Below are 69,375 nucleotides of genomic sequence, written 5' to 3'. Positions count from 1 at the left end.
GAAGCAGAGGCTGCAGTGAGCCGAGATCGCGCCACTGCACTCCAGCCGGGTGACAGAGTGAGACTGTCTCAAAAAAAAAAGAAGAGTGAGTAGTTTCCATTTTCCACATCCTCAATGGGGAGACATTTTTATTTTTGACAATCTAACAGGTAGGAAATTGTATCTGCCATGTGGTTTGATGGACATCTCCCCTTTTACAGGGCTATCCATACACTTTCTATTCATTCACGGCCCCTTCAGTCTCCTCCTCTGTTCAATGTTTTGACTACTCTACTGAGGTGTTTGTCTTTTGAATGGAAAACATATTCACATGAACTACACTCAAATGTCAGCAGTACCTTAACACTTTGTATTTTCTCTTTTATAGTAACAGGACACTGGGTTTGCAGTGGTGGCCCTGTCAGCATCCCCTGTCTGGAAAACACCTCCTCAGCTTCCTTCCTGCTCTGGCCACGTGATCCAAGTGGGAAACCGACTCTCACCTGACCCCACCCCACAGGCCACAGCGATTGGTGCCGGGTTAGGCATGTGACCCAGCCAGACCAATCAGAGCCCCTCCCTGGGCTTTTTTAACTGGACCTGGAAGAGAGCAGTTCTTTCCTGTTTGATCATGAAGGTGTGGGGACATGCGGCCAGTATTCCTGCTCCATAGAGACAAGCAGCCTGCGACCAAGAAACAAATACCAAATATAGGAAGAGAGGAAGGGAGTGAAAATGGAGAGGGCCTGTAGGCAACCAGACCTACCACTGTGTCCAAGCATGCTGTGGCTGTGAGCTCCACTGACTTGCACAGACTCAGGGGATGAGGCCTGGCCAGGGACCTGCCCCTACCATCAAGGGTTGCCAGCCTTCTGCAGGGTGCCCACCAGGCTCTGATGTGCCCAGGGCTGGGGGAGATGCTGGCTCTGACCCTTTAAATTCAGGGCTGCAGAGAAGCCTGTTCCTGACGCTGAAGCAGCAACACTGACCGACTCCCAGCAGGGCTTCTGCACGGGGCCCGGGCCGGCTGACCTGTGGGGAGGCGCTGGCCAAGATCATCCCTGGCCGCCCGCTCCTGCCCCCGAGGGCCTCGAACGGCCCCTTCCCACTGAGTCAGAGGCCTAAAATAAGAAGCGTATTCCAAAAGATGTGGCTTATGGGAAAACTTCAGCCAAATCCATTAATGCTAAAACCCTTGAGCAAACACAGCTACTTCTATCACGTTAGAACGTTGTGATTGGAGCAGCAAACGAAATTAAATTAAAAACGCAGACTTCAGGTCAGAACCCTGGCCGCTCTTGTTGGTTTTTAATCTCCTATTAAATGATATACCTTCTGATGGTTTTTGTCAGCTTATTTAATGTAATAACCCAGGACATGTGGCCTGCTGACCTCCTCATTCCCCCGACATGGCTAAGGGGAAGGGTAGCACTGGCAGCCAGGTGCGCCCACAAGCTTCAAATAGGGATGGGCAGGTGGGCAACGGTCATGGGGAACGACAAGGGCCACAGAGGACCCTGGAGACGGAACTTCTCTGTAGGCAAGCACAGGGCAGTGAGGTGTCCCAAGGCCATCTGCTTATCCCCTCCATTACAGATGAGTCACCTGGAGCCCAGAAAGCAATAGCTTTCCCAATTTCACAGTCAGAGTCAGGATTGGAACCCAGACCCCAGAACGGCCAGCCCACAGCTCAGTGTCCAGGAAAAGGGCTGAGCACAGGGTTCTCAGGGAGCTTATGCAGCTCAGTCTGGAAAACAAAAGCAGAGTCCCAGTCCCCAGGAGAGCCTGTCCTGATAGAGAGGCCGTTCCCAGGTTCGGGGATTTCTCCGTGTGAAGATGGAAACACAACCCCACCCTCAGGAAACTCCCAGTGAGATGAAGACACAGGCAGATACAGATGGCCAAGCCTACAAGTAAATTGTTTTGGTGAGAACAAGAAAGGGTGGCTTGGAATTTATGTTGGCTTCACCAAGGAAGGCTTCCTGGAGGAGGTGGAGAAGGAGGTAATCTCAAGACAGCTTAGGCAGAGGATTTGTGGCAAGAGAGAGAAGCTGCATCGGGTGAGAAGAGACACAGGGAGCATTTCCCCATGAGTTGCCTGGACCCACAGGCACACACACAGAAACATAAAGGCCTGTGTGCACATACTTAGCCTATGTGAACATACTAAACCTTGCACTCAAAAACACAAGCTGACATACCAGGCGTAAGCACACATGGGCCTTCCCTTACCTTCATGTATGCAAACACATGAACATACACACATGTATTCATGTACATACACCTAGTCATAGGCAGACCTACATGCTGGCCAGGCCCAGGCTTTGTATGAAGTTCAAATATGCTGTGTCTGCTCTGCACATTGCTATGGGGGCCTGCACTGCCCCCAGCCATGCCTGGGGCTCCCAGCAGCTGTACTGCCTGTTAAAAATGCCTGAGACCCCTGCCTGGGCTCTATCGGCATCCTGCCCCTGCCATGATCCTGCCCCCTGGGCAGGATCTCCTGCCTTGCCCCGGCTCTGTGGGTGCGAAGGAAGCTTGGGCTGGCCAGGAGGACACTCCCAGGGGAGCTTCCTAGAGCTACCCACAGGCCAGGAAGAGGTCTCCAGGGCCTGTCTGGGCCACCATCCAGCCTCAGAACAGGATGCTCCTCCTTCCCTTGGCAGCCACGTGCTGCCTCCCTCCTTTCCCCTCAAGGCCACTGACAGGTCAGGTTATTTCAAAGCCAATTCAGAGGAAGATTCTGTGCAGGAAGTTTGCTGAGAAGAACACCTGTGGAGAGTGGCACAGTCAGGACTGGGCAGACAGAGGGGCTGGGCAGACAGAGGGGCTGCGCAGACAGAGGGGCTGGGCAGACAGAGGGGCTGGGCAGACAGAAGGGCTGGGCAGACAGAGGGGCTGGGCAGACAGAAGGGCTGGGCAGACAGAGGGGCTGCGCAGACAGAGGGGCTGGGCAGACAGAGGGGCTGGGCAGACAGAAAGGCTGGGCAGACAGAGGGGCTGGGCAGACAGAAAGGCTGGGCAGACAGAGGGGCTGGCTGCCCTGCAGCCACAGCAAAGGCCTGAGCCACCCCAGGGAGAACAGAGGAGGGGAGGAGGCCTGCAGCCTGTCCCACAAGGGGCAATGGGTTCTGTCCTTCACACTGGTGCATTTATCAGCTGTGGATGCTGGCTGTCCCCAGAAAACACTGTAACCTTGAAGGAAGAGGCCAAGGGCAACTACGAGGAGGAGGAGCTCAGCTTGGTGGGGTCAGCTGCCACGTCTCCCATGGCTGGAGAATGGGCACTGGGGTCCTGAAGGGAAGTAAGTGGGCAGTACCTGGGTGGCCACTATCGTCTTCAAAGGATGAGGCGCCCGACTGCCCTCCTGCTGTGGGCCTCCCTCGCACCCCTCTCTTGAGTACAGTGGAGGCCCCTCTCTTGAGTTCTGCTGCGCACCCTGATTCCCCGTACGTCCCTCCCAACTTCATCCATGGTCTTATGCTGGTGTGGACGGCTCCACTCTGCCAGCTTCAGATTCCCTCCAGGGAAGCCCAAGGGTAAGCCTCCCTCCAGCACCCTCTCTCCCACCTCTCCTGGGGCCCGAAGTCACCTCTGAACACAAGGGTGCTGAGTCACGGGCGAAGCAGTGAGGACACCCCTTCTGACTGCAGTCCTCCGTGACTCAGAGCAGTGGGACAGGGGCTGAGTCAGATGTGCTCTGGGCTTACAAGACCTTGGCAGGGGCTTGTGACTGTCACTCAGCAGGCTCTGTGGGTGGCAGCTGACAGGGTCCCCTCTTACCTCAGTCCTCTGTGGATGTCCCCATCATCCCTGTTTACTCTCTGACACACAGCCCTGGCAGGAGTGGGAGCCAAAAGCCTTTGGATCCGAAGCAGGGAAAGTGTGAGCTAGAGAGTGCTGGCTTTGAGACGAGGGGGCTGCTCCACCTAGGCTGCATTTCATCTGTCCTAAAAACACATTTGTTTTCACACTTTAATATCCCTGAAATTGGAACCTGTCTAACAATTGGTGGCATATCCTAGTTTAATCAGCAGCATTTTCCCCCTTCATGGTAAAATAATGATTCCTTTAAAAATCACTGGTATCCTAGATTTGATGAGACTCGTACTTTGCATCAACCTGGGAGGCAAGGCCAACCTCTCCACCCAGGGAGGTGAGGGCGGGGAGGGGACCAGAGGCTGGGCTGCACTCAGCACCCAGGGAGGGGAGGGAGGGGAGGGGAGGGGAGAGGACCGGAGGCTGGGCTGCTCTCAGCACCCAGGGAGGGGAGGGAGGGGAGGGGAGGGGAGAGGACCGGAGGCTGGGCTGCTCTCAGCACCCAGGGAGGTGAGGGCGGGGAGGGGAGGGGACCGGAGGCTGGGCTGCTCTCAGCACCCAGGGAGGTGAGGGAGGGGAGGTGAGCGAGGGGAGGGGAGGAGATCGGAGGCTGGGCTGCTCTCCACCCAGGGAGGTGAGGGCGGGGAGGGGAGGGGATCGGAGGCTGGGCTGCTTTCAGCACCCAGGGAGGTGAGGGAGGGGAGGGGAGGGGACTGGAGGCTGGGCTGCTCTCAGCATCCCCTGCATCATGTTTTCACTGCGCAGCTTCGGGATCTGGTCCCTCCCAAGGCCTCCTGCAGGCAGATGAAGAGCAGAACCATGTTTTGGAGCCAAATAGAAAATTATTTTTGGTGACTCAGGGCAGAAGTTTACCTCTAGTGCCCTGCAGACCTCATCTGCTGGCGGCCAAGGTCCTCCTTCTGAAGTCTAAATAAAAGTAGCTGAAGCGGGTCCAGCCTCTGCAGCTGGGGCGCTGACAGCGAGGGAATGTGGGTGGAGATGTTTGGGAAGAGGGCTAGGGGCTGTGGCTCCAGGCGAGGCCTGTTGAAGTGTTAATGGGCCCATCTCCAAGTGAGAGAATTAGCCCCACGGGGCAGCCACATGTAAAAAGCTTGGGAATTGAGGAAGTGCTGCCCTGGCAGAGGCAGGATAAGAGAGTTCCGGATGCTGAGCTGAGTGGGGAGAAGCACATTCTGGACTTTGTCTGGCGCGGGCAGCAGGGAGCCCTGCCACTGCACTCAGATGCTGGCTCTCACCGCTCCCCTCGAGGCCTTGGTGAGCTCCCAGATGGCCATCTCCGCAGACCCTGCAGGGCAGGTGGCAGGAGGGTGATACTGAGATCCGTGCCTCTTTTAGCAAGCAGCGGAGACAGGAGAAAGCTACTTTGGCCACAGGGGCAGGGGCAGGGGCAGGTGTGAGCTGGCAGCTCCATAAGGAGACTCCAGGCAGAGAGGAGGCTGAAGGACCTGCTGGGCAGTGTAGGCCGAGAGCCCACTGTGTGAGACACTGTGCTCCCTCCTCGCCTGCTCCAGCCCGAACTTTGGGAAGCCTGGTTTGCAGGAGAAAGCTGGGAGAGCCAGCCTGTGGAGCCCCAGCCCTGCAGGGCACCTGGCCAGCCCAAGCCAGCTTCATTCATTCCTCCACCCCACAAGTACCTGCTGAGTAGTAAAGCAAATGGGCAGAAATTCCTCCTCTGAAGGAGTCCACATTCTAGTGAGGGGAGAAATGCATTAGACAAAATAAACATAGAAAGACATTGGTGCCAAGCGCCACCAAGAAAAATGACAGAATCGGGGGTGGGGGTTGGAATGAGCAGGAATACCGCTTTCTATGGCGTGGGCAGAAAAATCCGTCTGGACATGTGTGACCAGAGATGGAAGTGAAGAGGGGGTGGGAGCCTTGGGGGCGTCTACGGGAAACTGCCTTCCGCTCAGCAGTGGTGCAAAGGCCTGGCCAGGATGGTCCCAGACTAACAGGCAGATCAGTGCTGGAGTGGAAGGGGGCAGTGAGCGAGAGGGAGGTGGGCGCTGGGAGGGAAGTGGTGTCTAACCCCACGGGCTTTCTGGGCCATGGAAGGGACTTTGGCTCCCACTCTGAGTGGAAGAGGAATCTATAGAGGGTTGGAGCAGGAAGGTGTGACCTGACTGCGGTTATAACAGGGGAACAGACAGCAGGGGCAAAGGGCAGGTGCCAGGGACACTGTGAGAAAGCCATTGTCATCTCCAAGCAAAAGATGACAGTGGCCGGATTGTGGATATATTTAGATGGCAGAGCTGATGAGACTTGCTGACAGATTGGATTCGGGATGTATTCCGGTTACCTATCGCTATACAACAGACCACCCCCGGTCCTTGGTGGCTTAAAACGACCACAGACATTTATTTTGCTCATGAATCTGCAACATTCGGACAGGGCTCAGCGGGGAAGGCTCCTTTCTGCCCAACATGATGTCACAGGGGTGGCCTGGGAAGCCACTTGCAGGGTGGGTCCCGTGCAGCTGGTAGGCGCGAGCTGATGGCTGCACCTCGGCTGGGCCTGGCCCATCCACCCGAGGCCTCAGCCCTTCCTCATGTGGGTCTCTCCTGGGCTCCTGGGCTCCAAGAGCAAGCATCTCAGGAAGCCAAAGCAGAGGCTCCAGGCCTTCTTACCATCTAGCCTCGGAAATCCCAGAACGTCACTTCCGCTGCCTTCTATTGGTCAAGTGAGTTGCCAAGGCTGGCCCTGATCAAGGGGAGAGGAATTAGACTCCATCACCTCTCAGTGGGGGGAGATCAAAGAACCTGTGGCCATCTTTATGCTGCCACGCAGTGTGAAAGAAGTGAGGTGAGGGTGACTCCAGGATTCTTGGCCTGAGCCACTTACTTCCTGGCGTATGCCACTAGTGAGGCACCTGCTTCTTGCTCACCTTGCCCTCCTTGCCCTTGGGTGGGTGGCCAGGCCAAGCCCCGGAGCTGTAGGCCTCCTCCAAGGAGGAGGAGGTCCTTTCCCTCACAGGTCTTGTTTCTTCCTTTCAAATAAGGGGTTTGAATGGGAAGACAGTTGTCCCTTCCAGCCCCAGGACACCAGCCACAGGGCTAGGAGCAGCCTTCCCTAAGGGGCCCAGGAAACCAATGCCCCTCTCCTCCCAGGAGCTGCTCTTAGACCCTCAGGTGGGAGTCCTGAGACAGGGCTGGGGTGGTTGGCTGGGAGGCACCACAGACAGGGGCCTGGCCTGCAGCCCTTCCCCTCAGTATCCTGCCTCTACCTCTAGGCCAGAGTCACCAATGTGTCCTACTACACTCAGGAAAGGGGTGGACAGGCCCTGCCCATGAATGCCAGGTTCTGGTTTCCAAGACTTTATCTCTCAGGGCATGGCCAGGAAGCAGGAGACCCACCGGCAATCAGCAGAGCACCTGCCCACTGTGGCCCCACTCTGAGCCAGGTAGCCTGGGTGGGGGAGTCTGACATGCTTTTCTGGATGCAGAAGAGGGCAAAAGAGGGGGGTTGCTGCCCATGGCTGCAAGCACACGGCTCCACCCAGCTTGGCTCCATCAGAGAGATGGCGGAGGGGTATATGTCTCCCTCCTGCAGGCAAGACTAGCAGAATACGGACTCCTCACCCTGAAGAAAAGACGCTAGCATGAACTCTCATATGCCCATGAATTTCCCGGTGGGGGCAGGGAAGTGTCCTTAAAATACTGAAGCTGACTCAAAGGTTCTGCATTTCTACCCGGTCCCCAGGTGATGCTGACGCAGCTGGGCCACAGGGCAAGGGGCTGGTCTGGCCAGACCTGCTGCTGCCCAGGGGACACACCAGGGGACCACAACACACACAGCTTGGCTAGAGGGACCACCGTCCAGCCCCTCATCTCACAGAGCAGACGGACAGCAGCTGTGGCACGCCAAGCCCCTACAATGCCACCGGCACCAGCTGGTCTCTGGAGCTAGAACGCCCAGGTAGATGGGCTCTGTGGCCTTGGGCAAGTTCCTTTGTCTCTCTGGGTCTCTTTGCTCATCTGCAAAATGGAAAGAGGCTAGAAATTGGGAGAGAAGCAGGGGTGGGGAGACAGGGGAGAGGAGGGTTGGGAAGGAGTATTGTGCAGGAGAGCTGGGGATCATTGAAAAGGAGAGGTGAAGGGAGGAGGGGACAGACAGAGAAGGGAGGGGAGGAGGCAGCAGGGCAAAGAGAGACAGTCAGGGAACCTTGAAGACAAGGGGACTCAGCCAGAGTCACAGCCGTGGGATGGTGGGAGAAAGAGAGAGTGAGGAACAGTCTGAGACTGAGGACCAGGGAGGGGCCTGGGTGTCATGGAGATGGGTGGAGAGGGTGGGCCAGAGGGGCTGCAGTGCTCTCTCTTCATCCCAGGCTCTCAGGTATCAGACAGAAATGAGATTCTAGCTGCAACCCTTCTGGGAAACATCCTGCCTTTTCATTTATGGGGAATAAGTAGAGAAATGACTGGAGGAGGTGCCACCACGTTATTATTATTATTTGGCAATCGCAGCAAAAACGTCTCCACTGGGAGCTTAAAGCCCATCAGGATGGTTATGTAATGGCCGGCCGCCTTCATCAGGCGCAGTGCCCGAAAGCCTTCCTCCCCAGGGCCATATTTCACCCTGGGGCCCTGCGGCCCAGACACGCCCGCAGTCCTGCAGTGAGCTGCAGGGTGGAGGCAAAACACCCACCACTGGGCAGCTCTCTGGCAAGCCAGGCCCTGGTTCCACCCAGCTCCACAACATAGCCCCAAGAAGAGACACTGAGGCACAGGAGACTTCTCAACCCCTTTCTGGACCACCAGATCACTCATTTGTACTGGCTTTCCCCACCCATGCAGGGGCTTCCTGGGACCAGAGTTGACCTTGGGCTTGCGGAATGACAGTTTCAGGCCCTCCTTGAAGAAGAGCGAAATGGATATCCATGCCTTCCTGTAGTCTACCCCCCCAATGAAAACATTCTCTCTTGATTTTTGTCTGAAACAGTTCTTTGTTGTCTAAGACTAGGAGGGGACAGAGGTGAGAGGGCGGTGGCAGTGGGAGGGGCCAGGGCCCTTGCAGGGAACAGAGGAATGAAACATGCTGCCAAGGGTAGAGACTGTCATCACCGGCCTTTACAAGGCGCACGGAAGTGCGGTGCAGGGTTACACAGGGTGCTGTTCATAAGGGCCCAACCCCGGCAGTGCCTCCTGAACTCAGCCCAGGGGCTGGGGTCGCCCATGCCCTCCTCCAAGGGGGAGCAGCTGCTGCCACCCTTGGCGCACGTTGTCCCATGACCTGGAGTGGCCTCCCATCCCGTGCAGTGGTGACCACTCGTCCCTCAAGGCCCAGCCCAGATGCCACCTCCTCTCGGAAGCCTGCTCTGAGCCTTCCAGCCCAGGTCTCCTGCCTTTCCTGCACCGCCCAAAGCCTGCTCGGAAACGACCTCCTGTGGTGGAAGAAACCCTCCACGCCTTCTGACTCTGGCTTCCTTCTCCAAACACACTGGAAGCTCCTTAAGGGCAGAGCGGCCTTGTCCTGGCTCCTTTGAAGAGCCCTTGGCAGGTCCCTCTGTCTCTTTCACAGCAGGAGCCTCACACTCAGCGCTTTGCACCCGGCCTCCTGGCCCTGAGCACCCAGAGTCGCTGCCTCATTCCCCTTCATGGCCCTTGGTCCCCCCGGCACTACATATTTTAGCTCTGTTTTGGTTTATTGTCTGTTTCTCCTGACTGTAATGTAAAGTCCGTCAGGGAGACTATTTTTGTCTGTTTTCTTCTCTGCGGTATCCCCACAGCATCTGGAACAGCGTCCAGTGCAGAGTAGGTGCTTAGCAAATGTTCATTACACCCAGCTCTTAGCAGAGTGATTTATGCAGTAGTCTTTTCTTGCCTTGATCCACACACACGCAGCAACTGAGGGGGGTGATTTGTTCTGCACTGGGAAGGGCAAGGGAGGAAGGAGGTCTTTCCTACCACTTTGGGGCCTCGCCCTTTTCCTGGAAAATCTGGGAACTAGCAGAGTCTCTCCATAGAATTCTCTTTATCCAGAGCATAAGCCCTCAGAGAGCTCCAAGAACAAATCTTTTTTGCTCACATCTTTTTTTGGAGAGCATTCAGAGAACACCCACCTTTCTGAGAGGAGAGAAGTAAGTGACTCCACCAATGTCACCATTCAGCAAGTCAGTGGTCCAGCCAGAGCCACCTGGGATGCCAGGCCAGGGTGCTGATGCCCACGCTGGCTCTCTCTGCCACCCACTGAGGCTGAGAGAGGCAAAAGACCAGGAAATTGGCTGACCTAGGAGTTTTGATCCAAAACTGAGGCTGGGGCTCTGAGGAAGGCCTCAGGCCCGGGAGCTTGTGCACAAATAGAACTGGTTCTCAGGCTGGAAACCAGACCACCTGGGCCAGCGCTCTCACCTGGAGGCTTGTGAGCGCCTCACCTCCTGGGCCCTGGGCATGGGGTTCAGTAGGAATCTGCATTCCTGACACATGCTGATGCTGCCGGGAGGAGGACCAGCTTTGAGAACCACTGGCCTAGAGAAAACACTGCCAGCTCTTCCTCGGCTCACACTGGGAATTAGACTGTGTGAGGGACTTTGCTGTGTATTTATCCTCTCAGGTGTCGTTATGAACATTTAAAAACCTGTAGGGATTATTTTTGTAATAGTTTTTGGAGTTTTAAAAGACTATGTGTGCATGGTGTGAATGGCAATTATCTATCAACCTAACGAGCATTTATTATGTGCCTACTGTGTGCAGGCCAAAATTTTAAATGAATAAGAGGCAGTCCCCATTGTCTAGACACAGAACTGTGATGGGGAGTGAGGCAGATAACAGCATTAATAGAAAGGAGAAGGAGCCACGCTAGAGGTATTTACAGATACAATGGGGACACAGGTGGCAATTCATTCCACCTGAAGAGTCAGGAAAAGCAGCCAGAGGAAAGGGAGCATTTTTGCTCAGCCTTGAAGGACCCCAGCCAAGGAGAACAGCATAAACACCACCTGGAGAAAGGCAGGATCTGCGTTTTTAAAGAACTGGACCAAAAACCTGGGGTGCTAGGTAGCCTCAGTGATGGGGGTTGGAAGACACTGGAGGTGGGCCAGAAAAGGCAGGTGGTAGGCAGGTGCTGAAAGTCCCTGTCTAAGTGGCTGTGACTTCACAGAAAGCCCTCAAAGTCCTGAAGCAGAAAGAGGAGCTGTCAGGCATTCAGAAGCAAGGCTGAGGGTGGACAGGCTGGCAGGACGAGGATCAGGGAGGCTGGAGGCCAGGGAGAACACAGGTGTGGACATTGCAGAGAGGGGTGAGGGGGTCCTGGGTTGGGGACAGTGGAGCAGCAGCACCAGGAACAGACATTATTGATTCCTGGCCTGAGGGAGGAGGAGGAGATAGAGCCGTCGATGCACCCTGAGCTTTCCCGGCTCAGCCACAGGGACCTGCCAGCGCCAGGACCTGCATCATGTGGTTTCACCCTATTTCCCCAGCCACAGCATGCTGGTCCATGTCCAGGCACCTAATCCAATTAGATGGCAAATGGGGGGAACGGCACCGAGATTCTGCCAGAGACCTACTCTAGAGGATTCTTTGTGAAATATGTGTCACTAAGGCCTCAGCCTTGATACCTGCACCCTCTTGGTCCCAGCACAGGACTGGGGACTCAGCCTGGTAGTCAGAGAAAAAGAGGGCAGAAAGGGCTAGTGCAATCCAGGAGGACTGCCTAGAGGAGACAGCTGGATTTAGACAGGCAGAAGGAAGAGCAGAAACCATGCAGGAGCACAGGACCAGGTAGGCCCTCAAAGTCCATCTTTTCCTCTGTAGCTCTCTTGCGGGAGGAGACCCGGCGCAGCCCAGCACCTCTGGGAAGGGGCTCCCACTCCTTCCTCCTCACCCCTCTAACCTGAGGTCTTGAGAGTAGCTCTGGTAGGGAGTGTGTGGCCTCTCAGCAGATGAGGAAATAAGCTCAGGGAGAGCAGTATCTTAGTTCCTTGTGTGTTGCTGTAACAGAATACCACAGACCGGGTAATTGATGAACAAGAGAAGTTTATATGGTTCACGGTTCTAGAGGCTGAGAAGTCCAATATCAAGGTGCTGGCATCTGGTGAGGGTCTCCATGCTACATCATCCCATAGCTGAAGATGAAAGGACAAGAGGGCACAAGAGAGCAGAGTAAGAGGGGGCTGCCTTTACAACAAGCCCACTCCCAAAATAACTATACCCCTCCTTCGATGATGACATTAATCCATTCACCAGGGCAGAGCCTTCATGGCCTAAGCACCTCTTAAAGATCCCACCCTTCAACACTGTTACATTGGTGATTAAGTTTCCAACACATGAACTTTGGAGGACACATTCAAACGCTAGCAAGCAGCAACCCGCCTCAGATCACACAGCCAGTTAGTGGTCCTGCAGGACCCCACATTCAGGCCTCTTTGTCCTGGAGAGGTGGCCAGGCTGGGCAGACCTCCATGTGGCAAAATCCCCCAGCCTATATGGGACACAGAGGACTGGCCCAGAAATGCTGACTCAGAGCCTCGTGTGGACTTCTGTGGGCACCAATCCTGAGACGGGTACCAGCACAGCTGGTACGCTCCTCCTAGAAACTCCTTCCGCTCCAGCCTGGGGTGGGGGTCAGGAGGTTAGCAGCACAGCAGTCTCACAGTCTCAGGCAACCTTCCTGCTCCCGCTTCCAGCTACCCACTCATCTGGCCTGGGGGTGAGTGGAGGTGTTCTCTAAATCCTCCTTCCAGAGTGCCAGGCACAAGCTTCCCAGAAACATGGGGAAAGAGGGAAAGTGGAGAGAAAAGAGGCTCTGCTGGTACCAGGCCAGGTGCCTGTAGACCTTCTCCTTGGTGGCAGGGAGCCACGGCTGTGTCACGGTGGAAGTGACAGTGGTGATGGTGACAGGGACCCAGTCTGATGCAGTGGTGTGCAGATGGATAGGAGCATGCTGCAGCAAAGGAGGACACAGATGCCCCTACAGCTGGAGTCTCCCTAGCTCAGGACCAACCCCACTCAGGGCCTGGGTCACAGCGGGAAACTCCAGCTCCTCTGTTTCCTGCCGCCCTTTGTACCAAACTCTATTCTCCTTCCCACCACATACTCCATCCTTCTTTCTTTTCTCATCCTCCCATCTCCCACCTCCCTCAGTTCCCCTGCTTCCCTGCCCCTCCCCACTCCCCCATGGATGTTTTTCCTTTGGGTTAAGCATTGCCCTCCCGCTGTGTCCTCTTTGTAAGTCTCCCTGGGGAACTTCTCAGGTTGTTTCAGTAACTTCCCTGGAAGGACACAAATGAGAACACAAATGGGGAAATGAGGAACATCTCCCTCCATTCTCCCATGTGGCCTCTTGAGCCCTGCCTTGGGACTGCAGAGACAGGAGAAGAAGCTAGAAAAAAGAAAGGGGAGGCTGGGAAGTGGAGAAAGCATCAGCACCTGCCCACAGGGAGGGGTGGGGACAGGCAGGGGGAAAACTGGGCTGACCCCAAATTTCAACCCCAGAAGTGCCCAGGGCCCCACTCTGGCAGGGGCAGGGATCCAGGAGAGCCACCTTCCTCCACACGCCTGGCTCTCCCTTGAGCCTGAAGAATATGTATCACCTGCCTAATGGGACACAGCAGGTGGAATGGGGTTACAAGGTGTCCATGAAGTCATTCCCCACCATGCACAACAACCAGATGTGGCAAGTCTGCGGCGGGAACTGGTCCATGATCCCTGTCACCAAACCGTCCCCATCCTGGGGAGCCCGAGGCCACTGCTGTTCATTCCCCAAGGGCTGCTCTCAGATGGCATGCCCAGCCCCAGCTGGCTCAGCTCAGAAACTGTCAAAGATCCCCTATGGCGCACACCAGCTGAATGTGGCCTGCAGGCTGAACGTACTGTCCCACACACTCGCACTGCCACTTTTCAGATGTCTAAAAATGCTCTTGTGATTAATAAACGCAAATGCATCCAAAACGTTGCTGAACCCATAGTGGATTTTTGTCATTGTGAATTTCCTACACAGTGACTGGTACTGAAAGCGCAGTTCAAAGTTTTTCTTTTCCAACAAAGTGATGCTGGGTTTTATTCTTCCTTGGTTTGCTTTTTAACGTTTTTATTCTGGAGAATTTAAACACACACGTGCACAAACAAGAACAGAGAAGGAGCCCCAGATACCCCTTACCCAGCATCAGCAGCCCTCAGCTCCCGACTGGTCTCTACACCCCAGCCACATCCCCTCCCTGGTTATTTTGAAGCAAACCCTGGACACCATATCATTTCCTATTTCAATCTTCTACTGTACATCTCTAAAAGATAAAGACTTTATTTATTTTTTTTTTTAGATGGAGTTTCGCTCTTGTTGCCCAGGCTGGAGTGCAGTGGCATGATCTCGGCTCACTGCAACCTCCACCTTCTGGGTTTTAAGTGATTCTCCTGCCTTAGCCTCCCGAATAGCTGGGATTAGGACATGGGCCACCACGTCTGGCTAATTTTTGTATTTTTGCTAGAGACAAGGTTTCTCCATGTTGGTCAGGCTGGTCTTGAACGCCTGACCTCATGTGATCCACCCGCTTAGGCTTCCCAAAGTGCTGGGATTACTTTGGGAATCCCAAGGTGAGCCATTGTGCCTGGCCAGGACTTTATTTTTAAACAGAGTCAAAATACCATTATCCCACTTCAAAAAAAAAAAAAAAATGCTTAATGGTAATTCTTTCACATCCAGTCAGTGTTCAAAGCAGTTGAGACTTTTTTGTCAACCATGGATCTTCATGCTTGAAAAGGTGGGAGCCACTGGCCTGTGTGTCCCTCGCATTTGGTTGTAGCTGTGCCTGCCTCTGATTCCTGATCCAGCCTTCTCCCATCGTGGGGTGTAGGAACGATCTTGGGCCAGAATCCGGGTCAGAATCCTCTTCCCTTGCAAACCCCAAGGAGAGATGCGAGGCAGGGCTGCTGCTGTGGTTTCACAGGGCTGTTCCATAAACGTGTTCTGTCTAATTGAGCTGCACTTTGATGCTGCAACACAGGTGTTGATTGAAGGCCTCAGCCCAGAGCATAGTGAACAGCAGTGAGCATCCCACCCCCAGCAGGAGCAGACACACAGGGAGAGAGGGTCCAGGTCCAGCCCGGGGGTGGGGGCAGTCAGCTTCTACCTCTAACTGTCCAGAACAAAGCCCACAGCCCCAGCTATTCTGCAGAAGGTCTTTGCCTGCCTGACCTCTGTGCTACTCCATCAGGTTCTGTGAAAAGCTGTGCCTAAACACGCTCCTCTCCACTCTGTATATAAATGCCACCTCCTCCAGGGAGCCCCCCTGGAGCCCATCTACCATGAAAGGCCCACCCACTGACCTTTATCTTCTGTGGCCTCTGGACTTTGTCTGGCCCACCCTTTACTGAGGTTGTGAATCATTTGCTTCCCCTCTGATGTAACTATGAGTCCTTGAAGGGCAAGGACCATGCCTTGTCCATCTCCGTATTCCCCACGGAAAGCTCTCAGCAACTGCTTACAGCTGAACAAACAGCAGACCGTCTTTCTACCTGGTGATGTGTCTTCCTTGCTGAGGTATTTGCACCCTTATTGATTTTTCTACCCCTTTGATCATTTTCTTCCTTTTCAAGCCAGAGCTTCTCACCCACAAATCCAATTATTTTGTAAGCTCTTATTAAGCATCATTGTGTCCCAGGCTCAGGGCTATGCAGTCACTCCACTATCGGTGAGGCCGGCAGGGGTGCGGTGATACGAACAGCATCACACATGTGTAGGTATGGGTGCAGGCGGCTTCTCCAGACCCTCCACACACGGATTGGGTCCTGCAAACTCAGGGTTCACACAACCCCAGGCCTGGCTCTGCTTCCCATCCAGGTGTTGGCAACTCAAACCTGAATCAGACGTGTGGTCCCATCCTTGGTGGAGATGACATTTAGGCTAAAGAAAGATTTTCACATCCGTATCTCACTCAATTCTCAGGTCAACCCAGGAAGTGAGGGATTGGGCGAGACTAACATGCCCAGTCATCAGAAGATGAAAGTGAAACACAGAGAGGTTGTGCCTTGTCCAAGGGGCACACAGCAACACAGGGAGGGAGAGCTCCTGGACCTGAATCCAGCTTCAACATATTTGAGAGTCCATGAAGCTGGTCTCCAGGAGACCCCACGTTCACAATGCTTGGTCTTGTCCCCTCCCAAGCCCTTTGTCATCACTCAGAAAACTCCCTCCTCCCTGTGTCTGGTGCTAAGAGAGTTGGGAGGAGCCTCCAAAGCTCCCAGTGTGGCCTACCCCTTCCTTATATTAATATTAAAGTTGAGGTAACTGAGTCAAGATGGGGAATTGGGAGTTCAAGACCAGCCTGACCAACATGGAGAAACCCTGTCTCTATGTAAAATACAAAATTAGCTGGGCTTGGTGGCACATGCCTATAATCCCAGCTACTCGGGAGGCTGAAGCAGGAGAATCGCTGGAACCCGGGAGGCAGAGGTTGCAGTGAGCCGAGATCATACCATTGCACTCCAGCCTGGGCAACAAGAGTGAAACTCCGTCTCCAAAAAAAAAAAAAAGATGGGGAAATGCCCCAGCATGAATTGAGCACCTACTAGACACACCAGGCTCTTGGCATTTATTGTTTATTTAATGCTCACCTTGCCCCAGCTAGGCAGACTTTGGCCCTATGCTCTACGTGAAAAGGGGCTCCTGCCAAGCCAAATCCTAATATTTTTGCAAATTCATTGGCCAGAAATGGGAACAAACTTCTGTGTCAAATCTGTCAGCACTTCTCTGATTCGTTTTGTAGAAAGTCAGCTCTTCTGTTCTGAGAAAAATAATTTAGCAGATTTTTTTGTGTAAATGTGCAGCTAAACTCCTCTTTTGGACTGGAGAGGGTGAATATGATGAGAAGCACATAATTTTGGAGGCAATGCGGCCTCTCTCTCTCTCAGCTCAGCAGAGGTTGGGGATCTGGACCCTGGCTCACAGGGCTAGGGCCAAAGGCACTGTCACTATAGGTGTAAGTGACCCCTTGGTATCAGTCCAACCCAAGGTGAGAGCCACCCAGCAGAAGAAGGGTTGGAGAGGTGCCTGTGGAGGCAGGATCAGCACCTGCCAGCCAACTTTTTTTTACACTGGCTAAGCCCTAAGTAAAGCTTGTTTAAATCCCAGAGCCTGGTCTTGCCAGGCTTTCCAAATTAAGGGGGTTAGGCTGTGTCCCAGCATGGAAGGAAGGGGTTCAGGAGGAAGGAATTGACCTGAAAATGCCCACAGTGAAGAGGTGGCAGACAGAGACCAGGAGCAGCTGTCAGTGGGAGCAAGATGCTGGCAGAACTGGCACCAAGGATTTTGGGAAACGTGCAAGAATTCCTTGGAGATCCCCAGAACTGCTTTGGAAAGGTACCTGGAAAAGACTGGACTTGCCTCACAGCAGTAATGGGAGGGGCTCAGAGTATCATCGTACTGAAAATCGAAGCCCCCATAGACTGGAGAAGCCGGACACATCTGGGTCACTACTGATGAGAAAACTGAGGCCCCTGAGGCCAGATGCATTGCCCAAGACTTTCCCAAAGCCCTTGCTCTTTTGGCTGGAATAAGAAGGAAGCTCTCCTGCCTCAGCCCTGCCAGTCCTTCAGGAGAACCAGTTCCCTCAGGCTGAGTGGCTGGTTGGCCCAGTTTCCTTGGTCACCATCTCCTTGCCTCTCAATCAGAGGCTCCTCCACCAAAGGAAGGCATGGAGTTCTTAGCGGGGCAGCCCGCCCTGACACGTGTGTTTGCCCTCCACCTTGGCTCTGATTGACTTTTTACTTCCCTGCCTGTCTAAGCAATAATTAGGAGTCCTTTTTCCATATTAAGCAGCTGCTGTCATCACCACTTCACAGCCCTCCTAATCACATTTCTCCTTCTCTTCGTCCTGGAGGCAGGTTTCTGACAAGTCCTGTTTCCATTCCCTGAAAAAAAAAAAATAGAAGGATGTTGGAGATGGAGCCTGAAAAGGTGGGGATGGAGGTCGCAGGTCTGGGGGTGGCTTTCTTAGAATATGAACAAGTCCAGCTCTTACTTCCAAGGCAGACTCAGCCTGAATGGAACAAAAGTCACATCCTGCAGAGGAACTAGGAGGGACCCTCATGACCCCATGGCCCTCAAACTTGCCTGTTCCTGACACCTGAATCTCCTCATTATATATTTATCCTTTTGAATAGGGATTGTTAGAAATACAAATATTTTGGGGCCAGGCAGATTTACCTGAGGTCAGGAGTTCAAAACCAGCCTGGCCAACATGGTGAAACCCCATCTCCACTAAAAATACAAAAATTAGCCGGGTATGATAGCACACACCTGTAGTCCCAGCTACTCGGGAGGCTGAGGCAGGAGAATCACTTGAACGCAGGAGGCGGAGGTGGCAGTAAGCCGAGATTGTGCCACTGCACTTCAGCTTGTTTAACGGAGCTGGACTCTGTCTCAAAAATAAAAATAAAAAATACAGATACTCCTGGAGGGAGACTTGTCAAACTTAGAATGATTTCTGGTGGCCCCTGTGCGGATCCTGTGTCCTTGCCCGCTTCACTGCTCTGCAATGGATCACAGGTGTGCTGCTCCTGCAAACTACATTTCCCAGACTCCCTAACTGCTGGCTTCCTGTCAAATTAGACCAATAGAAGCCACAGGCTGGAGGCTGGTGGGAGGGAGAAGAGGAGAAGCCAGGATATTTCTTCCCCCCTCCTCTGATCTGTGGTGTCTCTGCCAGTGGCTGTTTATTGGCTTTCAGAGTTTGTCCCTCCACAGTTTCAGTTCCAGTTTCACTCTGGGAGGCCCCTGGGCAGCCCCTTCTCTGCATCCCAGCTCCCACTGGGCAGCCCAGCTCCCAGGCCGTCCCTGTTTCTCCAACCTTGGGTGGAACAGGTTGCTGCCATTAGCAATCTTCAGGTCCTTCCCATCTCCTGCTCAGCTCCTCCAGCACCTCTGTAATTCTTTTTGCATATTATATTCCCTGGTTGAACTGCCTGGTGAAAGCTCTGTTTTCCTGCTTGGACTGTCACTGATAGAGCTTCTCACCATTAAAATATTCATCATGGAACTGTCGATGCTACCTTCCCTAACACGTGTCTCTTCCTCCGTTTTCTCCAGCTCAGTAAACACCACCACCATCCACACCACACTCAAGTAGAAACCTAAACATCACCCTTGATTCTTTCATTACCAAATCTGCTTCCAAGTATATATTCTGAATCTTGGGTTTCCATCATCACCATCCTCCCTCCCCTGGCCTGCAGCCTCCTGACAGGGATCCCCACTTCTCTTGTTTCCTCCCACAATCTGCTTTCCACATGGTACCCTGACATCTAATGTCCCTGAGTGACATCCCCTTCAAACTATCCAGGGTTAATCAGGATGTGTGCCCCCTGTGGAACACCCCCTGCTCCTGGCTATCTTAAGAAAAGAAATGGGGGGGCTCAGAAGTGATGACAGGAGACTCTAGATTTGGAAAACAGTTAAGAGGCATTTATTGGTGGGAACAGCCTGAGCAGAACACCCCCAAAGTCTCCCCTATTACCACTGAGAAGGAACCTGACTTTTTTCCCATCTTTGGCCATTTGAGACTCAAAGTCCATGGCAGCAGTGAGCAGTTGGCCAAGCCAGGTTATATGGCAAATCCTAGCTGAGAGAGAGAGAGAGAGGGAGAGAGAGAGAGAGAGAGAGAGAGAGGATGAGTCCAGCCTCTCTGGCTCTCTCCTTCTCCCCCCAGCTTGGAGGAAGGGAGGCTGCAGACGGTCAGGGCATGATAAGTGTCCTCATGTGGCCCTTGGGGCCTTGTGGGATTGCTCCTCTCTCTCCTCCCCACAGCTCATCCACCCACCCCACCCCGACCCTAGGTCCACTCCACACCACACAGAATGTCAGTTTCTAGAACACGGCCAAACTCTTTCCTGCCTGTAGCTTCACAGCAGGGCTGCTCCTGGTGGAGGAGTGGCACCCGTGGCCCTGGCTGCCCACAGTCCTCTTGCTCACTCCACTGTCCCTGCTGTAGTAGGGAGAGTGGGAGGGGCAGTTGGCTGCGTGGGGTGACCCTGATCCAGCCTTCGGGCCAGCACACATGAGAACTCTCAGTGTTGTCAGGGCAGCTTAGGGCTCTGGCTGCCCCCATCAGGGAGTGTCATCTGGTGCCAGCCATCGTTCCCCCAGGCCTGGGGCTTCTCCCAGAGTAGGGCTCACCTCACTGGGTGTGAAAACCCTGTCCCTGTGTGTCCCATCTCCCAAACACATCCTCTCCCGCCTCCCCCAACCTCCTTTACCACCAACAACTGCAGAATTTCAGCAGAGAGCAAATGAAACAGGTGCTCGTCTTTGCCTTTGTTCTTTTAAGAAGAAAAACAATGAAGAGACAAACCCTAGGAAATCAAGTGGGGGAAAAATCCAATCCTGCCTTCTGAGGAAATGTTAAATCAGCGAATTGAAATGCTGACATGAAAGCAGGAAGGCCAGGGGAGCCTGTCATACCCGAGCCAGTGGGTGGGTGGTGGTGGGGTGGGGTGCAGCTGGGGAAGAGACCTCCAGCAGAACAGGCTAAGGCCCCAGAGTTCATACCCTGTGGCATCCCTTTGGCTCTCTCTGGCCCCTGGGCTCTCATAGTCTCTCCCCTTCCAGCAGGACTGTGTGGTTTAAGGAGAATACTCTTTCTTCAGCCTCTCCCATTGCCGAAGTATACTCAAGTCCCCTGCCTGGCCCATCATGGAGGAGAGCGCTCCCTCCTGGTGGCCTCAATGAGTTTGGCCTCCTTGGTCCCCCAGGATTGGCCTCTCAGGCTGCACCTCCTGAGGGGAAGTGGCCCTGTTGCTTTCCGTCCCCCCTCCCCCCACCAGAGTTAGCCCTTGAGGAGGGGACTGCATTCCTGTTTCCCGGGCACCCACCGATGTTCAGCACCCTGGTCAGCACCTTCGGACCTTGGACCTGCTGGACACAGGAGGGTTCTGAGTGAAGCACACAGCGGGCAGTGAGGAAGGAAAAGGCGGCTGGGGTCTGTGAAGAGGGCCCATCGGGGTAGCCACTCAGTACTTGGCTGTGGGATGGGGTGTGAAGGACAGCAAAGGACACTTGGAGAGGAGAACAGCAACCAGGGAGGAAGCACTGAGACAGAGCAGGAGCTGTGAGAGGAAGAGGAGGCCAGGGCCCCCTCTCTGGTACCTGAGCTGGGCCCAGGCCTGAAGAGAGCATACAGAACCTCAGGGAGGGCAGCTTGGGGGCGGGAGGGTGAAGGGAAGCCCTGCTGCCCACTCCGTTTGGTTACTGCCATGCCCAGGCTGTTCAGTCCTCCAATGAGCCATCTCCTCCCCATGCAGCATTGGTCCCTGTGGTTCTGTGTAGAGCTGGCCTCTGTGGGAGCCTCCACACACTAAGCCAGCTGGGGGTCTTTTAGGAGTTCTTGGCCCTGTCATCATGAGCTTTTTGGAAAAATACTGGGGGAACAAACCAGACCCCTGTACCAACCTGACAAGGCCAGTGGCTAAGGGGAGGGCTGGGCTTGCCTTTTCAGGGCCCCTCTCCCTAGGGAGCTAATAGCAAGCCCGCACTCACTGCCAGAGGCTGAGCCCGCCCACACTCCTCTCTCTAGCTTCCTGAATCTCTTGTTTTCCTGAGTACCCTTGAATGAGGGGTAATCATTCCAGAGCCTCAGCAGGCGATGTTTGTCTGCCCTCAGGGAAAAGAGAAATATGTCCAAGTCTATTTGTTTAAATTATTCAGCCCTCCTCGTTTCAAAGCTGCGTGAAGAGTGGCCAGGGCCATCAGCACCACGGACAGCGCACTCAAGTCCAAGTGGCCCCCAGGTGCCTGTAGGCTGGAAGCTGGGGAGGGGCTGGCTTCTAGACCTAAGAAAACCTCACTCTCAAGGCCCTGAGAACATGTCCCTTTGACTGCAGCTTGAAGGGACATCGGATAAGGTATGTCACTGCCAGGCCCAGTTTCCTGGTAATCAACCATTCTCAGTGACCTGCATGGAAAGGCAATTAAGGCAAGAATTAAAAAGCCATTGCATCATTTAAAATCCAATAACACGGCTGGCCTGAAATGTGTCCCCAGTCTCTGGGGAGGATGGAGGTGGGGTGTGAGAGATGCTGAGGGCAGAAGGATGCGACAGCGAGGGAAGAGAGAGGCGGAAGGGGAGAAGAGGATGGCATGGGCATGGAAGTTCCTGAGGCTGCACACCTTCCCGCCACACGGCTGAAGTCTGCTCATCCACCCCTTCTTAAGAGCCCTTTTCAATGACTCTGGCCTTAAGGATATTCTCTTCTCTGGGGTCCTTCAGAGTTGGCTGCCCATGCTAAGTGTCATCTCCTGGTATTCAGCATTGATTCCTAGCTGTTCATCTTTCCTTCTTGAGAAGAACAAGTGCTCCTGCAGGGCTGAGCTGTGCTTACATCATCTGTGTGCACATCCCCACCCAGTGCCAAGCACAGAGCTCAACACTAGGTAGTAATTACTCACCACTCACCAGTGGGTCCATTGCTGCACCTTTTATGTACGGCTCTGAACTGAACATAGTCCTACTCCACTCTGCATTACCTCTCTGCAACCCAGCAAGGCCATCCCTCAAATTAAAATAATAAAACTTGTGGTCCTCACAAGTCTGTGTGTTAAACACGAAGTGAGTGTGGCCATTTTCCCCTTTCATTTCCAGTGTCTAGAAAGGGTTCATGCACATTCCTTCACATAATAGCTCTGAATTTGCTTCTCGCTCCTGAGAGAGCCAGAGAATTCTTAATCTACTAAGTTGATATTAACCCTTTTCACATCAAATAAAGCCCTCCTGCAGGTAATCTTCCTGTCACAAGCTGACTGCCTTGATGTGACTTAGAAGTGAGTAGGGATACTCCATTCCCTTTCATTTTCCATCCTCCCTAGTAAAACCTGAAAGCAAGAGGATTCAGGCTTGATTGGAGCTTTTCTTGCACTTTATGCCTTCTGTCCCTCGAGGGCTTACATGTGTCTATTTTAAATAAACTCCCCCCTTTTTTCTCTCCTTTTTACAAAGAACAACTCAAATCTTCTCTGAGGAGAGCTTTACTTTTGGGTGGATTTCAGTTCTGACAGTCAAACATTCATGAGATAGGCCCTGGGTGAATAATGATTAAATGAATGATCTCTGTGATGGAGTCTTGCTTGAGAGCTGGGATATTCTCTCAAAGTCCTGCAGTGTTTTTGGCTGTAATTTCCTAATAACTTGGTTGCTCCTTCAACAAAAATCTTATTCTAAGAAGTGGAGAAGGAAGAAAAGGGATGGCTGCTGTGAGGGGAGGGAAAGGAAAGCTCTCATGCCCCCTGTCTTCAGAACTGCTTTGGGCAGCTCTTTCTTTTTCTTTTTTTTTTTTTTGAAATGGAGTTTCACTCTTGTTACCCAGGTTGGAGTGCAATGGCGCGATCTCGGCTCACTTCAACCTCCGCCTCATGGGTTCAGGCAATTCTCCTGCCTCAGCCTCCTGAGTAGCTGGGATTACAGGCACACGCCACCATGCCCAGCTAATTTTTTATATTTTTAGTAGAGACAGGGTTTCACCATGTTGACCAGGATGGTCTCGATCTCTTGACCTCGTGATCCACCCACCTCGGCCTCCCAAAGTGCTGGGATTACAGGCTTGAGCCACCGCGCCCAGCTTGGGGCAGCTCTTTCTTGTTCTAGATCTAGGTAAGAGGAGCTGAGGCTTGCCACTATCTAAACTGCCCTCTCCAAGTTCATCCTGCCTGTGTCCTGGACACTGATGTGTGAACACAGGATCATGCCTCTGGCTCACCCTACTATCCTGCCTGAGATTTCGGGACCTGCCCGTTTGGTGTGTATCTTAGTTAGTTGTGACACACCAGAGGCCACAGGGATTAGGAATGGAGGATTGTGGTCATTTATGGTGGTGGACTTGGTCTCTACTTAGCCAGATATCTGTGAAGGGCCTGGGGCCTGAGCTCCCCAGGGAATGGAAGGTGTGACTGGTCCCTTACACCAGATCTGACCAGCAAACAATTTCCCACTCAAATCCTGGGTGAACTCTTCACACGTCCCCAGATCTCACCCAGCCACACAACTCTATCCCTGGAACCCAGAGGAAACAGAATCCTCCCCTTTCTCCTGCTACTCCAGAGTGGGCTGGTGGTAGGAGACCCGTGTGACTGCCACCCACAGCTGTCGATGGCAGAGGCTGCATGTGGCCTGCTGTTTCCATTTGCAGCTGCTGGCAGCCCCCCAAATCCAAAAGTCATCAGCCCTGCAGATGTGGGGAAGTCAACAACTGAGGTTTGCTGATGCAATGGAAGAAAAAAAAATTGGACAGTTTGCGTCTTTTACCTGAATCCACCTTGAATAAGGCTGACATTTGAAGCAACTTTGGCTCCCGTCCCTGTGGCATAAAACCTCTACCAAGACTTCTTTCCTTCTTAAACATGAAAGTGCAAACTTTTCTCAGCCACATACTTCAGGCTTCCTTAATCATTTATGAAAATGTGTCAGCTGTCCCTGCCTCCTGTTCTAGTGCCTGGTGACCTCAGGTCAGGGAGCCAGGAGCTGCCTGCCCTGCAGGGGTTGAAGAGAAAGAACAGGCTTTGGCTTACGAGAGGCCAACCCTTCTTTAGAATTAATTCATCACTTCCAAAGTGATCTGCTTTCTCTCCACACACATCTATCATTGCCATAAAAATATAAGTATATATATTTAAAACTCGATTAAAAGGAGATCTGGTACCACAAGCTTGATTCACAGAAGAAACAGGAAAAAAAAACCAAATCCCACAGAAGTCCAGATCATAGACCCTGCCCTTAGCATCCAAACCCCGTCCTTGGAAAAAAAGTTATGTGAGCTCTTCTTGAAGTTTTATAGCAGCAGCTTTGGCGATAAAGCCCCATAAATAGACAGGAAACCCAGAAACAAGTTGGTGAAGGGGACATATCTGGGAGTATTTTAACCCCCCGGAGAAATATTGACCAGCAAATCAGCAGGGATGCTATTATAAAACCCGGCCAAATCCCCAAGTTGTGTGCACACTGTCAATAGTCCATGAGGCTGAACCGAAAAGAAAAGCATTTTATTGGATTGTTTCGGGTCCAGGTTGTCAGTGTGCATTGAATGGACTCAACAGGAAATTGGAGATGCAGGAATGTTAATTCAAGTAGCAGATGTAACACACAAACAAGAAGCTCAGCACATTGGAAATTAATTCTGGCTGGACCCTCTCTGTGTCAGTGTTTTCCTCTCCACTTGCACTATGTCTGTATCATGAGGTTCTTGGCGTATGGTTTCTGTTGTGTATCATTTCTCAGTAAATCATTTGTGAGTTCTGAAAAAAAGACCCTGAGTTATAGAAGGAAAAGAAGAAAACTATCCCACAGGTCACTAAGGCCTGTGTCCCCTGGGCCAGGGCACAGTTGTTGCCCAAAATACATCTCTCAGTGTTTTGCTTGGCCCAGTTTTAAACATCGTCACCGTCCACTCATATTTTTGCTTGTGAGTCCAGTCGCACACCTCTGGCTCTGTAAGGGGAATCCAGGACTTTAGATGCGCAGGCTCGGCAGCAACTCTCTCTCCTCCTGCCCTCCCTCCTGCACCTGGGTTCTTTGCCTCGCCTTGGCCTTTGCTTAACATGAACGATGCACATTTAATTCTTACCAGCGTTCTGGGCAAGCCAACCTTTTGAAACCTTTCATTTTTCATTAATATTCCTTCAGCTTTGGCACTCCTGCAATCCTTAGGCTGCGTCGGCTCCTCTGAACTCTGCCTTGGTCTGGCCACTGTCCTCTGGCTCTCTGAGGAACCCATCTGGAGAACAAGGCAGTGTTCAAGCTGCCGCGCCCCCAGGAGCCCCCAGGAACCTCCAGGAGCACCTTTTCTTCTTGGCTGGTCCCTCTCTCTCACCCATATCCTCCATCCTGTGTCCTCAGGGCCTTGGTGACATTTGTCCAGCAGCCCACTGGGCCATTTCCAGCATGCAGTTCTAGCTCCCAACATATTCTGGTATTAGATCCCTGTCCTCCCTGATGTTTGCTTCATCTCCCAATTTAGTATCATCTGCAAATTTAATTAACATGCCGTTGCCTCCCTGTTACAGACCATTAATGAAGATGTTACGGCAGTACCCGGCAAACAATATTTTCAAGGTCACGAGGAGAGGAGAGCTAAACTGCTAATACCTCTGTCCACTGTGGGAGAAAAAGTCAATCAAGTGCTCACAAGTGGTTTGAGCCATTTCCTCTGAGTTTTGTCAACTTCCTTTCCCAGACTTGGGTTAGGTTTCTATGCCTCCCCTCTGCCTGGGTTGCCGCATATCCGTGGCAATTCCCACTTGGAAAATGAAGAACATCAGATCACGCCTTCCTTTTATTTTTGTCCAGTTTCTAGCAAGAGAGAAACAGCCACTAATTGAGCATTTGTAGAGAGAGCCAAGGTACATGGTAAAGACAAAGTCGTGCTTATTAGGCTTGTTATCCACCCAGCTCCATTTCCAAAGCACTAACCGTGGCAGTGGAAAATGCTCGGCAAGGACCAATGCACAAAGGGGAGAGAAGGCGTATTCTGGGCGAGACAGTTCCCAAAGGGCTGGCCCACATGGTCTGCAGTCCAGAGGAGTGTGTGGGGAGGCCACTGCCTCCTAGCAGCTTGAGACTCCAAACGAGACCCGGAGCCCCTGTGAGTCTACATTCCCCTTGTGCATCAGCAGGCGTAGCTCATTATGAACCCTGGTTTGCCTTCCACACCAAACCGCAGATGTCACACTGTAATACTGCAAATTACTTGGGTCAGAAACACTGAATCATGGGAGAGATCCAGGTTAGTGCTATTCACACCCAGAAAATTGATCCCGGGTTATTTACGTCCCTGGCACTTCCCTTCTCCCGATCTCTCACTACAGGCCTGTCTCGGGCTTGGAGGCTCCTAATCATTTCTCAGACAGAATGTCTTGGAGGCGTCTCTGGACCAGAGCCCAGACTGATCCAGCAGAGGCAGGGCACGGATCTCAGAGCCCTACTGTGGAGGGGCCCTGGGGAAGCGGCCTCAGATGTCTCCTTGTGCTCAGTGGATAAGCCTGCTCTGCCATCTGCAGTCCTCCTCCCAGCCCAGGCCTGGCCTCTGCAAACCCAGGAACACACAAGCACAATGGTCAGGTTGGACTGCACTGTGCTCAGAGACCTCGTGGGGACGGCTGGAGGAGAGACTGGCACGTCTGCAGAACTACACCAGGCCACTGTTTTGTGTCTTCCCTGGCGATAAACATACTTATGTGTACTTACCAAACAATGAGGGGCAGAAGAGCATAGCAACTTAAAAAAATCAATAAATAAACAAAAATAAAAACAAAACAAAGCTTGATTCTGAAGCCAGACTCCCTGCATTTGAATCCTGGCCTGGCCATTTGAATAGCCGTGTGACCTTGGGTCAGTTGTTCCACCTCAGTTTCCCCACATGTAGTTTGGGATAATAACCACACCAACCTCAGGGCTGTGTGAGGTTTAAAACAGCAGATACGTGTAACATCTGGATGTTATTGATCACATGCTCCAGACACTGTCGAGGTCAGGCACGAGCAAACACTTTCTATAAAGGTCCATATAATAAATATGTTCAGCTTTGTGAGCCATAGGTCTCAGCCACAGCTACTTCAACTCTGCTGTTAGAGTCCAAAAGCAGCCATAGGTAACATATAAACGAATACTGGCTCTGTTCCAACAAAACTGTATTTATGAGCATGGAAATTAAATTCACGTGTCACTAAATATTCTTTTGATATTTAAATTGTTAAAAAATGCGCCGGGCGTGGTGGCTCACGCCTGTAATCCCAGCACTTTGGGAGGCGGAGGTGGGCAGATCATCTGAGGTTGGGAGTTCAAGACCAGCCTGACCAACATGGAGAAACCCCGTCCCTACTAAAAATACAAAATCACCTGGGCCTGGTGGCGCATGCCTATAATCCCAGCTACTTGAGAGGCTGAGGCAGGAGAACTGCTTGAACCCGGGAGGTGAAGGTTGCAGTAAGCTCAGATAACACCATGACACTCCAGCCTGGGCAACAAGAGCGAAACCCTGTCTCAAAAAAAAAATTAATAAAAATAAATTTAAAGTGTGAAAACTTTTAGCTCACAGTCTTAAAAAAAAAAATGAGTGGCAGGCTGGTTTGGCCCATGAGCTTTATTCTGCCTATCCAGGTCTAGATGCTAGAAAGGCAGGTGTGATGTCACCTGCATGACATCATGGTGACAGCAGCCCATGCTTATGGATGGAGCCCCCCAGGGCATCCCTGAGCCTGAGAAGCTGACAGATTACTTCCACATCCTCAAGGGACTACTCTGCCCCCACCAAGGTCTGTGACTTTATCTTTTGGTTTTGTTTTGTTTTGTTAAGGGACGGGATCTCACTGTGTTGCCGACGCTGGAGAGCAGTGGGATAATTGTGGCTCACTCTATCTTCCACCTCCCAGGCTCAAATGATCCTCCCACCTCAGCCTGCCAAGTAGCTGAGACCACAGTGCATGCCACCGTATCTAGCTAATTGTTTTTATTTCTTGTAAGAGATGAGGCCTTGCTATGTTTCCCAAATTGGTCTTGAACTCCTGGGCTTCAAGCAATCCTCCTGCCTCAGCCTCCCAAATGCTGGGATTACAGGTGTCAGCTGCCTCGCCTGGCCCAGTGACCTCTTCCTAAAAGCCCCTCTTGAAACAGGGACAGTAAGACTCCAACAAGGCCGGAGGTTAAGGGCTGGCAACTCCCCTGCAAACTCCGGCATTTGGAGCTCTCATTCCTAAGCCTCAGACTTCAGAGCCACACTGCGCATCTCACAACAGCCGCTGGTCCAGTGTGCTGAGTTCTAACCGTGGGTGCAGAGTGGACTACTGCACGGAAAGGCCCTGCTGGAGGAAAGCAAGGAGGTCAGGACACCAGCTGCCATCTGTTTTCATTAACCCTTGCTGAGCAGGGAAGGTAGAAGTTATCTACGTCAGGTTTAAAGCACTGTAAACATTTGTTTCTGAGTGGAAGAGCCAGAGCAGACCCAAGGACCAGCTGCACAGGGGCTCTTGGACAAGAAGCAGTGCCCCTCTGGATGTGCAGAGCAGCCTCTCTGCAAGGTGCTACTGGCCAGTATAGGTCTCCTGGGAAAATGGCCACTGCCCACCCAGACCCTCGAGATTCCACGCCAAGACTGTACCCCACCTCAGCCTCTGCCTGGTCCAGTGCAGGTACCCGGAAAAGTAGAGGTCTTCCAGAGTGATGTTTTCAGGGTATCATGAGGACCCCTAATACTCCATTCACAGTAGCATGAGGACCCCCAGTACTCCATTCCCTCCATCAAATCTAAATCCTTCTGCTTGGTTGCTAAGGGCCCTCACACTCAGACTTGACTGAGCGGATCCCAGCCCACGCAGGGGACCTCCTGTGACAATACCGCATGATTCTAAGCCTGTGCACGCCCCAGTCCCCAGAGGCCCTCACTCCTGCCCTCTTCTGCACCTGGCCACATCTGGCCTTGCCCCTCGTATGAAGAAACCTTGCAGGGGAGTCACAGATGAGCTATCTAACAGTGCCTTGGTTTCCTCATCTACTGAATGGGGGAAATAAACACGCCCACCTCATGGGGTTGCTGTGTTTAATCAGAACGTTCATGTCAAGCATTTTCTGAGTAATGCTGCACTCCAGAAATGGCCCCGGCCAGCCCCAGAGCAGCAACCAGGTCTGACCCCAGATCATAGTCGCCTCTTCCCTCTTCCCACATTGAATCTTTATATGCACTGTTGGAACTGCATGATTCCCATGAAACATTGCCCAGTAGGTGTCCATCTCCCCATTTAGGCTGCAGCGTCCAGACCTTCCACGCCATCACCCCTGTACATTTCCTCAGCTCCTTAGCGGCATCTGGCCCCACACAGCCCCGTGTCTGGACTCAGTCATTTTCTTTTCATTAATCCACTGAAATGCTGCCACAAACTCCTGAACACTTTTTTTCACAAGGGGCTTCGGGGGAAGACTGAAGAGAAGTTATATTTCCAATATAGAGTTCTGACAGGCCAGCAGAAAGTCTGATCGCTAGAGCGTTGGCCTGCAGATGCTCACCAATGTCACATATTTAAGGCACAAAAAAAGCAAAGGCTTTTGTTAAAATGACCTCTGAGAGACAGCTGAGTTGTCAGTGGTTGGGAGAATGCCACCTGGGTGGGGGCCGGCTTCACTGAATTCCGGCTGTCACTGTTCCTTCCAGGAAAGCCCTGGAAGCCCTTAGCATGGCCGCCCCTGCCCGGGTTTCCACGAGCTTTGAGAATCCAGGCGCCCCCACCGAGGGCCCCCAAAGCTGTGGTCAAAGGTTAATGGGCTCCAAGGCTAGCTCCCAGGGTTGCGAGGTATATAACAGCCCATCAGACCAGCCCCAACACCAGAAGACAAGCAGAGAGAGACTCCTCCAGACCCACTTTGACCCGTGCACGCCGTAAGTAGCCCTCAGAGAAAGTGGGAGGGGAGTGGTCAGCATCAGCTCTAAAGCAGAATGGTGGGGCTAGCCAGAGCCAGCCTGCTCCAGGGCCCTTCTGCCACCTTCCAGTGCCCAGCTGGGCTTCGCACTGAGTGCCTGAGTGGATTCCCAGAACCTCAGTGAGCAGAGACAGGGCCGAGGCACAGAGGCTCAAGGGAAGCAGGTGGGTGCAACTCCTGGCAACGCAGAGACTGTTGTGAATGGGTCTGGCACATCCATGGCAGGCCGAGAACCCAAGCCAGAGCTCATCACCGGTGCAGGGCCCCTCTTGGCATGGCGGCTTTGTTCTGGAAAGGTAAGAAAAAGCTGGTCCCAAGGGAGAGCACATGGGGAAGCCAGGCTAGTCCAGCCAGGACTACTGCAGGGGAGAGTGGCCAGGCACAGCCTCCTGCAGAGCTGAGCACTTGAAGGCTGAAGGCCCCATCTCTAATGATGGGAAAGGAAAGCCAGCTTCTCACTGTGCAATGATAAGCTCCCCTTTCTGCTCCTAGCTCACCAGAACACATGAGAACGTAGGTGACATGCCGACTGCCAGGTGGATCAAGAAAATGAGCAGCAATTGGATTTTGCCTTTTTTTATTTAAAGTTGTTATTGATTCCTGTGGAGTGAATTAAATACAAACAACAGAATGAAACAGGATCTATAGCATCTCTGTGAAGGAAATGGGACGCCATAAATGTGACACATCCATCTCCGCTGGGGAGAAAAGTGGGCCCCGGAGACTCTTCAGGGAAAGGACAGGAACGAGAAGGGAGGAAAAGTGATGGGGCCCACCCCACCCACCCCCACCCATTCTCTGTTCAGCTCGAGCTCCTCTGGGGCTCCACACAGGGCCTCTGCTTCCTGGGAGGTGGTCTTGAGTGGGTGGGTGGTCCTTTCAGCCTGCTGAGAATTTGCATGCAGCTGAGGTGGGAGGCTTTGGCTGTCTGAGCTCTCTTGTTCATGGAGTTTGAATAAAATGGAGAGAAAATAGAAAGTGGGAGGAAGAGAGGGCAGGAACAGCAAGAAGGCAAAGGGAGCGTCCGGCTTGGTAGAGGTGGTTTCAGATGACTGAGAAGACAGGTCCTGGCTGAGAGGCAGGAGGCAAGCCTACAGCCTGGGAAGGTTCTATTCAAAGGGAGAGCCAGGCTGAGACCTGCCGAGGAGCCCAGAGGCCTTTCTGGAGCAGACTCTGTCCTGCTGACAGAAGCCAGGCTGCCCAAGGACTGGGGGAGCGCTTTATCTGAAGCCTTGTAGCCACTTCCACCCCTGCCCCTACTGCTGCAGGGGCTGTCCTGCTCTCCCTTCCCTGCTCAGAGGCTTGGTCCCTGCACTCAGCAGTTCACCCAGTGCAGGAAAGTGGTGCCCACAACGCATTCCACAGGCCTGCCCCTGTGCCTTCCTCTGCCTTCTTATGGGCAGAGGCAACGTGGAGTGGGGTATTGGGAAAAGCAATGGGCTTCAAAAGGCCAAGGTTTCAGCCCCTGCTGCCTTTGAATGAGTCAACTGAGGCTGGCACTCAGCCAGGCTGCACCACCCCCACCCCAGGACCACTGTCCCTGCCTGAAGTCTGCCTAGTGGACCTTCTCTCAAGGCTCTGCACCCCTGCAGTCACCATGCCCCACCTGCTCCCCGGCAGGACCCGAGCTCCAAAAGCCCACCACAGCCCAATGTCCTGCCAGCCATTCCACACATTCCCGCTTCCTGGTCAGCAATTAGCTGGCTTGTGGGTCCACTTCTCTTGTCATTCTTATAGGCACTGGAGCAGGGAGGTATCCCTGGGTCTTGGGGCACAGTTCTGCTGATAATCTAGGAGTTTCTTCTCTGAAAGATGAGGTTCCTCCTGCCCTATGAGCCCAGCTGACCCCAGAAGCCCTCACCTGTAACAAAGAGAAGAGTGGACAAGTGAAATGATTCCTCCCTGGTATGTGGCAGGGGGCTGGATGGCCTTTCCCCCGAGCTTGGTCAGCTGCCCCCGCTCTGGGGCAGAAAGCTGCTCAGAGCTCGCCTGCTAAAGCTCTGCTACCAGGCCCATGTCCAGAAAGGCTGAACTCTGGCTCAAGATCACACAGCTAGAGGTGGAGCATGGGCCAGAACTGAGGGCCCCTGCTTCGGATGCAGCAGTCTGCCACTGCACCCCAAACCAGGTGACAAGAGCTCCTTGTCATTGTCCAGCTCCAGGATGGTATCCCGTAAGACTGTGGCTGCTCTGCTGGTGGTGCACACAGCTGCCATGCTGGCCACCCAGACGGAAGCCTTCGTCCCCATCTTCACCTATGGTGAACTCCAGAAGATGCAGGTAAGAGCCCCCTGCTGCCCGCCTTGCTAGCAAGGCTGAGGTCCTTCGCAGCCCTGCCCAGCCCTGAAGTGGTGCTAGTCTCTCTGAAGCACTGTGCTCCTTTGGTAAACCATGCTTAATGATCTATGCCAGCGATACCAAGGAAAGTGTGCAGGATCAGGACCCAAGGTAACCCCCAGTCCCAGCCACCTCTCTTGCCACCTTTTCGCCTGCACTGGCATCACTCAGAGATGTCGGTGGTTCGAATGAGCAACATCTTTCCCACCCCTACCTGTCCTTTGGAGGAAATTTTAAATTAACAAGCCAATAAATATTTACTGAGCTGCTCTGCAGTACAAGAGGCCACCCTGGGCAATGGGCCTGAGCATGCAAAAGAATCTCAGCACCTCCCCGTCTCCAGGGAGCAGGCTGGGGCGCCAAGACACGAACATATGAAAAATTAACTAACAGTTGAAGACAAAAGAGAGATGTCACAGGCAGGACATGATGAATTGCCCGTCAGCGGTGCCGATGCTAAGTGCTCAGATGCAGAAGAGGGAGAATCACCAAGGGCTGCATGTGCTTGGAAGCCTGCAGGGAAAAGGTGGAACTCAGCAGGGGGCTTTGAGAGATCAGGAGCAAGGGACCAATAGGAGCTGACACCCAGAAGAGGGAAGCGCGGCTTCGGTCTAGGTAGCAGTGGCCAAAGCCTCCTCCTCTTTAGGGCCCAGAAGAGAGCCAGGCAGGCCTCATGGAACTCAGGCAGCAGAGCCTAAGGAAAACAGAACTGCTGGCTCTGCCTCCCTGCTGCCTTTACTTCAGACCTCTGGGGATGCTGAGTGTCTATGCAGACATTTGGTTCTCTTTAACCCAAGGAGATGAAGAGAGAACTTTCATGCTCCACCCTCTCTAAGACTGAGACTCCAATAGGGATGAATACAGGAGTCAGTGCCCAGAGGGGTCTTGAGGCTCTGGGGCACAGCCTGTCTGCAACTGCACACTCTGTGCGGGGAGGTGAGGGGGAGGTGAGGGGGAGGTGTGGGGGGCGGTATGGGGGGAGTCTGGGGGGATCCATATTCCCAGTGGACAGGGCTCTTTTCAGAGGCAAGGCTGAATCCAGCCCCCTCTTCAAGCAGACATGGGAAACTGGTAGGTGCAGCAGCAGGCCCCAACACACCTTCTGCTACGCGGGCACTCTCCCCAGGATGACCCTGCCTTGTCTCAGGGCAGGCCAACAGCAGAGTCCCGAGAGTGTCGTTAGAGAAAGCCAAGGAATGCAAATCTCAGCACTTGGGGACCCGGCCAGCAGGACGATGGGCAAGATTGGGGGCTGGACAGGAACAGTCAAACCCGCGAAATGGCAACAAAGGACACTGTGCATTAATCTGCTCCATGGTTTTTCTCCTCATAATTGTCAGGCACCAGGATTTTTATGAAGAAGCTGCAAACTCCCTCCTCCATAATTTATACCCTGCCTTGCCTCTTATAAATTACCTCCCAGGGACTCTGAGTTCCTGGGCCACCCCATGGCGCCCTCCCAGGCTAAGCTGTCTTGCTACCTTTTTTATAGGCTCTCTGCTAAGAAAGACACATTTTCCCACTTAATATGCATGAAGGGCAGCCATTATTTCCAGCTTTTTAAGTTAATTAACAGCAACAATCTGGGTGCAATGTTTTAACTACAAAGGAATGGATTCCTCTTCAAGTTGACCTGCGGGTGGACAACCCCAAGGGCCATCCATGAGCCACCTAGTTAGTATCTGAGATTCCTCATCCAGGACGCTCCTGGGGGAAGGGGTTCTTTCCATCTGTAGGAGCCTGGGGCAGTTAGCACCCTGGGCAGAAGGGGACTGGCGAGGGGCCATCAGGGTGGATTGAGGGAGGGTGGTTTTGTGCAATTTTCTGCTCTGCCCCTAGGAAAGGGAACGGAATAAAGGGCAAAAGAAATCCCTGAGTATATGGCAGAGGTCTGGGGAGGAAGGTCCTGCAGACCCCACGGAGCCCATCAAAGAAGAAGAAAACAAAATGATTGAGGTGAGCAAACAATGGGGATGGTGGAGAGAAGCTCAGAGCAGGCATGCCTTCCCCTGCCTGGCGAGGAGGCAGGGCCCACAAGCCACCGTGAGCGACAGAATGTCCCAGGATGCAGCAGTGAACAAGGCATCCATCCTCACAGGGAGAGACAGACTCCAAAAACTAAAGGAGATAAATCAACCTTTTAGGCATCAGATAAGGAAGTAGGAGGGAGAGTGACTGAGTAGGATTTGGGGGGCTGCTTTGTCCCCGAGATGGGTCAGGGAAGGCCTCCTGGAGGAGGTGACATTTGATTTGAAGCCTGAATGAAGGGAACGAGCCATTTGTGCAGAGAGCTGGAGCAAGGGCCTCCCGGAAGAAGGAACAGCGAACGCAAAGGCTGAGGAGCACTGGTGGGCTCCAAGCCCTTGTGGCAGGGGTGAGCCGAGTGCCAGAGGGCAGCGCAGTCCGCCCAAGCAGGGCTTGCAAGCAGCGCCACTGGGGATTCAACGCCTGGAAGTCACCCGAGCCCACTTAGAGCCAGGACAGCACAAGTGGAGGCTGGAGGCCAGCAGGAGGTGCTACAGTCCTCGGGAGAGAGGTGATGAGGGCGCCTATTCCTCCCCTCCCAGACAGAAACCCAGGAGCCAGCCCTGGGCCTCAACACCCAGGGCCGATTGTAGGGGCTGTTGAGTTTGTCCTGTGAGCTATTTTATTTCAGACTCCTTTTATTTGGGTGATCAGGAAATGAGCCCCTACTAGGTTTGAGGCACCATTCCAGGCACTGGTGACAGGGTAGTGAACAGACAAAATCTCAGCCCTTTGGAACTCACACTCCACAGGGAAGCAGAAGCAAGATCCTAGGACGACTGAAACAGACCACAAACAAGGTAAAGACAGGAAGCAAACTCGGGAGTGTGGCAGGCAGCGACACGTGCCCCGGAGGGAGACAGAGCCGCCAGGAGATGCAGCGGGTTATGAGTTCATGGGCAACAGCAGGCTTCTGAGGAGAGGGTAGCAGCACAAAGACGGAAGAGAGCAAGGCAGTGACCACAGGGATTTCTGGGGGAACAGCCTTCCAGGCGGAAGGAGCAGCCAGTACAAAGGTCCTGAGGCAGGAAAGGGCCTGGTGCATTAAGGAAGAGGGAGGAGGCCAGAGAGACTGGTGCGGGGGAGGGGTACAGCTGTGGACTTCACAGGCCACTGGACCTTCCATTCACTCTGCTGAAGTGGGAGTCCTGGGGGGCTTTGGAGCAGAGGAGGGACGGGATCTGATTTACATTTTAAAGGGGTCTCTCCAGCTGTGAAGGGAACAGGCTGTGAAGGGACAGGACAAAGGCAGAATTAGGGAAGCCTCTGAGGAGGCTGCTATAGTATAAGAGAGACAGAGAAAAAGCGGGGGAGAGTTCGGCCTCGGGTGGTCTAGGTGAAGACAGGGCAAAGAGGTTGGATTTTGGAATTTTTTTTTTTTTTTTGAGACAGAGTTTTTTACTGTTGTTGCCAGGCTGGAGCAATGGCATAATGTCGGCTCACCGACACCTCTGCCTCCTGGGTTCAAGCAATTCTCCTGCCTCAGCCTCCATAGTAGCTGGGATTATAGGCATGTACCACCATGCCTGGCTAATTTTGTTTTAGTAGAGATGGGGTTTCTTCATGTTGGTTTGGCTGGTTTCAAACTCCTGACCTCAGGTGATCCACCTGCTTCCACCTCCCAAAATACTGAGATTACGGGCGTGAGCCACTGTGCCCGGCTGGGTTTTAGAAATATTTAGAGGTAGAAGCCCACAGGATTACTGAAAGAATAGATATAGGATGTAAAGAAAAAGTGAAAACTGACTTCAAGGGTTTGGGCCAGAATAACTGAAAGGCAGATTTGCCAGTCACAGAGACAGTGAAGTCTGCGGTTGGCTGCAGGATGGCAGGAGGAAGGTCAGGAAGTCAGACTGAGCCTGAAAACTCTGAGAAGCCCTTGGGCATCCAAGTAGCGACACTGCCCAGGCAAGGGGACATACAAGTTTGCAGTTCAGGAGCGAGGTGAGGGCTGGAGGCACACAATGCAGGAGTCATCCATGGCTAGAGGGCATTTCAGGCTAGGTGTGGCTGAGCCATCTGAGGGGCAGGTGTGGATGGAGGAGGAGAGGCCCAGGCCTGAGGGTGGGTCGCTTCCACATAAAGGGGCCTAAGGGAGAGAAGACTGAGATCCAGAGAGAGCAGGGGCCTTGTCACCACCACAGAGGAGTCAGGGCAGAACCCAGCTGGACTCCCACCTCCTATTGGACACAGGCCAGTGACCTTTCCAGGTGCTGTCGGGCCCAGAAAACAACCTGGTGCTATCACCACACTCCGCACGCAGTGAGGTGGGGCTCCTTTCCCCACATCCATTCCCAACTCCTTGGGCTCCTGCGGAGGGAGCTGGTAGGGAGTCCAGCAGCTGGCGAGCGGGCAGCACACTCAGAATCGCCTCCTGCACCTGAGTCAGAGTTTGAGGCACTAACACCAAGGTTGCCCAGAGATATGGTATGTCCATGAAGACCTCCTGGGAGGCTTGGGTGAGGCACCTCTCACTTCTTTCCATCTCCCAGAACCACGACATACAGAGCTGGAAGGGCCCTTTGGGATTGCCCAGTCCAGCCTCCTCATGTTCAAGTGAGGACCCTGTGAGAGGGTCTAGACGGAGAGGGAGAACCACAGCCAGGGACGGCATAGGCAGGACCCGCTGGAGCCCTTCAGATGCCCTTCAGGTACCCTGAGCCCCCAAGGGTCTAGGAGGCCCATTCCTCCACCCCAGGGAGCCCAGTGGGAGGCAGGAGGCAGGGGAAGGGGTGCTGGGGCTCCTCCAGGGCAACTCTCCCGAGAGGGCAGGAGTCTTCCAGTCTGCCGGCTACTTTGTGCAGCAAAGCCATTGACCCGGGAAGCTCTGGGGGGCTGTGGGGAAATCCATCAGCACCCAAGGCTCTGCCTCGAGGCTGCAACTGCCCCTTTGGTGGAGAACCTCCAGACAGCATGAGGAAAGGGAGCTGGAGATCCTGGGCACAGACCCTGGAACCAGGCCCCTTGGGTGTAACGTCTTCGTCCTCTGCTCCTTACCACTTGTGTGGCCTTGAGCACATTACTCAACCTCATTGTCCTCAGTTTCCTCATCTGCAAAATGGGAACACTAACCATCCGTGCCCCACAGAGCTATTGAGAGGTTAATATATATAAAGCGCTTAGAATGGCAGATGGGTGAGGCTCCATGATATTGGCTATTATTGTTGAGGGGGGAGTGAATTCCCTCCCCCTGAGAAAAGCCTGCTGGGATTCCTGCTGACCCCACCCCTCCTGTCCCAACTTCCCCATTAGGGAAGGTGTCATGATCCTCTCAGCAGGACTCAGCGACCTTCAGGATTCAACCCTCTGGTTAGAATTAGGGGAAGGTGGCAGAACTCCCAGCCATCCCTAGATGGGGTCCACAGGGTGGCGTGGCTCCCATGGGTCCCTCCTGCCACCTGTAGGATACCCAGGGGTTAAGGGCCCTCTCCACACCTCTTCCTGGTTGTTAACACTGCCTTATTTCACAGCTGACTGCTCCTGTGGAAATTGGAATAAGGATGAACTCCAGGCAGCTGGAAAAGTACCGGGCCGCCCTAGAAGAGCTGCTGAGCGAGATGAGCCCCAGCACGGTACAGGGAGGGCGGGCGTCTCTGCGGCGAGGCTGGCCTCCGCCCACCCTGGCATTAATACTCCAGAGGCAGGGTTTCAGGGCAGGATTTGTTTGGCTGCTTTGTACTTGAGAATGTGAAGCTGTCTTCTGCCTGGGCTATGCTGGAATACCTGCTGGTGGCTGTGGAGTCCCAGTTCTCCAGGGAGGTGGTTCTCAGGCAGGGTTCCCATTAACCCACCCCACTCCCTGCTCCAGATATTTTCGCTCCCTCCCAAAATACCACCACAGGGTGATTGCTCCGAAGGAAACCCTGGTGCGGTTTTCCCCTGCCCATTCGTTCTGCAAATTCAAGTCCTGAGCCCCATTTAGCCTTGCCCAGTTCAAGGTCTGCCCGGTACCTGAGCAAAGCTAGATCTCCTCTGACAAACAGCCACTAATTACTTCTCATAGTCCCCAAGAGGAGAGGAGAGACTCGAGGAAGTGCTGTTAAGAGATGGAGAAACTGGGAGGCTAAATGACTTGCCCCAGGCTACAGACAGCTTCCAGGCTCCCTGCAAAACCTCCCACTTTCCTGCCCAGCCTGCCCTGGTGCCCCCCTCCTCCCTCCAACCTGCAGCCAGGTTTTAGAGGGCGGTTTCATAAGCAGACCTCAGACAATACTGAGCTGCAAACCTCTGCTCTTCCCCAGCAACCAAGTGACGGCCACGCTGGGAAGAAGGTGGACAGATTTGGGAGGCCCCTTCCACCTGAGTGAGGCCCTGGGAATTTGCACAGCCTGCCAGCTGGGCTTGGAAGGAAAACACCCTTTCCAAAGCAAATCCCCCTCCAGCAAATAAAGCATGAAATATACAGAAATGACTCTTATTTAATATTCTAATTTCCAAAGGGCAAACTCAGGTCTCGAGAAAAAGGGGTAAAAGTAAAGCTCAGAGAAAGCTGGCCATAAATGATGCTTTGTATTAGCATTCTGCGCCTTTTGTGAGTTCTAAGTTCAAATATTAACTCAGATCCAAACAACTGGAAGATTCTCATTGGCCCTTCCATGATAGGTGAGGAAACTGATCATTTTTTGCCCAGACATGGAGTCGGTGACAGAATGAGGACTGGAATTCAGGTCTCCCAGGTATCCATTTGTAGTTTACTGATACGCTCAAGGTCTAATGGGTTAGAGAATTTTAGGGCCTCTGCACTCAACCCCTTGCTGAGTAACTTCCAGCCAGGCCTTTAAGCTCAATGAGCCTGTGCAAAAGCAAGGTGGCAATATCTGCCTTGAGAGCTGGGATGGAGGCACCAGCAAAGAGCAAATGACTATTATTATTATCACCTTGTGACCACCAGCTCCAGCATCTGCAGCAGAATTACACAGCCAACCCACTTATTTCTGCCTTCTCAACAAAACTGGATGGGAAATTTCATTCTAATTTAATTTTACATTAATGAATGTTCATTTATTTATAAACTGGGGCCACATCAGAACTGCAGCTCCCTCCATCCATAGGTTATCAGCAATTAGACAGTGTCCATTCTGTGTTTCCACCCAGGCTTAGCCACAGAAAGTAGTTACCGGAAGAAGAACTCCAATGCTAAACAAGGGGCCCTCATTTGAGGTGTTCTGAATTCTCCTGAGAAACACCCAAACCTGCATGGGCTCCCACCCCGGTCACGCTGCACATTCACACACCCTTCAAGCACATATCCTGATCAACCCCGGAGCAGCCGCCCATTCCCAGGAAATGCTGCCAAGATGCCCTGTAATAGAGAGAGAGAGAGGGCTGAGGCAGGAGGGCATGCAGGGGGCAGCGGGGGAGACACGGAAATCTATAAAGCCTGCTGCTGGGAAGTTCTGGATCCAAGACTCCTCCCTGCCTTTCCAAGCTCCACCATGCCAGTTCACCCCATTTTCTGTAACATACTCCAAGATGCAGAGAAACGAGATGCTCACGGTGGTCTCTTTCCCTGGGGAAAACCTCACCTTTGGCTGGAATCTGTCCCTGTAGCAAGACCGCCTTTCCCCATCACCAGCAGAGGGTGCCCATTTCTGGGGAGGAGCCCCAACACCGGCTGGGGAATTTTCCCTGAGATTGTGGGTGTGGAAAAGTCTCTTATTGAAATAGACACCCACCACGGAGGGACATGGAGCCCCCAGGAGACTGTGCCCAGGCGGTCTGCACTGCTTAGGTGGGAACTGGTTCCACAGCTACAGCACTGGGGAAGGGAGAGGGTACTGTCCTTGGTGCAGAAAAGCCCCATTCAAAGCTCAGCACTGCCTCCCAACAGCTCCAACCCTCACCCCGCGGCCTCTGATGTGCTTCTTGGTAATGAGCCGAAACAGGGACCCCGCTACCACCTACATCTGTATGCACAGTGCCCTGGCCGCTTGTTTAGATGTGTCGGCTCCTTCTCTCGTTTTCCTCCTCCTGCCACTGTTCGATTTCTCACAATTGGCTCAAATAATTCTTTTTTCACCAACAAACCCTCCAGTTTCCAGGACAGCTGACTCGATTGCTTATGGGATATCCACAGCCTTGGAAGAAATTAAAACTGGGAGTAGATTGGGGAGGATTCTGTGAGCTGAGTGAAAAGAAAACGACCACGTTTTCAGAAAACAGAAAAGAGACATGCTCCTGGTTAAAGCAAGAGAGTAAGCAGGACTGGAGACCAGCCAGGATCAGACAGGGAGGGTACCCAGAGTAACCAGGAGGGCAAAGACGCCTCACTCAGGCTTCTCCAGCAACATCTGCAAGAATCTCTCCGGATACCTGGCAATTACAGGGAGGTAGGGATTAGCCCGTGTTCGTCAGGAATGTACCTTACACTTAACAGGACCACAGGTCATGACAGCACAACTTAAACCTAGCTTCACAAAATGGAGATGATGAGGTATTTTCTGAGTAACCACAGCAGTGTGATTTTAGCATTACTGAGCTATGTGGATTTGCCATGAAATTGAATAGTTAAAAGCAAAGAGTAGGCTGGGCACTGTGGCTCATGTCTGTAATCCCAGCATTTTGGGAGGCTGAGGAGGGCGGATCACCTGAGGTCAGGAGTTCGAGACCAGCCTGGCCAAGATGGTGAAACCGTTTCTCTACTAAAAGTACAAAAATTAGCCAGGTCTAGGGGCTCATGCCTGTAATCCCAGCTACTCAGGAGGCTGAGACAGGAGAATTGCTTGAACTGGGGAGGTGGAGGTTGCAGTGAGCTGAGATTATTCCACTGTACTCCAGCCTGGGCAACAAAGAATGAAACTCCATCTAAAGAAAAAAAAAAAGGAAAAAAAAGCAAAGATTAATTGCCTGCTATCTATATGCTGTAATTTAGTATAATCTAATCATGGACAAAGCTCCAAAGAAAATATTCTCAAAGCATTACATTTTTCTTCATACACAATTTGTTATTGACATTGAGTAATGTATTCCGTGCCTTTAAGGAACTCTTACTCATGGATATCAAAGTGTGAGAGCAGTCAAAAGAGTGAGAGCTTTGTTTAATTCTCAAGAGCGTATGAAATACCATTCTGGTAATGCTCTGTGACTCCATTTTCCCCCTTAGCTGACACACCCCCAGACCTAGAGAGAGATGAAAAGAGTAACTTCCTCTTCCATAAGGCACTGAGTTGGAGCAACAAGAAGCGGGGTGCTCCTGGGGTCATTCCAGTCCAAGTCTGAGACCCAGATGCCCCCTCTTTTCAACCACAGTCTCCCAGTGCCCTGCCCCCACCGTAATGCCACCTATGATGTAGTTTGAAGGAAGCCCTGAGTAGCTGAGGCGATATATGAGGCCCTTGATGAGGTGGATCAAGGACAAGTCCCTGGTCCCTGAGCATCTTTTGAGGACCTGATAAATGTGTGTAGGGCTTTTTGCAGCAGGAGGAGAATAGAACCCACTGAAAGATTTATAGCCGTGATTATTATAAGGCTCTGCCAAGACAGAGAGAGGTCAGCGGGACGGAAGGGAGCGTGGCAGCCCTCCGGGAATCCAGAGCGTGCTCCGAGCAGCCCTTCGCCTCTGCTAAATGTGTGGATGTGGTTACTAAGTAGATTTAGACACTGGAGCTTGTTTTTCCTCCTCTGCCTTTAATACATCAGGAAGACCGACCACAGCCTGAGCTGCTGCTCACCTTAAAAAAAAAACACCCCACAGCAAAATGACGAGAAAGGAAGGCATGCAGAGCAGCCTCTGACTTTGCAATATTGCCCTTTTCTTTACAATATGCCTTCCCGTGGTGGACAGGCCCAGCAGGAGAGCCAGGCTAAAGGCACAGAAAGGCTGGCTCCAATAAGCCCCGACAGGCTTCATGGGCAGCTCCTGAAGGGGCAGCGGTGGCAAAGAAGAGCTGAGGTCGAGCCCTTCCAAGCAGAGGGGAGCGGATAGTTGTGCGGAGGAAAGCAAAAGGCAACAGGCCAACTTCACTAAACCAAAGAGCTATAAATCTGGGCAGGAACGTCACTGGAGCTTCAAGTTCAGGGTGAACTGGGAGGAACGCCTAACTTGCGAGGTTCCTTCTCAGAGAGGGCAGGGAAGGGGAGCATTGATCAGCAAATTCGCTGTTAAGTGGCCACTGGGTGCCCCTTGGCGCACACCCAAATGTCTGCCTGTAAGTTCCTGCCAGACAAGGCCATCGACAGCCAGAAGCCACCATGGAGGTAGGAGAGCTGGCCATGGGTGGCCAAGGCTCACAACTGCAAGCACGGTGGTTCTGCACCAGAGGGAAGACAACAGCGTTCTGTGGGAGGGACTGTGGGCCACCTGACCCTGGATGTGTGGAGCGACAGCAGTGTCCCCAAACACAAGGAAGCTGACAAAGCCCACACTTCGTGCCACCACTGGGGGTGGTTCCAGCTCAGTCCGTATTTTTAAATCACCCTGAGATCCACTGTGATAAAATAGACCATAACTCTGTGAAATGCTGTAATGATAACTTTGTTTAAGCATTAGTTTCAAGCCCTCTTAGAATACATGGGGCCAGTACTGATGCCGAAAGGCTCATTCTTTATATATTGAACTGCACAGCTGCCAGGAGTTGCACAAATGTTACCAACTCATTTGTCATGCAAACAGTGCTTCAGAAAGAAATAAAATACTATTATGTGGTATATGTGTTAGGCAATCACTATATCAAATTCATGGCATTCCGTGCAAACACAGGCAGAGAAAAGGAAAACAACACTTGGTGAGAGAAATCACACCACATGGGAGCAGCAAGTCGGGGGAGATGGAGAGGCTAACAGCAGAAGCTGACCAAGCCGAGGCTGTAATTTTCCCAGCAATTGTGGCCGGTGTTGAATACCCTTGAGGTGGAGCAAGTGGCAGGAATGCAAAACCTGGACAGAGGAGCATAGCGGTGCCCAGGGTGCCAGGGAGGGCAGGGATCTAGTGGGGAGTGGGCAAGGGGGCTGTTGGGACAGCTACGGGGATTCCAGGGAGGAGGGGTCTGGGGGAAGGGGAGAATGGAACCGCAGGGGTAGAAATGGATGGAACCTATTGGGCCAGCAATAAATGTTTGGGAACGGGAGTTGAGGGATGTGGAAGGAAGATCATAAACTGGCTCTATTTCCAGTTGCCACAGCGTCCCTTGCTTCCCTTAGGGGATTCCTGCTAAGAGCCTTCATGTAACCAAATCACCTGTCCTGTGGGAGGCTCTACACAACACCGGAGACCGCAAAGATGTGGGTTAGTATAAACACGCACGAGCATGTGCCAGGCACTGTCTGAAGCACCTTAGCCAAACTACCTGTTCTAAATCCTCACAGCAACTCATTGAGGTTTACCGGAAAACAGGTAGCAATGTTAACTGAGTGTGCTCACATATCTAATAGTTGTGAGTAGGGATTTGAAATCAAAGTGTCTGGCTCCAAAACACATATCCTAAACCACCGTGAGGCTACAAGACCGTGGATCTCTGGAGTCTTCTACCACCCACGTCTCCTTGTGAAAATCTCATTACGCAGACACAGGCCTCCGCAGAGAAGCCTCAACTGCTCACTCGAGCCCAAGGGCATTTGGCTTCTCTGCCTTCACCATGGAAGCTGCGTCCTCTCCAGGCTGGCACTCCTCAGAGGCGAGTGTCTGTCCTTAGGCAGGGATCGCACCTACTTGGTGCTCAGTGTCGCCCAGTTAACACACCCGAAGTCGGGAAAGGGTCTCGGAGCATGCCTGGAGTGTACTCTACGGCCCAAATAAAACCGGATCGCACATCAGTCCCCAAGTCCAGAGAGAGGCGCATGATCCTGTCTCTCCATTCGTGGCAGTGGCTTCTTTCACCATTAAGCAATTCATCCATTAAATCAACACGACTTTATTGAATGCTTACCACGTGCCAGAAGCAAAGCTAGGGTCGGAGGGCTCAGAGATTAATACTGCTTGATCTAACAAACAAAGGGAAGTGGGAGAGCGGAGAGGGAAAAACAAAACAACAAAAATTTAATCCCTCTTTGACCTTCCCACCATGGCGGCTCCGAAAGCCACGTCAGACCTCCTTATCATGGCCGACACACGGACAAAATAGACCTTCCCAACATGGCGACGGACCTTCCCAACATGGCGCGGGGCCCCGCCCGCTCCGCCGCGACTGCGGGAGGGAGCAGTTCCGGGTGCGGTGCGCGCCGGGGGCGGGCGGGGGGCGGCGTCCTGGCCATGGCCGGCCTGTCGGACCTGGAACTGCGGCGGGAGCTGCAGGCCCTGGGCTTCCAGCCAGGACCCATCACCGACACCACCCGGGATGTCTACCGCAACAAGCTGCGCCGCTTGCGGGGCGAGGCCCGGCTGCGCGACGAGGAACGGCTGCGGGAGGAGGCCGGGCCGCGGGGCGAGGAGCGGCCGCGGGAAGAGGCCCGGCTACGCGAGGATGGGCCGTTGCGCGCCCGGCCCGCCGCGGCCTCTCTGCGGGCGGAGCCCTGGCTCTCCCAGCCGACCTCAGGCTCGGCCTACGCGACTCCTGGGGCCTACGGCGATATCCGGCCTTCCGCGGCTTCCTGGGTAGGGAGCCGCGGCCTCGCCTATCCTGCCCGCCCGGCGCAGCTCAGGCGCCGCGCCTCTGTCCGGGGCAGCTCCGAGGAGGACGAGGATGCCCGGACGCCCGACAGGGCTGTGCAGGGCCCGGGTCTCGTAGCCCGCCGCTGGTGGGCGGCGTCTCCGGCCTCGGCGCGGCTGCCTTCCGCCCTCCTCGGCCCCGACCCGCGCCCGGGCCTGAGGGCTACTCGAGCGGGCCTTGCTGGCGCGGCGCGGGCCCGGCCCGAGGTGGGGCGCCGGCTGGAGCGCTGGCTGTCTCGGCTGCTGCTCTGGGCCAGCCTGGGGCTGCTGCTCGTCTTCCTGGGCATCCTCTGGGTGAAGATGGGCAAGCCCTCGGCGCCGCAGGAGGCGGAGGACAACAGTACGTCCCGGGCCGGCGCAGGGGAGGGCCCTGGGGGCGCGTGTGTCTGCCAGACGACCACCCGTTCCTGTCGGCGCCAGGCCGCGCACTTCCCGCCTTGTCAGCTGCTTCTGTCTTCTCATTTCCAGGCCTTCCTTTTTCCAGCCGTGGGAAGAGAGGGCCAAGGCTTCTCTGCATCTGCAATAATTTCTGCCTTCACTTTCTCCTGTTCCCCTTTTCTGCCCCAGCCCTCCCTTGTAACGTCTCCCTTTCAATCACAAGCTGAGAGCGGTCCTCATTTGTAGTCACTGCTCCCCCAGCCTCTGGTTTTCTCCCTGGAGAGGAAGCAACACTCCCGTCTAAGAGATTCACTTCATCCCTATCCCTTTAGGTTCTTCCCTTTTGACCTCTGGCCTACTCACACATTTAGTGCATATTTGAAGGCACTCCAGATTTCACTGGCCCACAGATGGGATCTGGTTGGGGCTCCCAGCTTTGCAGCACCAAAAAGTCCACTCTCCACTTCTGCCAACCACAGGGACCCCCTTTGTCAACTGATAGCAGCGGGAGGTGCTTACCATTGCTTGTAGCACCCTCATGAAGTATGTGAAGAGAGAGACTGACTTAAGGATGCTCGCCGCCATCCTTCTGTCCACACTTAAGTTACGTGATTAGACATGCCAGTGAGAGGTCTGCAGGATACAGGCTCGGAATATCTGAGGATTGTGTTTCTTGAAATGAAACATAGAGATCATTTCATTATACATTTAGGTATAAAGGGCCACCGTAGTTCACCAACTTTTAATACTTTTTTTTCTTTTTTTCGAGTTGGAATCTTGCTCTGTCAGCCAGGCTGGAATGCAGTGGCATAATCTCGGCTCACTGCAGCATCTGTCTCCTGGGTTCCAGCGAGTCTCTTGCCTCAGCCTCTTGGGTAGCTGGGATTACAGGTGCATGCCAACACGCCCAGCTAATTTTTGTATTTTTAGTAGAGACGGAGTTTCACCATGTTGGTCAGGCTGGTCTCAAACTCCTGACCTCGTGATCCGCCTACCTCGGCCTCCCAAAGTGCTGGGATTACAGGCTTGAGCCACCAAGCCCGGCCAACTTTTAATACTCTTTACAAAGCATGAATGTGACTAATACTGTTCCTAGCTTACAGCCAAGACCACATCCTTCCATGCCTAGCAGAAACTGCCGAAATACAGGAAAAAGCTACAGTATGTCTTAGCTGGTGTGGCGCACGGATGTTTAGGAGTGTGCGGGTCTCTGGGCAAGGGTATCACAGACTTGTGTGCAGACACCCAAATGATTTCCCCACTACCAGAGCAGTTTATCAACTATGTGAATAGTCTGTCGATCTGCTAGAGAAATTAAACAGACTTGGAAGTGTCATGGTACTGTAACTACACTGGCGATGTCAAACAGTATCAGGCAGCTACTCACTGCTGAGATGCTTTAAGACAACAGCGCCAGAATATATGCTGGTATTTACCTGGACTTCCCCTCCCGTTATGGTGTTAATCTCTGTTTAATATATCATTGTTTACAGTTTACAAAACTGTCCTGTATTTTGTTTTGTTTGGGCCTAACTCCCTGAGTTAAGCCAGGAAGGCCCATTTGATCCCATTTTATAGGCGAGGAAACAGAGGTTCAGAGTGGCTGAGTTGCACGAGAACCTTTAGCTGGTCATTTTCAGCTGGGAGAAGGACCCCGCTATCTTCATTCTTAGGCCAGGAGTTGGACACCCTTACATTTTACTGTCTGCATTTTAAAAGTGCCTTCCTTAGGTGGCATCTTTCTAATCCCCACCCTTGGCTTGGTGATGCTTCCCACCCCCTGAATGTTTTAAGTAGTCTCCTTTTGTATTCCTTTCTCAACCCACACTTAATTTCCTTTGTGTTTCTTTTCTTGGTCTCAGTGAAGTTATTGCCAGTGGACTGTGAGAGAAAAACAGATGAGGTGAGTTTGAGTTTCTCTGGCTTTTATTATTCCTTCTGAGGATATTAGCCTCCATCAGGAGGTACACTTCCCCAGAAAAAGAATAGGACCATTTTCAGGGAGTGCTTCCTGTAATGTACCAGAATCACATTGTGTTCTGTGATGTTTGTGTCAGGCTCAATTGTGGCAGTGAAGGAATACTTGAAATAGAACTGAGCTCCCAAAATCCAACCCTGGGCTTGTTATGGACGCTTTCCCATCAAATGTAGCATCGGGGACTTTGATCTTCTGCCTAAGCCAATCTAGGGGGATGTAGTAGGTTGTTGTTAAGGACCTCTCAAGCTCCCTGGCCCTGGGAGGAGCGGCTGGCATTTCTAAGCATCAGGAGGCCAGGTTCTCAATTCCACATTCTCTCTGGTGGTGCAGCTGTGGCTCTGCAAATGCTGTTCTGATTTGAAACATAGGGAGTTTGTTTGAAATATGTCTTTAGTGGAATTAGCCCTCTTAGTCTACATTTAGATTTGTTTTATAAAGCTCTAATAGTCCCTACAAATAATATTTGCGGAAGGCAAGCAGCCCCATTCATTTATGAATCATGAAAGCAGCGTTATCAAGGAGCTGGGATGCTGGTTCTGGTGACAGTCTGGGGAAGATACGGGGCAATAAATTTTCAGGTCACAAATCTTACCAGGAGGAGTCCTATGCTGCCAGAGGGCATGACTTAGTAGTCTAAGTTTTAAGTGTGCAACGCCCGGCCTCCCGAGCCCTTAGTTAACATCTCTGGAAGCCCAGGGGCTGGGAAAGAAAATGACACATGGTCCTCTGGCTGCCCCTACATTGACTGTCTTACCCATGTTAATGAGGGGCATCCTGGTGCAGATAACCGCTTTTATTTCTCTTTGGCTTCTGGTGTGTCATAGTTGGGGGTGTTTTATTACATCCATTTATTGCATTCATCCACCAAATATCTTTGCTTCCCAATTGTTTTGTAAAAACAATCATAACAAGTTTAATCAGCCTTCTATCATAAAAACTGTAGTTGATGAGAGGAAGTGGCCCAGAAACACAGGCAGCCAGAGAGAAGCTGGCATTTGAAGACTTAAAACAAAAACAGGAAAAAATACGTTTCTGTAAGACTTCTCAATGCTGTTAGCTTTGTTTGTCTTTTAATGAAGAAAAGGTTACATGGTTTCTACTTCTTGGTCCTTCACATCGCTAAATGAATCAGACCCAAAAGTGAAAGGCACATTTATTCCCTGCCGCCTCTGATCTGGTCACACTCACGCCCCACTTGAGTGAGCCCAGACAGGCACCCTCTAGGTCCTTGCTACAGATGCGCTCCGTGGGCAGACAGCATTCTGCACCTGCCAGCGGGGGCTTCAGATGCAGATATTCCATATTTGTAACTATTCAAATCTTCATCAGAGCATCAAAAAGCAGGGACTGGACATCTCAATGCAGGCTTTGTGGAGCTGAGATTTCATGGGGCACCTTTCTGGAGGATGGACACAAGAACAAGCAGGTTGGGAGGTGTTTCTTGGCTTTGGTGAGGCTCTTGCTGAAAGTTTTATTCTTTGCATAGCTCCAGGCTCACCGAGATTGCAGACGGGCATTTGAATTTCAGATTCGTGTTCTTTCCCTTTTGGGCCGTTGAAGACTGTGACACTTTGTGTTTTTCTTTCTGACTTTGTGCTGTCGAATACGTGGCGACAGGCTGGGAGTGGGTGTTGTCTCCATCAGGCCGTCTCCTTGTCTGGAACCGTCTGTCCTCCTGTTTCCTTTAGGTGGTAGCAGCCTCTGCTGAGTGGTTTGGGTTCTCACTGAATCCTACCACAATCCTTACTCAGATGAGGGCCCTGAGATTCCACCTAAAGGGAAACAAAATGGCAGCTGCTGACATTCTGCCCTGTCCCCACCCAGCTCTGCAAGCTCCGACGGCAGTTGCTCTTCCGTCTCAGGCAGCTGAGCGGCTGCGTCATCCCCTCACCACGTTGCCTCTGCTCAGCCCTCTTGCTGGTCATCAATCCAAGGGGAAGGCAGAAGTCAGGAGCCTCTGGGATGCAGCTCCTTGGTTACAGTGTCTGCTTTTCAGCTCTGCCTCTGCTTTTCCAGGGTCCTTCTCAGGCAGTTGACCCAATATTTGTCAACTCTTTCCCTGGCCCCAGCACTTGGCAGAATATGTTTCTATTTTGTAAAAGCAGTAGACGTTCCTTGCTGCTTAGTATTTGTCAGTGTGGCTGGAGAGGTAAAGATGGACAGACAGACCCTTCCCACCCACCCCTCCTTGTTGACCACTTGTCCCATGCCTTTTCAGTTCTGTCAGGCCAAGCAGAAGGCAGCCTTGCTGGAGCTGCTGCATGAACTCTACAACTTCCTGGCCATCCAAGCTGGTGAGTAAGTCACGTAAGTCCTGAGATTCCTCTTGGGAGAGCTATGGGCTGCTGTCCTGGTTTGCCAGGCTGATTAGCTACACTGAGGCTGACTGGGGAAGACACTTCCTGGTTGTCTCCCAGAAGGCATATTCAGAAGCTGAGTCTCACCTTCTCACCTCCCCACTCAGGCACATCTTTTATAAGCCTTGTGTTTGAACAAAACAGTTTTGATTCTTGCTCCTTTTTAAGGGAGGTCCTGGCATGTGCACAGGCCTTCCTGCAGATGCCCAATACCTAATGCTTTGGGGGGTCTGTTTGGCACTGGAAGGGGCCAGGCCCCAGGTGTTGTCAAAATCTGTATCCTCCATCCTAGAGGGACCCTCTGAACCAGATGGTTGGCTGGGCCGGGGAGAGGCCTCTTGCCTGTGCAGGTAGCAGTCAGTCTGTGTGGTGGGCCCCGGTATCACATCTGGTCCTGACAACCATTTGGCTGTGGAACCTTGGACAGAACCCCTGGTCCTCTCAGGGTCTTTGTTTCCCTGTCCCACCAAGGGCTCTTGGGTCTATCTGTTCTCTACAAATTAGATTCAAGTGCTATCCTCTAAAGGAGGGCATTCTCAGCACCTCTCTGAAATGCCCCTGAAAATGCATCCCCTACTGTTTTATTTGGTGAACTTACTCCTTGAGGCCAGAGACGTCACGTGCATTATTGTGTCCTCCCCAACACCTGACATCCAGGAGGCTCTCAGAATCACTCACAGCTGACATAGGTGAATATCAGCTTGTGTTACATATGCTGGACAGAAGAACCAGACAGAGCAGTTTCATCTTAAGGGGTATTCAAGAGGCACCTCTTACCTGTGGGGTTAGAGGACAGGTCTTAGGATTGTGAGGTCAACCCTTGTGTAAGGTTTCACTGGGAAATTGGGGTTGGGTAGACTTGACCTGGGCCCTCAGTCCTAAGGGTCAATCTCATCAGCATCAGCTCTTCTGCCTCCTCTCTCTTGAAAGTGGGAGATTGAGATGGTAGGGGAGGCATCTGTGAGCACCTGGAGGAAAGAAGGTACTGGGGCTCCTGCTCATAGCATCACAGTCATCATAGGACTTCCTCTGTATGGCCCAGGTGCTTGGGATGTCAATTCTGGCCTAAGAGGGTATTCCAAACCTTTGTGTCTCAATTGTGGTCTGAGGACCTTATAGCATCTGCATCACATGGGAGCTCACTGGAAATTCAGAATCTCAGGTCTCATGCCAAACCCAGTGAATCAGAGTCTGTATCTTCAGATCCCCAGGGGATTTGAGTGCACCTTAAAGTTGAGAAGCTCTGCTCAAAATTGGGTCCTAGTAGATATTTCTCTTCCATCCCACCCTCCCTATGTGATCCTGCCTTTTGCCCTCTGACAAGCCTGGGGGCCACCTTGGAGTTACATATCTCACTGAGACAGGAGTGTGCCATGCCTAGCAGAGGCTCTCTAGTAGTCTTCAGCCCCTCCCCGCCTCTCCGGTAGGGATCCGCCATGGGCTGGGCAGTGTGCTCGCCTTTGCAGGATGCAAGATAACTCAGCTCCAGGTCCTGCCTGCAAGGTGCTTGGGGTCTAGAAGAAGAGACAGGCCACCTACTTTCCTGACCACTAGGTAACTTAAAATGTAATTAGACAAGAACCAAGAGGCCGGAAGTTCTAGGAGGCACAACGCCTTTTAGCTGGAGCAGTCAGGAGAGTGTCACAGGGGAGGTAGCATCTGTGCCAGGCCCTGAAGCCCAGGTAAGACTGGTTATGTGTATGTGGGGAAGGGCAAGCCAAAATGGCAGGGAATGACATGTTGCGTGAGAAGCAGCACCTTCATGGAGGAAGGGGAGAATGAGGGAATGAAGTTTGGAAGTGTTGGTTGCAACCCCCCATAGATGGCCTTGGATGCCAGGCTACCAGAGCTTGATCTGGCAGGCAGTGAGAGCCAGAGAGGCTTTGAGCGAGGGAGTATCATGCTGAGAGCCAGGTGCCAGGAAGGCAAATGTGGCGGCAGCTTGAGTGGTGCAGTGTCATTTAAGCAGAATCATTCTCAAGCGTTATCGACAAAACAATTGGATTGGAAAGGGGAGAGGAGGAACCAAACTGGGAAGCCATCTAGGTGGTGCAGGCAGGCCTGGCAAGGGCAGGAAGCGTCCTGGTGGGAACAGGAGGATGCTAGACGCCAACTCCATCTCAGGGGACCCCTAGGGTCAATATCAACTTTGAAGTAGGAGGATTTGGCTGTGTTGGGGGTAGGGGACAGATTCAGTTCAGTTTCAGGATTTTAAAATGTGACCTTCAGCTGCTCACTCCCCCCAGCATACAGACACACAGACACTGACCACCCAAAGTCCCCAGGCTGTGCTGGGTCAAGGCAGTCAGGCCATGCGCATTTGTTAAGGAGCGTGTGCATGCTTGGCTCTGTGCCCTCCCTGCTCTCGGGGAGTCGGGCAAACTGCAGCACGGGAGCGAGGGCTGAGGGTGTGGCAGGCCACCATGTCTGCGGTCACTTCACCAAATGAAGGGCCCCCAAGGGCTGAGGCTTCCCAGAGGAGATGACCCCTGGACTGGACCGGAGAGGTTGGGCAGGACTAAGAGGGAGACTGCCAGCTCCATCTTATGGGAGCAGGCCTCCAAAGCCGCTTGGGGGAGCTGCCCCTTGGCGTGCCGTGCTGAGGCCCCACTGCCCAGCACACAGACATCCTCTTCCTCCAAGGGGCCCCTCAAGACAGTAGGCCTGGCATTCTAGGTTGCCTCCCCGTGTCATGAGTCAGAATCCCTGTGGTGCCCACACCCTCCCTACCTTTCTTTTTTCTCAGGCTCTGTTTATTTATAGTGCCATTCCAGTACCTTCCAAAGCTATCTGTCTGATCCTTTTAGGGATCAATTGCAAAGAGACCTTGGTATTGGGCAGCTTTTTAGTCATTTAATGCAAATCGCCACACTGCTTTGCAGGTCAGGTTTTAATGATCTGGAATCGATCCAAGCTAAGTGGCTTTTGATCTTGCTGCAGAGTGAAGATGCCCCACAGAAGCCAGGGAGCCGCCGGGCCACATGCTCCTTATTAGAGCTGATGGCTTGATTCTTGCTGCATTTTTTAGTCTGTTTCAGAGTGATTTTTTTTCACCTTCTCTTTGTGTTTGAATGTGTGGGGTTTTTTTTCCTAGGTAATTTTGAGTGTGGAAATCCAGAGAAGCTAAAAAGCAAATGCATTCCTGTTACGGAAGCCCAGGAATATATAGCTGTAAGTAGGCTTCAGTGCTCATCCATTCCTAGGGGACCTGGTGCTTTCCTATTGCTCTTTCAAGCCCTGCAGGGGTTTTTGTTTTTGTTTGCTTTGTGGCTTTTGTACTAGGCTACCTTAAGTTAAGGTTTGCTTTATGGCTTTTTGTGCCTTAAGTTAAGGCAGCCGTGGTAGTGACTGCCCCAGAGCCAGGCCGCCATGCGCAGGGTCCGGCTTACTCCTGCTGCACTGTAGGTGGGCCTGTCACCTGCTTCTCCCTTGGTTCACATTGCTCCCCTTGCCCTCTCCTTTCAGGAGAAACATGCTGTCTGTTCTCTCCCTTATGGTTACCATTCAGACTGCCCAGGGGCCGTTTGATTTCCTGTGTGGCCTCAGGATGGTAGATTATAGAACCATAGAGCTGGCATTCCAGGTCTCCTGCCTGTCCAGGAACTTAGGGGTCATCCGGTTCCATTTGCATTTCACAGATGAAGAAACTGAGGCCTGGAGAGGTTCAGGGACTTGCCTGAGGTCAGACAGGTTGTACCAGCCACTGGGCTCACCCATTCCCAACCCCCAAAACCATGTTATTCACTTTACCCCAAGATGAGCTGCCAGCTCTCTGGCCTCATGCTTCTGTCCTCGAGAGAATCGTACTTTTTTGGCCGCTTCAGACCAGAACGTTTTCCTGTGTGTGCTTCCATATCACATCCTCTGGTTATAGCCTCTTCCTTGGCTTTCATCAACCCCAAATTTCCTTCTTGCCAGTTTGCTGCGCTTTTAGCAGAACGGGGTTTTCAGGCTGTGGAGGACATGGGAGAGGGCTTCCTTAATCCAGCAGCAAAATAATGTTCCAGCTGCTCTGTCCAGACACAGAGCTAATCTTCTCCCGCACCTTCCCACAGAATGTGACCAGCAGCTCCTCCGCCAAGTTTGAAGCCGCACTGACCTGGATACTGAGCAGTAACAAGGACGTAGGCATCTGGTGAGTGTGGGCAGGGTGGTGGCGCAGCATGGGTGCCTGCAGCCACTGTCCTCGCTTATCAGCTGACACCTGTGCTCCGACAGAGCTGTCTCAGGTCTGAAGCTGAAGGCTGGGTCTCCCAGCTGAGTCGTGTGGGCTAGGATGGAAGTGGGGCCACAGAAGGAAGCAGCATTTGGAATGCAGTGTAAGGAGTAGCTTCAAGATGAGACACAAAATCCAGGTGTTGGGATGTTAGCCTGGTGTTCCAGCTAAATCCTGTCTCAAGTAACTCAGTCTGTGCCTTTCTCATTCACCACCCCACATGGTTTGCTGGGAAGGCATTTTTCTGCACTTCCTCTCCTCAGGAGCTAGTTTTTATTTGTAGATGAAATGATTCTTCCTGTGTGTTGGTTTTATTCACTATGGAAATCGCATAAGGAAATACTGGATTTTATTCTGACCAGGCAGTTTCTGCTTCATTTTTATCACTGGTGAGCGCTGTTAGGAAAGATAGCAAACCCTTTCATGAGGCTGAAAGGCTCTATCTGGCGGCTCAGCCCGGGGGAAGGGGGGCGGGGGGGCGTGCCAGCCAAACAGCTGGGCAGCCTCGAGAGACCCGTCCCTGCTGGAAGAGCTGCATCACCTACCCAATTCCCACTCTCTGTGTCTGGGGGGGTCTCTGTTTAGGTTTCAACTCTTGATATTAAAAACGCTCTCTAGAGTTTTGTTCTGTTCCTCTCTAATCCACCCAAATTACTAATTCCATCAGCACTGCATCCAGCATAAGCCCCTTGGGCAGCTCAGCCTCAAGCTGGATAACTGGATGCATGGCACGATTAAAATTCGTTGACTTAAAAAAAAAAAAAAAGCTGCCCTGAGTAGCTGAGCAATTTTCCTGTGTTAGAAAAGGTGGAGAAGAATACGGATTTTATCCTCAGCAGCAGTGCTCACTGAAGCTGCTAACACAGAAGAACGATGACACTCGCCTTTTCATGTTGGGGAAGGCAGCCTGGAGGGTGGCTGAGCCACTCAGGATGACCATGTTGAAAGTGGGTCCTGAGAAATCAGGACACTTGGGATGCCAGCCCTTCCAGCGTGCAACATCAAGAGCATGATATTCTCACCCTGGGCCAGCTAGCTGGAAGAAGGCTCTGGTGTCCACATCTCTGCAGGTCCTGACACCACCTGGCCAGAGACCATGGTGGCGCTGTGGCTGGGGTCTGGCCTCGGGGAGCCTGGTGGTTTTCATTCCCCATGAGCCTCACGGATGCCCTGTGATCTTTACGCTTAAACAGCTTCTGTGCCTCCTCGTCGCGGAGGAAAAGCGCAACCTCCCAGATTCTTTCAGTTCTTGTCATGCAATTGCAAAGCTAGTGATTCAGTAAACATTTCCATTTCTCTATGCTGGGGGGTGGGAATCCAATTTACAGTTTAATCTCCTGCACGCTGAGAGAGGCTGTCAAAGACCCCACAGAGGGGGACATCGCTTTAGCGGTAGGGGCTCAAATCTGCTGCCGTCTTTAAAGCTTTATTCATTCTAAGTAGCCAATGTGGGAAATTTCTGGAAAGCGTGTAGCCAGGATACCAAGACAATTCTATAAGCAAGTAGAGGCCTGACGTCCCCTCCTTCTTTCCCTTCCTTCTGTTTGAAGCGCCTTTCTTTGGAGCTCTTGAACATGTTTAGAGCCCTGTGTCCTTTGCAGGTTGAAAGGAGAAGACCAGTCTGAACTGGTGACGACTGTGGACAAGGTGGTCTGCCTGGAATCTGCCCGTCCCCGCATGGGTGTCGGCTGCCGCCTGAGCCGCGCCCTGCTCACTGCTCTTACCAACGTGCTCATCTTCTTCTGGTGTAAGTCTTTGGCCGCTTTCCCTCCCCTTCTATGCAGTCAGGTGCACTCCTGGGTGAGTGATGAGCTATAGAAATTCCCAGGCCCGGAGGGTTTATTTCTGTCTAGTGAACCTGAGGTCTGTCTCATAAAACAGAGGAGATGAACAAGTCAGCCTCTGCCCGGAGTTGTCTTTACCTTTGGAGATTGGTGGCAGGAACGTGAGGATAAGTAGAAAATGTCCTTGATTCAGGGCAGGGGACTGTCAGGTTTCCTGAGTGGGAGCCGGGCCTGGGCAGGAGCCGGGCCCCACCCCTTCTGGGCTCTGCAGGAATGCCAGTGTGAACCAGCTTCCAGCAGGACGCACAGTCGGGGCTTGGCCTAATTTTACTCCTTGAAAAATGTAAACATCTCCTGGAGAGCTACAGATACCTGATGAAAAGCAAGAAGGACTCAGGGTGCTGAGCTGAAAGGAGAGCACCAGTCTCATCTCCTGACATTAGGGGCTGCCTTTGAGCAGAGACCTCAGGGTGTCTCTGAAGGCAAAAGGCCAGGTCGCAGAAACCACTGCTCTCCAGAGTCAGTTGGAGCTGCAGATCACAGACCGCCTCGGTGTACACACAGCTCCCTCCCCCACACCATCAGGCACAGAAATCATTATCGGCAGCAGCATCTCCGAATACAAAGGGCCCTGGCATGTATATATGTATGAAACACCGCGTTCTGGTTCACAAGGGAGGAGATGAAAGCTCCGGAATGAGGCTGGGAGGAGCCGAGATCTGGACGGCTGGGGATGCCGCTGTGGTGACAGCCGGCGGGAGGAAGATGATCACTTAATAGTCTGTCCTCCTCCTGCATTTCTTGGTCCTTTGTTTCCTGCATGCTGGCCCTGAGCCTGACACGTAGTAGGCACCCAAACCCATGTGGCAGATCCCCGATGGCCTCCGTCACAGTGTCTTGTCGTTGGTGAGACCCACTGCCACAGGAAGTGTGAGGGAGTAATGGTGTTTTGTTCCCTCACAGGCTTGGCTTTTTTGTGGGGGCTCCTAATTCTCCTGAAATATCGGTGGCGGAAGTTAGAAGAAGAGGAACAGGCCATGTATGAGATGGTGAAGAAGATTATAGGTGCGTGGCCCCCCAGTGAGAAAAGGCCTGCCAGTGCCAGCTGGAAGGTCCTTGCCCTAAACGGTGTGCTCTCTCCTGCAGACGTGGTCCAGGACCATTATGTGGACTGGGAGCAGGACATGGAGCGCTACCCATACGTAGGCATCTTGCATGTGCGAGACACCCTGATCCCTCCACAGAGCCGGTGAGTCCCTGGCTGGGGCACTGGGCATGGGGTGAGGCGGGGTCTGACCCCAGTGAGCACTACAGAAGGAAGCCCAGAGCCTTGAGTCAGATGTCAGCCAACGGCAGCACATCCCCCAAGGCCAAGAGTGGCACTGTTCTCCCTCCTGCTGCTCCCCAGCGTGCTCAGCTCTTTATGGCAGGATGAGCTAGAGAAGACGTATGAAAGCGCAATCCTGCACCTCTGTAGACAGAACACTGGCAGTGGTGATACCAGTTGGGAGGCCTTGGGCTCCATGTAGTAGCAGCACCCTCCCCGCAAGGTGCAAGTAGTGAAGGATCTCCCAGGTCTCTGCAAGTGAAGCTCAGAGCTGCGTGGGCTCCAGGCACACAACAGTCAGGTCTCTGGTTCCACTGCTCTGTGATTCTCATGGTCCCACATTCCTCCATGGATGTTATCAGCAGGCTGGGATTCCTGATGGTTGCAGATGGTGGCCAACAGCAGTTAGGGCACTGTCTGCCTTGTCACAGCCAGCAGGGGACAAGTGGGCCTCCTATTGCTCTCTTAGAAGCAAGAGAAACTGTTCCCAGTAGCCTTCAGTGACACACTCCTTGAGGCTCTGTTGACCAGAATTAGTTACTTGTCTGTTTATGAGTCAGTCACTGGCAAGGAGGAGGAGATTGTTTTTCAAACTTTTTAAACCATGACCCTCAGCCAGAAACACCTGATACCTGCAACTTCGTGGTCCAGTTCCCACACACTCATGCATATACATGTAATTGAAAGCAAAGTTTCACACCAGTGAATGGGGTCAGCTTCCAGGGCACATGGTTTCATGGGAAGGGGTGGCAGGGCCATTGTCATGCACAGCTGCAGGGCTTCCACAAGGGCTGTGACTGCCAGAGTTGTACACTGGGGTCTGACAAAACCGGGGTGGAGAAGGGGACAGAGTCCCAGGAGATAGTCAGCAGGGCCCCCAGTGTTAGCTCTGGTTGGGGTCCCTCCCCAGCAGACTCTGCTGTGTTTTCTGGCTAGATGCTGTCATCTGCTGGGTGATGCTGAGAGCTCACCCTTGCTGAGTGCTCGCTGGGAGCCAGGCACTGCTCGGAGCTCTCCACAGCTGCAGACTCACTCCTGTGGTCCTCACCATGGCTCACACACATAACAACAGGAGGGCCCCCATTTGATATATAAGGAAACTGAGGCACAGGGAAGTGAAAGAATGTGCTCAAGAGTCCCATGGCTAGTGGTGTTTCTGTGCTCCCACCACCAGGCTCTACTGTCAACATCATCCCTACCTGCAACCCGCGAGGTCAGAAAAATAGAGCCGTTAGCAGTCCATGTTAAGTTAGGCACAGAGGCTCACGCATGTCATCCCAGCACTTTGGGAGGCCAAGGTCAGAGGATTGCTTGAGCCCAGTTCAAGACCAGCCTGGACAACATAGTGAAACCCCATCACTACAAAAAATAAAAATTTAGTAGAGCATGGTGATACATGCCTGTAGTCCCAGCTACTCAGGAGGCCGAGGCAGGAGGATCACTTGAGCCCAGGAGGTCAAAGCTACAGTGAGCTGTAACTGCGCTACTGTATATCAGCCTGGACAACAGAGCAAGACCCTGTCTCTTACAAAAATAAAAAGGGCCCATCTTGAATATGAAGGTGCTTGGTGCCTGTCATGCTCACCCCACCCCTGGAAAGGTGGCAGGCAGGAAGTGTAGGGCAAGCAGACTTTCAGCAGTGTGGGCTGTGCTTGCTCTGAGGAGTGCTTGCTGTTGGTCCCAGCTCCTCTATCTCCCAGGAAAGGCCACTTAGGGTACTCGAACTCCTACCTAATTCCTGGACCTGGGAGGAGTATCATGTGATCATGAGCATCTCAGTCACCCTGTGCCACAGTTTTCTCATTCTAAAATGCAGGTGATCCTGCTGCCTTGCAGAGGGCTGTGATGAAGAGAGACTGTTATTCGTTCATTCACTTTCTCCACAAGTGTTTATTGAGCACCTGCTACATGCCAGATAGTCTACTGGGTCACAGGGAGACAGCAGGAAGTGGAAGAAACAAAAATCCCTGCCCAGCTCGATCATTTGTTCTCAGGAAGGAGACAGATGACTAGATGCATAAGGAAAATATGTGATATTAGGTAGTGACAAGCCCTAAGGGAAGGAGGGTTGGTACCAAGGAGGTGGCCTCGAAGTTCATTAAGTCAGTGCCTAGCAGCTGGGTGCGGTGGCTCGCGTCTGTAATCCCAGTACTTTGCGAGGCCGAGATGGGTGGATCACATGAGGCTAGGAGTTTAAGACCAGCCTGGGAAACATGGTGAAACCCCGTCTTTACTAAAAATACAAAAATTAGCCAGGCATGGTGGTATGCACCTGTAATCCTAGCTACTTGGGAGGCCAAGACATGAGAATTGCTTGAACCTGGGAGGCAGAAGTTATAGTGAGCCGAGATTGTGCCATTGCATTCCAGCCTGGTAACAGAGTGAGACCCTGTCTCAAAAAAAAAAAAAAAAAAAAAGTCAGTGTCTAGCACGTGGGCATCATCCAAGGGCATCCATTGTGACTTGGGCTTAAATGATACTCCACACACACATTCGCTTAAATAAGAGCATGAGGTGGCATTGCAGCTTGCCTGCAGCCAGAGCCACCACTCAAGCCTTTGTGCATTAGCGTAGATGCCCAGAGCTGCTACCACTCAAGTAGCTCCCCTCAGGGTCGGAGCCCCGTGAACCCCAGACACCCATGCCCTGTTGGCTCTTTCTTGACTCACCTCCCAAGCCACCCAGTCAATCCAGGCCAAGCTACCCATGTCAGGAGACTGGCTAGCCAGTCAGGTCTGCCCTGTAGATGAGGGCCTGTTTGGGAATGACTGAGGGAGATAGAAAGAGCTGGTTCCTTGGGAAAAGTGTGCAGCTGATTGGAGCAGCTGGCCTGGGAAGGAGGGGCTGGAGTGAGGCACTGCCTACTCAGCGCAGGCCACCTGCTCAGGGAGCCAGTACCTTGGAACTCAGTCTCCAGGAAGTGTGTGGCCTCAGCGAGACTAGCCAAGTGGGGGCTGCTGAATAAGCCCATGGGGTTTGGTTGATGGCAGGGCCAGACCCCTGGGGAAGCCCTCGCCCCCACCCTGCCTCCTGACTCACTGGCCACCTCCATTTGTCCTCCCCTTCTGCTCCATGTGTACACGCTCACATTCACTCTCTCCACATGTGGGTTGTGGGGCTGTGCAGCGCCATGCTTCACAAAGGGAAAAGATCAAAGTGACTTTCCCTCATGGCTTTGGAACCTTCCTGTCTAGTCTGGAAGGAGCGAAGAAGGGACGAGGGAGAGGCCATCCAGCAGGGTACAAGGCCGTAGAGACCCACTAGAGAACGGAGTCTGGCCACTGAAGGGGCCCACCCCGTGGCTCTGGTTCCCTAGAGCAGCTCCAGCTTCTTGGCCTCCGCCATCTGATGCTTAGCTCATACCATCCCCTGGTGTGCTATGGAGTGTAGATGCAGCAGCCCAGTGCTCACTCTTTAATGAGCCTACCTGGAGCATCCAGATGCAGTGGTGGGGGTAGTGGCACTGGCCTGGCAAGGAGCCCTGCACAGCTGGAGACCTGGGGGTGCTCCAGACACCTCTGCCCTGTAGCTCCCTTTAATTGAATGTGTTTGGATCAGTGAAGGTTGAGGAATCATTTCTTCATGGCCCAAGATGTTTTTCTCCTCTGCAGTTGTCATGTTAGTACCTGCCAGCTTTTCCTCCCCTCCATAAATTCCATGCTGGAGCTTAGAAATGGGTCCCCTTTGTAGGAAGGTCATCCACAGGCCGGCTTACCTCGGCAGTGCCAGGCAGAGCCCCGTCCCTGTCATTGCAGGAGGCGCATGAAGCGTGTCTGGGATCGAGCTGTGGAGTTCCTGGCCTCCAACGAATCCCGGATCCAGACGGAGTCCCACCGCGTGGCCGGAGAGGACATGTTGGTGTGGAGATGGACTAAGCCCTCTTCCTTCTCCGACTCAGAGCGATAAGCCCCGGGCAGGGACTTGTTCCCGGTCAGCCTGTCCCAGGACAGTCCACTCCAGGGATGCGAGAGGGTCACCAGGCCTGCTGGTGCTGAATTCACACTTGCCTTGACTTTCTGCCTTGTCCTGACATGATTCCAAAGGTCTGCTAGACTCTTAAAGGAGCTTGGCTTGCTAGGAAAATGTGGGCTTCCTTTAAAGGGAGGGGGAGAAGCCAGGGTGATAGCCCAGACTCTCTGCCCTGTTTTGCTGGCAGAAGAGGGGAGAAGGGTTTACTTATGGTGAATAGAAAACAAGCAGCAGCTGGCAGGCCCAGCAGACAAGCGTGGGGCTGGTGGGCTGGGGCGTGGCCATGCCCGGCTTGTCGCCTGGGAGGCAGACGGATGGCAGTTTGGGTGGCAGGGGATGGGGGAGCAGTTTGGTCCATGTGCCTTCAGGGGATGTTACCTGGGAGCTCAAGGGTGAAGGGAGAAAGCCTGTGCTCTGGCTGGCCTCTATCCTGAAGGGGAAAGGTGCTAGAAATTAGAACAGTGACTGTAGGGGTACCATCTAGAAACACCACGCCCTGACACAGGCCCTCAGGTCAGGAGGAGTGAGCAGCCGGTGCAGCCTCCTGGGAGGAACCCTTAGTATGGACAGGAACTGAGAGCCGAGAGGAGGGCCAGGTAGCCGTGCAGCTTCGGTCTCCAGGACAGCCCCAGGGTGGGCGCGCCTCAGTGTTGCTTCTCACAGAAGCTGCGACTCTAGACCAGGTCTGCAACCAGAACTCCAATTCAGGGAGGTTGGGAGCCCTGCGTCAGGGCCGGGAGGCCCGCACGTGCTGTGCGCGAAGATCGCCTTGCTTTACTGTGACCACAGCCCCGACCCGGGGCTATTTAACCAGAACTTCAGCAGTGCAGCCGGCATTTCTGTTACCCTGGCCTCAGCTCCTGGCTCGGGCGAGGTGCAGTGGCTGCAGGCTGCCCCCTGCCGGTCACATGGGAGAAGTGCCCGCACCGCCTCCCACCAGCTCCTCATCCTGCTCCTGGGGAGGCAGGCTCCAGAAACACCCCGGCGGGGGGTCTTATTAGTTAAGTGCGAGAAGCCTCTCCAGCGAGTCTCTTCCCCGTGTGTCCTCATCTGCAGGAAGCAGGAGAGGGGAAGCAAACAGGAGATGCCACAGCTGCCTCCAGAAACGTTAACCACCCCCTCTCTGGTCGTATTGGTATTTTTTGTTTCCTTAATAAAGCGCCAGTCTCCCTCATTTGAGCAATACTCTCTCATTTCCTCTGATGTCTGGATGATCAGCAGGGCTGGAATCTGAGCGCTGGCCCCGTGGTGAGGCCATGTTCTCATAATCAGGCTCCAGCCAGAAAAATAAGAAACACCGCAACAGGCTTCAGTATCAGGGCTGAAACTGCTGGATGAATAAACTATTTATTAAAAATGGATGTTTCTCGTCCATGGTTCTTTCCCTTCCCCCCTCAAAGCTATATCGAAGGAATGGCAATGTGTGGACTTCTTAAGCACCAGCTCCGGGAGAGATGGCTGGAAGGGAAGGTGGGAGAGGCAGCAGGATGTGGGCTCTGTAGTTGCTCGCAGGCCTCTGGCCTCTGCCACTCAGTGACTAGTTCTCCAGCACGCTGCAGAACTCCCGCAGCCTCAGTTCCCACATTTGTAACAGTGTAATGACCCTGCCCTACAGAGTGGCTATGAGGATTGCAACAAGCAGGGAAGGGTGCCTGCCTGGTCTCAGTGGGTCGCCAGAAGTGGGTGCCTTTTTCCTGTGGCTCCATTTCTGCCTCCCCTCAAGACCCAAAGGTTCCCCTTGAGCACTCACCACCAGCGCTAGGAGGAGGAGGAAGAAAGAGCAGGGTGAGGTTGGATGGCGCTTCCCAGCAGCTGGTAGCATCCCTTAATGAGGCCGACATCCTGTCTCCTCTGAAGCCCACCCATACGGTCTGGCAGGTACGTGGGGACTCCCTTGCCTGGGCTGCTGAGTGTGCTTTAGGATCCCACTGCTTTTCCTTTTGCAGAGGCCCCAAGGTCAGTCACTTCGAGAAAGCAGCCAGTCCTGCCGTGCCCTATAGGGCTTGCAGCCTGCGGTGGTCACTTCTCCCGTTCACGGTGAGCACCCAGCTGTTATCCTAATTGCTAGAGTCAAACAGTTGGGTCCATAGTCAAAGGACCTGGAGGCGCAACTCGGGAAAAAGTGAGCCTGTCTTTCCCTTTTCTGTTCTTCTTGACAGACTTTCCCTCTGCCACGTTTTGTCTTAAGCCAAGAAGGGAGCTAATGCAGGACTCTATTTCTGTGAAGCTGTTTGGAGAGCAGGAGTGAGATCAAAATAAACTAAATAACAAAAGGCCCCCGCCAGTCCAGCTCCTTCCTTTCTGGAACACAGAGCGCCTTGGCACAGAGGTCCCGAGGTGTGTCCTTGGCTTCGTTCAGGCTGCAGACATTTCAGAGCAGGCTCTCCCCCTTCCTCAGCTTCTCAGGGCCAAGTCCCCCTTTCAAGCAGCTCTTATTTCACAAGGGACAGTGAGGGGCAGTTCCCAGGTGGGGTTCCCAGGGCATCTTTGGGCTAGAGCAATTGCTGAGAAGTCCGAGTTGTTCTGCCCAGATCCCTTCCGAGTGCTCCCTGGGCTGCAGACCTGTCTTTCCTTGGTGACAAACAGCCCTCTCTGGCCACAGTGGACACCGATAAAGAAGCTTCAGGGCCAGGGAAGGGGAGACTGTACCCCACAAATCTCAGCCATGGACATCCACCCTGGAGCTCCCTGCCACCTTCCAGAGGCTCAACTCAGGAAGATGGTAAACATGGCCATTTGTCACTGACTTATCATAAGAACTGCGGTAGCAGCTGTTCCCCTTAATTAATACACCATTGACTTTGAGCCTCAAAAAAAAAAAAATCCCTTTGTTGAGGCAGGTGTGTGGACTCAAATCCATTATCCTCTCGGCCTCCCCCAAAGGGAAGGCACAAGAGAGTGGTTATACAGTAAGTCACCCAGCTGTTCCAAAACAGTCCTCCTGGGCAGCCAGGCCAGCCTCTCCACCCGTCTCCAGAGAAAGTTCTAGAGAGAAGCAGAGAGTCTGAACAGAGGGTCCCATGATGTTCAGGGACAGACAGGCAGGGGATGAGGGCAGGCAGGAGGACTCTGTGGGCACCGTGCCACCTGGCGTCCCCATGTTTTCCCAGGGGTGACGCTGCACCCGGGTGGGGGTGGAGGCCTGGGGCTCAGCATCCTCAGCTCTGTCCTTCAGTGGCTGGGGATCTTGGGCAAACCACTTTATCCCTGTATCTAGGCAAGTTACTCCATGAGGCTTTGTCTGGCTCATTCACTGCTGTGTCCCCAGCAATCAGAACACTGCCAGGCCCACAGGAGGCACTCAATAAATATTCAAGAAATAGATGAATGGAAACCTCAATCCCAGAAGGAGGAGAGCCTGGTACTGAGGTTTTCTCTTTTGTTTTTGAGACAGACTTGCTCTGTTGCCCAGGCAGGAGTGCAATGGTGCAATCACAGCTCACTGCAGCCTCCACTCCATGGCTCAAGTGATCCTCCCACCCACCTCAGCTGCCTGGATAGCTGGGACCACAGGCACACGCCACCTGCCTGACTAATGTCTTTTTGTAAAGATGGGGTTTCACACTTCCCAGGCTGGTCTCGACTCCGGGACTCAAGCAATCCTCCTGCCTTGGCCTCCCAAAGTGCTAGAATTGAAGTGAGCCACCATGCCCAGTCTGGCACCGGTTTCTAAGGTCTGGATTCTTCCAGTTTCCTTTCAGGCTGGTTTTGTTTGCTCATGCTTCTTTTTCTGATCTGAGTGACTCTGATCTGCCCCAGCCCCAGCCCCAGCCCTCCGACTGCCTTGCAGCCCGCACCTCCCCTGCAGGCTGTCTCTGGGAAGGCAGCCTTGTTCTGGCCACAGAGAGGACCAGACTGGACTGTCTGATATGGGCCGAGGATCCCAGATTGGCCAGACAAATCAGCCAGGAGCAGCTGTGTTTAGTTGCATTTCCTCGAGTGGGACAACCAGGGTAGCACTGAGGACCTGCCCAGCCCCCAGCATCACATGACAGAAGCAGCCATGAAGATGATCTAGAGGCCAGGCGGAAGATGCCCCTCTACCAGGCATGGAACCATACAAACCCCAGGGTTTGTATAAGACACTGGCTGGGAGGCCCTCCAAAACAGGACTTCTCACCAGCCCCGTGAGTGAGAGCTGGAAGCAGGTTTAAGTTGGTTTCTAAAGAAAGTGATGGAATGTTTCTTCCTGCCAAGGGTGTGGTCCAGTTCATCACCGAGGCTCCTCCATGAAGTCAGGGTGACTGTCTCAGCATCGCTAGCGTGTGGTAAGACTCCAGGTATGGATGGCTACTTTGCAAACCATGAACGTGCTGCCCACTAAGGGACCAGGACTGGGCAGATAAGCAGGAACAGTCCCGAGCAGAGTCTCAGAATGGAGAAAGAACTGAACAACAAGCTCTGAGAAGAAAAGGTAGGGGAGGTATCACTGGTGATTACAGCCCAATTTCTAAGCTGCTTCTGTTTAGTAAGGAGACAGGGGAAAGTACAGTAATTTTCTTCAATGAAAACAGGCAACAGAATTCCCTTTGCCTCGTTCCCCTTGCAATTAAGCCCTTCTCGGCAAATGAAATGATTTGGTTTTCACAGGGACTAATTTAAGCACACTGGAAGGACCGCTGAACTTTTTGATTGCAAACACCAGCATGTGCAAAACAGAATCCAGCAGCTACGCCAGGCTGGTGAGGCCGCCCTGCCGGTGGAGCCGACGGCTTGGACAGGGTGAGGGTGGATAAGCCTGGCCGGGAGTCCAGCTCTGTCCCTGAGTCCACAACACTCTCCATGTGGCTAATCCTCTTCCTGTCTCCAGCTGCCATCTCCTCCTCCAAACTGGGAAAGTTGGACTAGATCTGAGCTGACAGACTCACTCAGAGGTCTCTGACATGCTTGGCGATGGCAGTGGGTTGAAGATGCCACACGTTCCTTGCCACTCCTTTCATCAGGAAGTGGAGTCTACTTTGTCTCCCTCAAATCTGCACTGGCCTCATGACTGCACTGACCAGTGGAATATGGTGAGCAGGACACTGGCCAGTTCTGATCAGAGGCCTCAGGAGGCCTTGGTGTCTCCCCTTTTGCCCTCTTAGGCCCTGAGCCTCCATAGAAAGAGGTCCAGCTGCCCTGCTGGAGAGACCTAGTGGGGAGAGATGCCAGGCCAGCCCCCTGGTTCCAGCATCCCAGCTGACACAGCAGATGCGTGAGTGCAGCCACTTTGTACCAGCCCAGCTGCACTATGTGAACAGAGAAGCTGCTCCCACCACATGCTGCCCAAAGGGAAGAAGCATGAGTAAATGATGGTTGTCTTATGCCACCAAATTCCTATTATTATAACTTTTTAACTTGAAATAGTTTAAGACTCACAAGATGATGCAAAAATAGGACAGAGTTTGTGTGTACCCTTCACCCAGCTTCCTGCAGTGATATATCTAACATAACCACAACACAGAATCGAAACAATCCTATTATTTGGATTTTACCAATTTTACGTGTGTGTGTGCACACTTTTATGAAATGTCAGGGTGGCAGGCCTCAGGGCAGCTCCATCTGGGGCAGGGAAAGCATCAGGTCCTGGGCGTGGGCCACATTTTCTAGAGGGCCTCTCTAGAGGATACATCTGAGAGGAAGAAGGGACCCACCTCCCAACCAATCCCTTGGAGGGAGCACCATGGTGGGGCAGGGGCGGGGAGGGGGGGTGGAGCCCCACCATGGTGCTCCCTCCAAGGGAGCCCATTGGGTCAGGGCACAGAACCATGCTTGGCGGCTGGTCAGAATCACAAGGGTGCAGGGAAGAGGAGCAACCCTCAAAGGAAGGGATGGCCACTGGGAGCAGAAAAAGAGAGGAGAGACATACATTGCAGAGCAAAGGAGAGCAGCCAGGGCAAACCCCGGGCACACAGACCCTACGTGGGAGGGTAAGGACATTCCACATTGGACCCAGAATGAGCATCCAAGTGGTACTATGGGAACTGGGAGTGGCCCTGAGGGATAAGAACGACTCATAGGAAGAGTAGTCACTGAGGCCATTTGCCGAAATTCTGGAGCCAGAAAAGATCAGACTTCCCCACCACTTTGAAAGTAGGCAAGGCCATATGACTTGCTTTAGCCAATGAAATGTGAATGGAAGTGGCAAATGGCACTTCAAGACAGAACCAGCAAGAGCCCCTTCTTTTCCTCTGCCATGGTGTGGTGCTGCAGCTGGGGCTGCCCCTCAGCCTGGGTCCCAGAGCAACAGCGACTTGGAGCAGAAGCTCCAGCTGCCCCACAATGTGCAGTGTGACCGAGAAACCAACAGATGCCGCACGTTCCCTGCCACTCCTTTCATCAAGAAGTGCAGTCTATTTCATCTCCCTCAAATCTGTGCTGGCCCCATGACTGCACTAACCAGTGCAATATGGTGAGAAGGACACTGGCCAGTTCTGGTCTGAGGCCTCGGACCATAAGCCACCAAGAATCAGGGGTCTCTTACTGCAGCATCTGCTGGCCTGTGCTAACTAGTACAGGTAATAGCCATCGCCATCTTCCCTGAGGGGAGGACATACCCTCAAATTGCAGTAGGGTGGGTAGGGGAACACCTGAGTCCTTTACCCTCTGACATCCAGTGCCTGGAAGGTGGGGAATGGATGAGAAGGCTCTGGGAGGTCCATCCAGGCCCTAGGATATTTTGGCTCTGCTAAGCTTTGGTGCAGAGACCTGGGCAGCGTCTGGCAGACTCTGTAGTGAGGCACTGCAGCCAATCTCCAAGCTGGCTACCCCTGCTGTGCAATTACCACCCAGGCAAGGTCTGGGGTTCCCTGAAGAGAAAGATGAAGGAAGTGGTACGCAGTAGGTGCACAGGCAAAGAGTCCTCGCGCCACGCAGACACACTGGCTCCACCAGCAGCAGCCAGAGCCACAGAAGACGGGAGGATGAGGCACACATTTGGGCGCTGCATGGGCAGGGAAACAGTCCGGGGAGGGCCACACAGCAGTGCCAGGAGAGCCGGGGCCCATGCCAGCTAGTCAGCCTTGACCAAAGTTTGGTGGAAGAAGCCAGCAGGGCCCAACCAAGTCAGAGACTGTATAAAGGGCAGTCAGTGGAAGTGAGGTCGAGTGGACATCCCAGAGCGTCCCATCCCACACAGGCGCTCATGTGCATAGCGCACTGCTGCTGAGTGCAGGCCCTGTGTGGGGCAGGTGCCCACGATCCCCACGGGGATCTTGAAGGTGACTGGATGGGAGTGGTGAGCCTGGGCCAGAGAGAGGGAAGTGCGTGTGTGTGCACGTGTGGGTGTGTGCTTGCATGTGTGCATGCTGCCACGCACATGCACGCCTGTGCTCCAGCCAACCAGTGGGGGGAGGGGCTTCTTCTGAGACAAACATGCTCCATGTACCTTATCAAATTTGCAGATGCCACACAGCTGGGGAGAATGATGGCAAATATTCCTGATGACAGAGCTGGGATCTAAAGAGAAGCTGACAGGACAGAGCGCTGGGGTAGATCTAACGAGATGAAACTTAATAGGGACAAACATGTTTATTTCACCTTATTTATTTATTTGTGTCCTGCCTCCACATGCCGAAGAATTGGGAGGAACGAGGCTCACAGGAGATAAAAAGGGAAAGAACCGTTGCTGTGGGGGCCGCAGACCTGACTGCACAGGCCTGGGGTGGGGAGGGCTGGGGGATGAGGTCCCATGGGGGCTTAAGGGTTTAATGATGATGGCTGGGTCTATGGGCAGCAGTTGCTGGCAGGGGCTGGTGGGGGTGGGGTTGGTTTGCAATGTTAATAAAGGTGTAGCATCCAAGCTGGGGAGGGAAGTGGGGGCTCAGGAGCCAGGGCACCAGGGTTTAAAGCCCAGGGCCTGTTGGGCAGGGACCCAGCCTCCTCCACACCTTGATTCTCCTTCCCTGTGACCAGGGCACCACCAGCCCCTCCTTTTACACATCTCCCAGCAAGTGTGGCTGGGGCCTCTGAGATCCCCCAAAGTGCAGGGAAATCAGGTCAGTTTTGCAAGAACTCTCTCTCCACTCTCTCACCAAAGCTGACAGGGCCGGGCTTGGAGTTCCAGCAGCAGCTGAGGGTTGGCAGTTAGGGACCTCTCTCCCTTCTGGAAGGCACCTCCCAGTGCTCCAAGGGGGTTCTTACTGGGCCTCTCTCTGGGCTCTGGTTGGGAAGAAGATTCAGCAGGAAGTCAGTCACTTGCTCTAAACATCATAGGAGGGAGGGCTAGGATGGTTCTGAGGACACCTAAGC

At 53.0% G+C, this 69,375-nt stretch overlaps 2 protein-coding genes across 7 annotated transcripts; both read left to right on the top strand.

The window, feature by feature from the left end:
• Positions 1–30,097: 30,097 nt before the first annotated feature.
• On the top strand, positions 30,098–38,963 carry MLN (motilin). Of its 6 annotated transcripts, XM_054253891.2 has the most exons (9): positions 30,098–30,152; positions 30,264–30,357; positions 32,350–32,473; positions 34,370–34,486; positions 35,308–35,355; positions 37,048–37,206; positions 37,808–37,864; positions 38,026–38,127; positions 38,797–38,963. In XM_054253891.2, exons 3-9 carry the CDS (start codon positions 32,357–32,359, stop codon positions 38,860–38,862), a joined length of 666 nt encoding a protein of 221 aa, XP_054109866.2. In that variant the 5' UTR covers positions 30,098–30,152; positions 30,264–30,357; positions 32,350–32,356; the 3' UTR covers positions 38,863–38,963. The 6 variants fall into 6 exon arrangements, with proteins under 6 accessions (XP_054109866.2, XP_054109864.2, XP_035151221.2 ...); XM_054253889.2 differs by lacking the exon at positions 30,264–30,357; XM_035295330.3 differs by lacking the exons at positions 30,264–30,357; positions 35,308–35,355.
• Positions 38,964–44,718: 5,755 nt separating this feature from the next.
• On the top strand, positions 44,719–62,503 carry LEMD2 (LEM domain nuclear envelope protein 2). Its single transcript, XM_003732640.6, has 9 exons — positions 44,719–45,477; positions 47,378–47,418; positions 49,712–49,787; positions 52,945–53,021; positions 53,906–53,985; positions 55,668–55,813; positions 56,814–56,915; positions 56,997–57,099; positions 60,933–62,503. The coding sequence occupies exons 1-9, from the start codon at positions 44,742–44,744 to the stop codon at positions 61,081–61,083; spliced, it is 1,512 nt and encodes a 503-aa protein (XP_003732688.2). The 5' UTR covers positions 44,719–44,741; the 3' UTR covers positions 61,084–62,503.
• The last annotated feature ends 6,872 nt before the right edge of the window (positions 62,504–69,375 follow it).

This window comes from Callithrix jacchus, chromosome 4, assembly GCF_049354715.1.
Source record: "Callithrix jacchus isolate 240 chromosome 4, calJac240_pri, whole genome shotgun sequence".
Classification (NCBI taxonomy): domain Eukaryota; kingdom Metazoa; phylum Chordata; class Mammalia; order Primates; family Cebidae; genus Callithrix; species Callithrix jacchus.
Note: the sequence above shows the minus strand (reverse complement) of the source record. Positions and strands in the feature narration are given on the sequence as shown.

Bases quoted from the DNA above. Each gene is read 5' to 3' on its own strand.
- MLN (XM_054253889.2), top strand. From the start codon at position 32,357: ATGGTATCCCGTAAGACTGTGGCTGCTCTGCTGGTGGTGCACACAGCT. The intron at 35,356-37,047 runs GTAAAGACAGGA...TCCATCTCCCAG, and splicing joins TGAAACAGACCACAAACAAG to AACCACGACATACAGAGCTG. The intron at 37,207-37,807 runs GTACCCTGAGCC...CTTCCCCATTAG, and splicing joins GCCCTTCAGATGCCCTTCAG to GGAAGGTGTCATGATCCTCT.
- LEMD2 (XM_003732640.6), top strand. From the start codon at position 44,742: ATGGCCGGCCTGTCGGACCTGGAACTGCGGCGGGAGCTGCAGGCCCTG. The intron at 47,419-49,711 runs GTGAGTTTGAGT...ATGCCTTTTCAG, and splicing joins GTGAGAGAAAAACAGATGAG to TTCTGTCAGGCCAAGCAGAA. The intron at 53,022-53,905 runs GTAAGTAGGCTT...ACCTTCCCACAG, and splicing joins AAGCCCAGGAATATATAGCT to AATGTGACCAGCAGCTCCTC.